The 61,913-nt window shown below is 48.7% G+C and overlaps 2 protein-coding genes across 2 annotated transcripts; both read left to right on the top strand.

Moving 5' to 3' along the window:
• Nucleotides 1–10,295: 10,295 nt before the first annotated feature.
• On the top strand, nucleotides 10,296–21,651 carry LOC144152921 (thiol S-methyltransferase TMT1B-like). The gene is made up of 3 exons (XM_077684490.1): nucleotides 10,296–11,006; nucleotides 15,926–16,075; nucleotides 20,499–21,651. The coding sequence occupies exons 1-3, from the start codon at nucleotides 10,629–10,631 to the stop codon at nucleotides 20,730–20,732; spliced, it is 762 nt and encodes a 253-aa protein (XP_077540616.1). The 5' UTR covers nucleotides 10,296–10,628; the 3' UTR covers nucleotides 20,733–21,651.
• A 6,229-nt stretch (nucleotides 21,652–27,880) lies between these two features.
• LOC144152966 (decapping and exoribonuclease protein-like) lies at nucleotides 27,881–47,984 on the top strand. The gene is made up of 6 exons (XM_077684567.1): nucleotides 27,881–28,338; nucleotides 31,849–32,078; nucleotides 33,011–33,281; nucleotides 36,352–36,487; nucleotides 40,337–40,422; nucleotides 45,304–47,984. Exons 1-6 carry the CDS (start codon nucleotides 27,914–27,916, stop codon nucleotides 45,425–45,427), a joined length of 1,272 nt encoding a protein of 423 aa, XP_077540693.1. The 5' UTR covers nucleotides 27,881–27,913; the 3' UTR covers nucleotides 45,428–47,984.
• The last annotated feature ends 13,929 nt before the right edge of the window (nucleotides 47,985–61,913 follow it).

The following is a 61,913-nucleotide window of genomic DNA, read 5'->3' as shown; positions in this document are numbered from 1 at the left end:
TCAGGATAGATGCTCTCCTCCTGTTTTCTTGAAAATGGCCACACTAATGAGCATACGGCCACAAAATTCAATAATGTGCCACTTTTTTAGCTGTTCACGCTTTATTTTTGTGTACGAGTGGTTTTTGGTACATTTACGATACAAGTTTCAAGGGAACACCTCGTCTCAAGATATCGCATCGTCTTCAATGCCTTCGAAAGCCGAAAGTTCCTTGCACGAAAGCATCTGGCTTCCCATCCAGAAAAACTGTCAAATGACCTGTCCTCGCCACTGGTGGTTCTATTTTGATCAAGAGGAATACTTGGGTGTAGTGGTTAAATTAAGGATAAAGTATAAGTGAGACTTTTGAGAAGCAGATAAAGCACATTCCTAAGACGTTCCAGATAAGACATTTCACTTATTTTACTTTCTGAACTAATGTCTCGGTGCGAAAAAAAAAAGGGGGGGCCGGCAGACATGTCCTAGATGAAGCCATTCAAATGTACCCCCAGAAATTATTTTTGGTACTCCTTGTGGCAAGGCGGCCCTCACTGCTAAGGGAACTGTGAGAAGCCATTGCACTAGGATGTTTTAAGCTTCATGTTCAAGTCTTGAGCACCTCTGTCAAAGGATACTATCCTGGAATCCTTGGAGCACTGTTGAATTTCCGAGTGTGGACGGCTTTAAAGATAGAGAGCTGAACCACTTGCCGCACCTCTGTTGGTAGTGAACCGGTAATAGGACCCAGAGCTCAGGGTGGGCAAAGCAGTGTAACTCGTCTTGAATAGGAACAGCAAAACATCTTCGAAAGGGTTCAGTGATGAGAGACAAGGAAATAGGTGCGGATGTATTAGTGAAGTGTCAAACTCGCACTTTTTTTCGAATTTTGGTACTTGATGCTGAAGTACCAAAGTGCCCATGTTTTTTCCAAGTCTCCATGACTTGGGTGAGTCATCTCTGAATTCTACGGTTGATTTCATTTACTGCTTGGATGCTTCAAAACCTTTATCTATTGTATCTATCACGTATCTATTTTGTTTATTTGTTGCTTCTAAAATTAGGTTATTGCTTTTTCTGAGGCGGCGTGGCCAATACCGGTTGGTTTATACATGCGCATCTTCACAAGGCTCCACATCATCATCAAGGACAAGATTGCGCCAGCCATAGTTCTGTCGCCTTATTTTACAAGGAAATTTTCAACTTTCATCAATGCTCAGGATTCAAGTCCATCTGTGGAGCACACACGGGCTGCAAATGTGCCATTGTTTTGTCTCTTGTTTTGTTGAGCTAAATTGCGTTCTGGAGTAGCTGTATAACGCTGTGCTATCTAGACATGCTTGAAACATGTACGTGTGTAGTATAGTAGTTGGTGCATTTGTGAAATGCAGAAGCTTCCAACACGTGGGTGTCTTTCCAGGGGTAAGTGGCATTTTCCATCGAATGCAACTTAAGAGCTGTTATACTGTATGTCTTCCACTCCAAGAAATAATGCAGACACACTCTATTAGCCTCCCTAAACTCTGCCGACTAGGTGGCACTGTGAAGAAAATGTCTTCTCACACACCGGAGCTCAAAAATCGTAACACAGACACGCCAACTTAAGACGTTACCTCTACTCCTGAGCACCAAATAGCGGGTTGACTTCTGCCGACCATCATGAGGCTACCTCGACATTGCTAGATGTTACGCAAACACACCAGCATCGTCTGTGTGGTTCAACGCATTCTATTCCACGCATATTACAAAAGAGCTACCAGTTGCCTCCCGGCTTTCAAACCATGGTGATATCCTACACCTTTCAGTGTCATGTGTTCAACATTTAAGCTTTATGTGGGTCGGCTGTACATTATAAGAAGTCATTGGTCGCGAATAAAAGCACGCTATCTGCAACTGCAATAACAAAATTTGCAGAACAACCTTGTTTTCGTGTCACATAAGTGAGAATGATGGCTGTGATTATAATAAGTAGTCACTGAAACAGGAGGTTGTCGATTTGGAGCTTTATGATGAAAAGAGCAGCATCATTTTTGGACAGCATATTCAATGCACTGCTTGACAAGCTGGGTCTGCAAAACACATGGCTCACCCATGGGTACAACAGACTCGCAGCGCTAGGGCAATTAACGTCTCTTTTGTACAAGAGAGGGACTTCACTTAAGGTTGCTGCCCATGACATCCTACAGCCGGTGTCAAGGTATCTTTGTTCATGCAAGCGGTGGCTCACAACTTGCTGGATTTAGGCAACGGCTATTAAAAACTACACATCGCCTTCCTTGTGATAGGTGAAGGCTGAAATGTTGGTCAGCCACCCAGGTCAACCAGAGAAGTAAATGGTTGCCCTGTCTGCTGTAGTGTGTCCCCAACTCACTGGCATTTGGTGAGTCACTCGCTACTCACCAGTGGGAATATTAATGTGTCCATGGAACTGGAACCGACAAGAGCACTGTCACCTCGCTGTCATTTGCAGCAATGAAGGCCTTGTCATTTTCTAAAATACCCATGGGGTCATTGCAACTTTGAGGGACCCATGCGCGTAATCTTCTGCATCAGTAGACGTCGTTGGCTTTGGTGGTCTTAGCCGAAAAATCGTATGAGCAGACAAGGCCTCGTAGAAGCCAAAAAGAGCACCCCCTCCCCATTGGCTGATGGCACCGCTATGGCCCACGTGTTCTTTCCCGGCGGCGGGACAGCTTTAGAACAGCGCAAAGGTCAAGAATGCGCAACGCAGGCACGTTCTGCTCTTGCAATTTTCGTGGGCGGGGACGGCCCATCCCCACTACCAAAAATTACGTGCCCCAGCTGGATCGATTAGGCCCAGTGGTAGGACGGATGTCTGCCGAGTGCAATGCAGACCGTGCGACCTAGGAGGGCCCCTCGGTGATCGGGCGCGACTCCGGCACCAGTCCCAACATGGACTGTGACGACTCCATCATCATCACTCATCCACTGTCTGGACTCAACGATGTGTCACACGCGCGCAAGCATTATCGAATTGAGCCATTAAACACGTACCACACACTGTTCCTAGTTTCTGTTGTAAAATCAACAAAGATCTCGAACTGTTCTAGCATATACAATGCATTACTACATGCTCGCGGCTATCTACATCGGCCTTCGCTCATTTTGTTTAATCGCAATCTGTGCCTCTTTCTAAGGTAAGCGCTCTAAACGCAATAAAAACCTAACAAGTAATAAGAGATAAAGATCCGACTGCGGCGGGCCACTCTGTCATCGTCTTCCGGCGGTGGTTGGGAGCGGTAGACTGACTCGGCCCGTGTTCCACGGCCCGCTTTGTCAGGAAACGGCGCATATCAATGGCAGTCTGCCAGTTATAAGGGGGGTGACTTGTGATGCTTTGCGGGGCAACTGTAGAAACGGTAGATCACGTATCTTCTGTCAGCGTTATTCATGACTTGCGACCGGACTACACGGGGACGCCGTCGACGAAAGGGGCGCATATAACTTAATTAGTTCTGCGCCGTACGGCCTAACACATTTTTAATCATTGTGAAATATTTTTCGTTATCGCCCAAAGGATTCAAGCTGCGAGCATGGGAAAACTCTCGCACGTTGGTCGGGTAGGACGCTGGTAATACGGAACAAGTTGTCAGGAGTTGAAGGGCGAGCGAGGACGCTGTAATTGTGCAGGCCTAATGATCGATGAATCACGTAGCAGGTGATTGGCGTAGCGGTCAGCCATGCGAAGAACGCAGATTGGTTTCGGTGGCCGGGAGCTCCTTTGCCGGTGGCGACGTCGTGTCTCGGAGTCTTAACCCCGGCCGCAGGTCACCGATTAAGAAAAGCCGTTGTCGGTGGATGCGTGGCGTCTTGGCGTCCTGTCGACGGGCGCAAAGCATTTGCATTCTACCCGTCACTTACAACCCTCAAAGACTGTCCTTGAAGAAGATGATGATGATGATGTCCTCAAATTTTTTTGGCACATACCCACAAGGGGGGATTGGCCAGGGCTAAACCGGTTAAAAACGTGGGGACTTCAAAATACTTATTTCCGGAAAGAGGCTGTAAAAGGAAACTTAGTTGTGAATGAAACCCGAATTACCCATTAATCAGCACCGCTTAGCAATTCAAACGACCTGAGGCAGAAAGAAAATTTTGAATGCAATTATATATATCCCTTCTTGCAAACCCCAGCTTTGATGCGCCAATAGATAATATAAGTGTTATCGATAAAGTCAACCCCAACCGCTCAATCGGCTCCTTCAAAAACAGATGTCTAGCTGTTGAGAAACGGCGACAGTCAAGAAAAAAATGTTCGATTGTTTCGGGGACCTGGCACCGCACACATAGTTCTGTAGGTGAAAGTTCTGATCTGAACAGATAGAAATTAAGCCTTGGAACCCTGCAGCGCAGCTCGGTGAAGGTCACCTCGCATTGCCGAGAGCCACAAAAATGAACCTTCCACCCGTACTTTAAATCTGGAGCAGACAGGTTGGTTGGTTTGTGGTTAGTATCCTCGGCTCGTGGCACATACCCACGCAGTGGATTGGCCAACAAGCTGCCTGCAAAAATTATCCTGCGTTGCTTTATGTACAAAAATAACAAAATCAGAAAGTGGACGAAAAACGTTGGAATATGTTATACAAGGGCAAGGAAGAAAAAGACAGTGAAAAATGGCTTCCTGTAGCAGGGCAGCCGGCCTGCGGCCGCAACGAAAGAATGAAAGGCGGACGCAACATCCCTGCGGTAAACTCCTAGGGCAGAAGCGCCCACAGGAAGAACAACAGCAGATAATAAAGGTCTGCTGCGAGGAAGCAACGAACAAGGTAAAGTTTATTCATTCCAATTCAACGGGAGGTTGAGCCGAATAAGGGTAGATTTCAGATGCGTGCGCCACATCGAGGAAAAATTAGCGGCAATTTAAAATGAATTTAATAGTTTAGGAATTGTTGCAGGGAGGCGTGGCGATAAAGATTGTACGTAAATATTTAATGGGTGAATCAAGCATTGTGTTACGATTAGCTGTTACGATTTGGCGCAAATTGCTTCGCCGTCACTCTGTGCGCTGGTATGCCGGTGTGCATTGCCAAGAAGTTTCGTGTGCTTTACGGTGAAGCCAGCACATCAGACAGGTGCTGACATGACGGAGCCCCTTCATCGTCTTGGCCCTCGAGGCGATGATTAACCCCGCGGTGGTGGCGAACCGGCCGAATCCGGCTGCGGTCGACAGGCCACGGACGACGGTTGAAGCAGTTGAAGCCTTCCTTTCCTGCCCCTTCTCCGGGTCGCAGAGGATGTTTTGTGCTTGTTCGTACTTTGTGCGCTAAGCGCTGGAAGGCTGTGGTCCGTTGGAACGTTCGTGTATAAATTCTCGCCTTCCGGCGAGTCGAGTTATTTCGCTTCGGGCAATCGTTAAAAGTGTTACTCCGACTGAGTCATGTTGTAAGCTCGACAGCGGGCTGCTGTTCCTGTAATACGGGTACTCGTATCGACATGCATTAAACAGTTAATTTTTGCTCTTGGATCTTCGTCGTTCCGAACCGAGGCAGCTCCCCTGCCCTCCGTTCCTCCACCAAGCTACCACTACATGACGGAGGCGACGAAGCTCGCTTCTGGGACGCCTTCGCCAATGTAACAATCGACCGCGCATTTCCGAGAATCACAGTATATTGGCCTCCAAAATGTGAGAGGTGACAATCATCAGAAGATGGGCGAAGGGCGTCCTGCCGGTGGTTTTGTAAGGTTTGAAAGCGGCTGAATGTGGCTGTCAATTGGACATCCCCCGACCACAGGGCCACGAAGAGCCAGGCTGGCTAATTGGTCAGCTACTTCATTGCACAAGAACCTGCATGGTCTGGGACCAACAGTAACCGAATATCACGGAGCATGACGAGGAACGAAACATTCACGGAAGGGGAGGAGAATGGCAGAATCTTTTTTTCAGTTAGAGAGAACATGAAAGGATAACATGGCCGAAAAATCGATGCTGCAGTTTGTGAAGGATCAAAATTAGCGTCAGTGATTTGTCTGAAAATAGAGATATAATCAGGCAATCCAATAGAAAAGGACCAATCGAGTAAACGAAAGTATATATATTCCGACCCCAGCTTTCTAGTCACTTTCGAGACATCGTCGCAGTAATTATATTAGCATGGAGAGTCCACAGACGATATTCAGGCAAAGTGCTAATCATCACTGGAGCATGTAGTAACTCCTACGGGAGGCAAGTTATTCAGAGAATCGAGGATCAAGAAAAGGTCTTTATAAAGTGGCTGAAACCATATCTGTGGGCAGTCCAGTAGAGGACGCTGGAACCTGGGTGTAAGTAAGGTCGGCGCGCAGGTTTCAACATCGCACAACGCGACGACGCGCCGTAGTACTTTCCCGCGTAGCATTGGTGATGCGAAGTGAAGGCCACCTGTAGCGCTGAACTACAGTGAACTATAGTTCATCTCAGAAGCTAGCTGCAGCACTGTGGAGGCTACATTGTTGTCCCCCTCAGGGCGCCTAACTCACCGCGAAGGAAGCGACAAAAGGCGCCGGGGCCGTGCGGTGCCACTTGGCGAGAGGGGAGAAGGGAGTGTCCTTTCAGGACCCCCTTCACGGCGGATTAGGCGCCCTCAGTGGGCGCACTATTGATAACAATGTAGCCTCCACAGTGCTGCAGCTAGCTTGTGATATGAACTATAGAATATTGTTCACTGTAGCTGAACCGTGAAAGTGGGTGAGAATGCGGCGCGCCCAGAACCCTCTTGACCACGCAGGGGCTCGCCGCAGCAGCCGTTGGCGTCAGTGGCGTCTGACTCACCGCCTCTCCCGCTCTGCGAGAGTGCTTTTGATTGAGTTTTTAATGCGTAGCATTCCTTGCCGAGTACCCCCACAGCCAAAACCCTGCATTTCCACAACAATGCAGATTTCGCGGAAGTTCCACCTTTAATGGTTATAATAGCGTAAATGGGAAAAAAAAATGCAAAAAGCGAAAATGGCGAACCGTGTACCGCCCTTCATTTACACAAGAATGCAGATTTAGCGGAGTAACACCAGAAATTGTTATAACAGCGTAAATCCAAATAATCGGTCGGACAGGACTTGGAAAAACCCAAACATTTTGCTGGAAAGAACTCACACTCTAGACGAGCTGCATAAGAATGCTACGCATTCGTAGACAATTCTTTTAATCTATGCAGATCTTGTTTTCTGCCTCGAACGTGTGGGGACTCGTTCTGACGGTCGCTTAAGCAGGGGTTTGTTTATCCAGAATTTCGATTTTGAGGAGTGTCGAAATCACCCGGGGGGTGTTGGGGTGTCATTTGGAGTGTGTGTATAAATTTCTGGGCGGGGTTCTCGTGATTGTGGAATTGTTTTTTTGTTTTTTTTTTTGGGGGGGGGGGGTGTCGGAGTCTTTCTGGAGGGCGGGGGGTGTTGGGGGGGTCGTGTACAAATCTTTGGCATCGGAGACTATAAATAGGCCCTCCTTCTGGCGAGGGGCAGTGCGTACTCGGGCCTTACTGATAACGTTTATCTGCCCGTTCGAGTTGTCCTGTTTGAAGCACGCCACTGTGCTGCTTCCTGTATCATCGTTGTTCTCTACAATTAAGTTTGGCCTCGGCTCTTCATCGTCGGAACTGAGACGACTCCCATGCAAGCCGCTCGCCCATCACGCTACCGCGACATGACGAAAGGCGGCACTTGTACGCCTTCACCCATGTAATAGGGGCCACAAAATTCCTCGAAAAAAACTCAGGCCTCAAAAGAAAAATGGGTTGACCCTCGTGCAATGGAGGCGCAAACAGGCTTAGGAAGGTCAATAGAAATCGGTGCAAAAGTGGAGTAAATGGCGCGTCAATGTTTAAAACAAAGCCAGGTTTAGGATACTAATTACTTTAGGATCAGGATTAGGACTATGTTTAAGATTACTTTGGTAACCCTAAACGTAATCGCAAAACCATTCTTTCAACCAGAACTGGGGGATGTAATTTGTACGACGTACAACCAGAAAATAGGACGCAGCTGAATTCCAGTACCATGGCAAACATAGCAACGGTAAATGTTAAGTAGATGCCTCTGCTCATCCGAATTTATAGTTTCGTAGCCTGCGGAGTGACACGCCGGCGGCTCTTTCGCTTTTGGCGGCAACTTGTTTAACATGAGGACGCCATGTAAGCTGGTCGTCATAAATTGCACTGAGATATATTATTTCTGTCACCTGAGTTCAACACAGTGATTGCAGTCGCTGTGTTAAACATAATGATATGGAAGTGGTAATTGGAAATACTGTAACCGCACATTTCCTGACATAGAGCGATAGATAAAACGTGCTGAGCCAATTATCCAGACGACCAAATAGCTTTGCAGTCGTTAAAACAACTCGTGGATGTCTCAATTAGAAGAGAAAAAAGCAATGCCATTGTACCATTGTGAGTGAATATAACCGAGAAGTATGTTAAATAGAGCAGGAGTAAGAACTAATCCCTGAGGAACCCCACGAAATTGATATTGGGTTGCCGATAAACCATTTTTGGAGCAAAAGTATTTTCTTTCAATTAAAATTCACCAATCCAATCGATGAGAGAATGTTTACCCTGGAATTTCGCCAAAATTCGAGGTGTGGTACACAATGCGCGGCACTCCACGCGGTTGTAAGCCTTTGCTGTGCCAAGACTCGGGAGTAACGCGGCCGCTGACGTGTTTAGTTGACAAGCATTTTAACACGGCTCGTGGTGCTAACATGAGCCTTTCCAATAGAATTCTCAGGTGCGAACCCAATTTCGGTGGAGTTTAAAATAGTATTGCGCTCAAGAAATTGTACACAAAGACCATGCAGTATCTTCTCGATCAGCTTGATTATGTTGCTAGTCATAGAAAATGACCTAATCTTACCTGCGATAAAACCCAAACTTTTGTTTTGTTTTTTAGTTCAATCTTAGCATGTTTCCATTCCGGAGGTAGACGGCTCTTTTTCAGGGACGTGCTAACAAAGTTAAGCGAATCATATGAAGACTCCTCAAAATTTTAACATTGAAATCGTAATGTCATCTGACCCCGGGAGGTGCCGCTGACATCTGCAAAATCACGTCAGCCAATTCCGACATTGTCACAGGAGTGATGCCGACACTTAAAAAGTTGTCGTACAAAGGGAACGGCTAGAACAGGAGCAAAATGCGATTCCCGTTCTTGTGCGATTCGTATGATTGATTGATTGTAGGGATTAACGCGCCAAAGCAACCAAACGCTGGCGATGAGGCGCGCCGTAGCGGAGGGCTCTGGACTAATTTTGACCACCTGGGGATCTTTAACGTGCGCCGAAATCTCGTACACACGGGCATTTTTGCTTTTCGCCTCCATCACAAAAGTGGCCGTCGCAGCCGGGAATCGAACCCGCGACCTCGTGCTCAGCAGCGCAACGCCTTAGCCACTGAGCAACCGCGGCGGGTTTGTGCGATTCGTGCTACACCAACCCCCCCCCCCCCCCCCCCCCCATAAAAAAAAAGAGAAATCCCGGGCCATCTCCACTCACGTGAAACCTGGGGAGTGGCGAACCATGCAGTGTATATTCTTGGCGCCTTGGCGTTTTTGCCAACGGAGATGAAACCGTTGGGGGTACAGGCTTTGTTGTAAAAGTCTCTTGTCTTTGAAGCACGAAGCGTTGTAGTGCGAGGCGTGAACGAGTGTCCCGGGTTTCTTTTAGTACGCGTTATGTTATAGCGTGAGGCGTGAACGAGCTTCCCGGTGTTTTAGTACTGTGACTACATGAGACGACGATTACGACAACGACGACAGGAGACGCCGACAGCCCCAGCCCCTAATAAATTCATGTGTTGAGCGAACAATCGAACGTCCTAAGTGCCCCCGATGATTTGTTTTGCATTAAGAAATTGAACTTTGACAGATAGTTACCGATGTTACAAACGAAGATAAAACTTCCAACAGTTATGCAGCCGTTCGAGCAGTCCAGTGTCATATAATTTCGTCCAAGATAGTTCGGGCAACGCACGAGTTACAGCCCTTTTTATCAAACATGCTCCTCCGCATAAGCCCATTTGTCGACAGCAAACGGGAATTTCTATTTATTTACAACCCACCGCGAACTAGTTAATTCTGAAAAGTAAAATAAAGTCGGCGTAATGACGAGTAATGACCCGTCTCAGCGGGCAAATACTGAAAGCCGGGAGAATTCCACAAACGATCCTCATTTGCTATTTTTATTCCCCATTGACTCAGAATTAGCTGGCTAATCTTTGTTGTCTAACCGCCAAACCGCGCTTCTTCCGCGCAAACGCGTCGAGTGAACGAGAGAGAAAAGTACACGACAGACGCGAGCTTGCCAAGAATCTGCGCGCGCAAAGGTGAAGCTCAAACAAAAGACGAAAAGCTGAAGGCCTTCCGTCTGCGCCCAATCGCTTCGCATCTGCTGCACGCGCGCTAATAGCCGCCGTGTTTACTTTCGCCACGTGTACCTTGACTCAGATCGTGTCGACGCGCAGCCGCAGCATCGCAGGCCTCGGAAAGAAAGAACGCGCGGGGCAAACTAACACGACCACAACAAACAGAAAAGTGCGCTATTCTTTCGTCACCCGATTCTTAGCCGCTGCCATTGTCCCTTCGCGGCTTCTTCGCGTTGGTGTCGTGTCGGCGCCGTGTTACGGAAGCCGCGTTTTAATAGTGCCGGAACGACCACAGCCGGAAGCGACATGGCCAGGTCGTTCTGCGGCCGCCTTCTCGACTACCTCCTGGTGGCGGGCGTAGTGGTCCTGGGAGTCGTGCTCGCTGTGCCGCTGTGGCTGAGCACCCGACTGCGCCAGTGGTTCTTCGTGCATATCCTGGCCGTCGGGGCGCGGGTGTGGCGGGACGCCTTCGAGGAGACCCGGAGGGCCACGGTGGACCTCCTGGAAGACGTCGAGTCTCGAGACCCGCAGCTGCGCGAGGAAGGCGCGATACGAGTGCTGGAGATCGGGGCGGGCTCCGGCGCCAACTTCCGGCTCATGCGACGGAAGGTCAAGTACTGGAACGTGGACCCCAACACCGAGTTTGAGGCCACTTTCCTGGAGACGCTCAAGAAGCACCCTCAGGTTGGTGGAGTTGGTGCGTCTGTCGGTGCTGGTCGAGTTGAACGCCCCCGGCGTCGCTTTAGCACCGGGCACAAAAATCTGCATGGTCTATTTTATTTGCCATTCATGAGCAGTTCTCGAGCAGTTCGGGGGCAGTGCAAAACTGCTCCCGCAATTTATACTCTACGGCTGCTTTGGAGCAGTACTGTCAAATGATGAGATAAAACGGCAAATAGAGAGAGAATATCAATGCATTTGATTGGACGAGGAAAACTGATCGGTACCGATAATTTCTTCGGGTGTTACCAAGCCTGACCAAATATACGTTTCTTTCTTAACTCAACGGCGGTTGTTGCAATCGTAGGTTAATTGCGATGAGGGGTCATTCAGTGATGAGGAGCCCGTCAGTGACGTGCTCGGCATCTGAAATAACAATTTCTTGTGGCTTTCGTCGCTGTTCGGGCCACTTGTAATTTCCGGAGCGTTGGTTTTATTTTCAAGGCAGCATTGGGAAGCCCTTTTGCTGGGCAATAGCGTTGGCTGTACGATTATTTAAGAGCGTACACCCATGGGCGTACACGGAACTTTTTCCAAGGGGGGCACACGTCGGTCGAAAAGTCCCTGGGGGGAAGGGGGTGTACAGGTGAAGCAGCCAAAGATTTCCTATCACATCGGAAGCTTCCCCGCACGCTTAATTCAAGTTCTTAAATATTGTTTTCAGGGTCCTGACAAGTTTACAAAGTTTTTAGCAGTGCATGGTCAAACTAAGAAAAGGTCCGAAATTTTAAGAGGGGGCCCCCTCCCATATCCCCCTGCATCCGGACGCCAATTCGTACGCCTAAACATCAAAACAGATAACTGGGCGAGTTGGTTTATAATCATCTTCGCTAGGCGCAAAAAAGACGCGGACGAAGGACTGAGGTGGCGCCGTGTTTGTGTTTACCTCAGTCCTTCGTCCGTGTCTTTTTGCGCCAAGCGAAGATGAATCGTACACCTTTAAGCGCAACATGATGGGACAACGTGTCAGTATGCGGAGAAGATAACAGAAACCAAGGTACAGAGATAGCACCCAGAAAAGGCCACATTAGGCTTTTTCTGGGTGCTGTCTTACGGCTTAATATGCAGCTTACGTGTAATTATTTGAATATGGAAGTTCTGAAAACTAGCAGATTTAAAAGTGAGCAGAAATTCATGATTTAAGGGACAGTTTGAGGGATTGTCCTAATGAAAATGCCTGAAGCTGTCCACAGAAATGGTTTTCAACAGCAACATTGGGGAATATATCCAGTGAAAATACCTCAAGCTGCCCGCATAGGACTTCTTAAAGCTGCACACTCGATATACTCGACACACGCCAGTTCATATATTCCGCAAAATTATGGGCATGCGTTCATAGCAGGAGCGGCTTTCACGAAAGAACAGAGTTTTAGCCGTCCGTCTGTTCCGTCGTGTACGTAGTTACCGTGATTACCGGAACCCGGCTGCGCATGCGCGCGCGGAAGGGCGAGGAGGAAGGGAGAGGAGGCGCACCCCACCGTGGCGAATGCAGGGGCATGGCGAGGGCCGACCCGCGGAACTAATCCCTCTACCGCGACAAATGCACAAGTGCCCAGACAAGTCCCAGTCAATTCACGGTAACTACGTACACGACGGAACAGACGGACCTCTTAAACTCTCTATTGTCTTGTTCGGTCGTCACAGCGGACGGTAGTGTATAAATCAGAGAGGGTGGTGCGAGGAAATTTAATAAAGCGGCATTTCCGAAGGCACTTTTCTCGTTACAAAATGCATGTAAAACTGCCGGAAGAACTTGGGAAATATCGTACTAATTGGAGACTGTGCTGTAGTAAAGTAATTATACAATGTTTACAACACTGCACTTTCTCTTTAATGGCCCGAGCAGTTCCCAGATATTTCGCATATTTCTTCCTTCTGGGCTTTACGCTGAGACACTAGTTACGCTGAGACACCGCCCCCCTCCCCCTTTCGTACCTCTAGTAGAGGTACGAAAGGGGGAGGGGGGCGGTGGAGTCGCGGCAACCCCCCACCCCCATTAATTTACATCTCGCGGGGAGGGGAGGACAGACACGGCCACTAACTGAGACTATCATGACTACTGCTTATTAGGGGCGAAGCCCCTAAGAGGCTCGGGCTGTTGGCGTCTCATGTCGTCGTCGTAAGAGTCGTCTCATATAGTCACGGTACTAAAACACCGGGCCACTCGTTTACGCTTTGCGCTGGAATGCTTCGTTACACGTACTGAAAAACACCTGGACACTCGTTTTGCAACGCCTCGCGTTAGAACGCTTCGTGCTTCAAAGACACGAGACTTCTACAGCAAAGCTGTATACCTCTACCCCCCAACGGTTTCATCTCCGTTGGCAAAGACGCCAAGGCGGCAAGAATACACTTATACACTGCATGCTTCGCCACTCCCCAGGTTTCACGTTATAGTGGAGATGGTCGTAGATATTGTTTGGGTGTCGCAAGCTTCGCACCAGCTTTAAGCGGCTGCTATATGTACTCATCAACCATTTTGCAATTTGCGAAAAGCGAAAACGCCCGTGTGTACGAGATTTCGGCTCACGTTAAAGATCCCCAGGTGGTCAAAATTAATCCGTAGCCCTCCACTACGACGCCCCTCATCACCTGCGTTGCCTCGGAGCGCTAAACCCTACCATCAAACAATTTTGCAATTTCGCTGGGGAAAACATTAACAAAAAATCTGAACTTTTTTTAGAGTACGACATCGTCCCGCTGTTTTTTGGTATTCTCATTCGAATATTTTTTTCTTTGCGCTTCTATTGTTTTACTCTTGCTTGTACTAAGTTTTAGTTTTTTTGTGTGTGCTCTCGTGACTTTCATTTCTTTTTTAAGGAAGGAGATACCCCTCCCCCGCAAAATGAAATCCTGCGCACGCCACGGCACTCAGATGTTGCCGCCTGGCAACCAAGTTTCATTAGATGACAGAACGTTCAAGACGCGATAACCTGTTTTTATGTTGGTTTTCGCGACGGCAGTGTGTACGTGCCAGCTGGCACAAAACAATGTATAGCTTTGTTTTCTCCTTGTGCGTCTATAGCGAGAGAACAGCATCACATCTGCAGCGACCGCCGACGGCAAATGTCAAAAGCACATCGGGCGCATGCTGACGCGTGCCTTGAGGAACGTTCGTCACTTCGCTCTCACACCAACCAAACTCAGCTGTGTTATTTTTTATTCGCTCCGTGGTTTTTACGCCACGATGTATGTAGCATTTCACTTTTCTCAGAAGAATTGTCTTCGCGCCGCTTCTCAGTGCGGCTCCTGCGGCGTTTCGTGACAATGCTCGTGTACTATCACCCTTTTAGTGCGAAAGCATTCATTGAGCGAAAAGAGTCAGCATTGCAGTTTGAAGCCGAGAAGCGGCTCACACGCGACCGCAAAGTGTTCCGTAGCACGAACATCGTTTGCGTTAAATGGGCCATGACCACAAAATACAAGTTTTGGTTAATTAGAAACACTCAGTTGACCCGATAGCATGATACCAAGTTTATCGCAAACTTCGAACAAATAATGAAGATATCAAAGAAAACATGTGAATCAGTGGCGCCTCTCCCGCCACTTTCCGGCAACTTTCGTGTGACGTCACAGAGTCTTCATTTCATTTCATTTATTATACCCTTAAGGGCCAGGAGGCATTACATAAGGGGGGATAACAGGGTTTGCAGGAGTACTATTGAAAGAACGAAAAAAAGAAAACAACAAGAAGGTGAACATGAAAGCCGGAAAATACAAAACAAAGAATACCTTAAGTAAAAATTACACAAAAATGTACAAAGGTAACAGTGAAGTCAGCGAACAGAATTCAAAATACGAAAAGCAGTTGAAGCATCAATAAAACTATCAAGCCAGAACAGTAGAATTGCATTGTTAATGCATCATGTGAACGTCTTTTCAAGCTTATCTCTAAATTGTTTGTTATTGGTGCATGTGGCGATGTCGGCGGGTAAAGCGTTCCATAGAATAATAGCGTTAGGAAAGAAATGACGAAACAAATGCTGACGTTCTGCCGGTTATCGGAGCTAATGGGCAAGTGTGAATTAAGCGGGGGGATATTCTGTGAGGCGGCCTTAGAAGCGTGTGTCTCGATTCTGGCCGATAAAAGAAATTATGGAGGAGGCATAGGCGAGCAATAACGCCTATGTGCGATTGGCCGCTGACCTAAACCATCGCCAAGACGCATGACGGGACGGTTGTAGTGGCGCCTTTAGTTCCGTTTGATCTCATCACTTCAATGTTAACGTGCAGTTAACACATTGAAAATTGTGTTTTAGTAGCAGTCCGTGTGACGTCACTCCTGTCCACAACGCGTCCCTGTAGCGCGAAATTTGAAATTTTTTCCATACTTGCGTTTTTTTTTTCGGTTAAAAAACGTCTTTAAAAATCTGAGTGAGGTGCTGAAGTCTAGTTCTTTCGAATTAAAGTTTTACAGTGGAATATCGTTAAACCGTAGACGCATAACCCGTAGTTTCTTTTATGCGTAGTTAAGCCGAATCCTGCAGACTGGGTTTCCTTTTAACTTAACGCATTCGTATAAACCGTAGTGCGGGTTAGTACGTTAACGTTCTTCGCGTTCCCGGGGATCAGCTATACGGTTTAACGAGATATCACTGTATTGTGTCTTCATGGGCGCGCTGCCAGGCGACGCTGGGCATGCGCAGAAACACGCGCAAAGCTGAGAGTCGCAGCTGTGGCGATGCTTGTGGCAACGCATGAATGTTAAATACATTAGATTAGTTGCCTGTAAAGCCTCGCTGCGTGCTGTCGTCGACCCGTTGGATGGGATGACCCAGTCTGCCGCAACACTGCCTCACTTGAACGTATCCTAGATTGCTACTGCCTATACTTCCTGGTATAGACTGGTCTTCGTTCGACCCCGTCACGTGGATTGTGTGCAGGTGGAGATGGAGCGCTGGGTGGCCGGCTACGGCGAGGACATGCACGACGTTCCCGACAAGCACTTCGACGTGGTGCTCATCACCCATCTGCTGTGCTCCGTCGACAGCGTCGAGAAGGTGCTGCAGGAGTGCAGGCGCGTCCTGGTGCAGGTGAGAGAGTGCGCGTGTACATGTATATGCACGCCTGCGTTAGGCGGGAAATACGAAGTGTGGTTACCCTTCTGGGTACACGAGGAAAAAGTACAGAACGGTTTCGGAACGGTGATAAGCGTTTGTTGGATAAAAAGTCCCACGCCGACAGATTTAAGTGCACTGCTTGAATTGCAGAAGTAAGGGCAGTTGGGCGAGTTGGTGACATGGTTTTGCCACAATTATCGCAACAGCGCTAGTCCCGTTTTCTTCCTCCTCTGTCTACGTTATACAGTCAAATCTCGGTATAACGAACACCACATCAACTAACTTTTCAGATTAACGATCATGTAAGAAATCCCACGCCGACTGCTTATAGTTTTAGTGTAAAATTATTTCACTACTACGTACTTCAGAATAGCGAACTTTTCAAAATAACGATCGTGTTATTTAGTTTAGTGGTAACAACAACGCCCCAGTACTACGAACATAAATTTTCAAGACAGGAGATTCTTAGATTTCCGTTAAACAATCGCGGCAACCGGAGCCGTATGCTAGGAGACGACACGGCAAAGCGCAGAGGACATTCTCCAGAGCGTGAGCGTTTAGGATGAAGAAGGCAGTGAGGACGGCATGAACGACGATGCCTCTGAGGGTGCCGCGGCAGCACTCGAGGACTGCGACGAGCATGTGACGACTGTGGATGTGCTGAACAGCATACGAAAACTCCGCCTATTTCCGGGGAAAAATCGCACGGCCACTGCGTCAGTCCACAGAAATGTGGAAGAGTTGGAGTCCGTCGAAGCTTGTGCTGCACGCACCAGAAGAAAATTGCCAACTGCTTTAAATAAACGTGCATTGTTCCATGATCGCTTGTGCATTTTTTGTGAAAAATAACTTCACGGATGCACTGCTCTACAGGTAGGTAGGTCGTTTAAATTTAGGCATTGAAATATTATTTGTTGTCTTAAATTTTGCGATTTCTGCTACAGCGACCTTTCAAAATAACGAGCAATTTTCCGCGGTACCCTGAAGTTCGTTATATCGAGATTTCACTGTAGCTGCGCTGTTTTGGCGCCATGATCGACACTGCTTGGGCGGGACTTAGTCCCGAGGCGCGTGTTCCATCTCCCCCTTCAATGAAGCATAGATAGATAGCACGCGCTGGTAAACGTGCAGGCCATATAGGGAACCCTGTAGCTCTGAATACACAGAACAGAAAAAATGAAACCTTAACGAGACATGCTCGAATATTTTAGAGCGCTTCAGACATTTTGGAGTGAGCGTGCACATTCAAGGAGCGTGGAGCGAGCGTGCAAGTTCACTTTGCTTTCAATACAGCGTGAAATGTGAATATGGGAGAGAATAAAATGAACAGTAATTTATTTAAATAAAAGAACACAGAGAAGTCGACTTGACTGTAACATCTCTAGCAAGGTATATATACCCTGGGCGGGGAAAGGGGAGGCAAAAAAAAAAAGGGGGGGGGGGGGGGCTTGGATGGAACAAGGCGGCAGAGGAATTGCGTCCAAATGCAGAATACGCGTCTTCAGGTTGAATACGTGCATTGGAACGTTCGCTCATTATAAACGATTGGCCTGCCCAATACCACGCCCCGTTTGCGGACACCTTGCCCTTCTGTGTGACTCCTGCGCCAGGAGCTGACGTTGAAAACCTGTTGTGGACTTGTTCAGGTCTTAGAAACGCCAGAATCCAACACCTCCGAGGCACAGGGCTCCATCCTGGGAGACCCCCCGATCTTAATTGAGCGTTGGATATGGGGACCCCAGTACCGGTCTCTTCTTGGCTTTCTGCGTGCAACTGGTGCAATGTTGCACCTATAAACCTCCCTGTTATGCCGTAGGGCAATCTATCGCATTAAAAAAATAATAAAATGACGCACGTAAAAAATATAGTTAGCCAAGATAAACAAATAAGATATCTTTCGCAAGATCCGACAGGGGGTTTCCGTTGGTCCTGTCCGCGCGCACATTTGGAAGGGGGCGCACTATTGCGAATCTGTTAGATATATACAATCTCTTAGATACCAGGTTTGTTAGATGTCCTGGCAGACCTTCGCTCTTATGAGGACATGCTATGGAACCCAGGGCATGTGACGGCTGCAGGAGTATATTTGGGCCAAGACGCACGATGTCACCAGTGGCGCGTCTGTGCTTCACTGTACTATACACCCGGGACGCCAACCCGGCTTATTTAACGTGATGCTAACTCCCATCCTCATTCACTGAACCATGGGGTTATAAAGGAAGCGTAATCACAACAGCAAAAAGAGCGTTTGGAACGTTTGCCGCGCAAGATTGGTTCATTAAAAAATTACACCATCTTCCCGTGCATGGGGAATCCTGATGAGGATGCGAAGCATCATGGGGGTTCCGTGTGGTTCCATTGTGGTGCCGTTATGTTGAGTGATCTGGTGTTTAGTAGCGCCAGAGGGGATGCCGCGTCCGGGTCCAGAGAGAGAGACAGAAATAACTTTATTGAAACCGATTTTACGACGTCTTCTCCCAGCGTCGTCGATGGGAGTGGTTCCCTATTCTTGAGACCCATATGCTTCTCTGGCCTCTTGTCCCCTGGCAACCAGCTTGATTTGGTCTTCCAGAGAGGGGCTGATCAGCAAGATCTCCCATCGCTCGGTGAGGGAGGGGGGTAATGGGGGAATGGTTGAGGGGTGGAGGGGTGTTTTTGGTAAAATCACATTCTCCGATTATGCGGCGGAGTGTGCCGAGTTCTTTTTTACAAAAGGGGCAATTTCGGGTGTAGCCTTCAGGAAACATCTTATTTTGAAGGAGAGGGTGTGGAAAGGACATAGCCTGTATCTGTGTATATTGATTGTTGGTCTCTGTTCAGTGACTTGTGTGGGTCAGGGAACCGCATTCTTTCTTCTTTATAGTATTGCGTTATGTCGCTATAGCTGGTGATGGCGCGTGGCTCTGACTCCTCTGTCCGGTATTCCATTTCTCGGGCGAGTTGGTGGGCTAGTTCATTGCCCTCCAACCCGGAGTGTGCCGGCGTCCATATAAGCTCCACCTTTCCATTGGTGGGAGTGCGGCATTTCTTCAGTACTTTAAGTTCTTCGAGAGACACCCAACCTGCTCTGTAGCTGGCGTATGTCTTTTGGGAATCCGTGATTATTTTCTTTACTTGTGGTTGCGTTAGTGCAAGCGAAATTGCGGTTTCTTCGGCCACTTCTGGATGGGACGTCCTGATGGAGGCGCAGGTGACGAGTTCACTCCCTGTTATCGCCAGGGTGGCCCTTGTGGTGCCCTTAGGTATTGTTGCGTCGGTGTATAGCGTTCTGTAATCATCATCTCGGTCTATTTCCTTTGCGATGGCGTTTGTACGCGCTGCTTGGCGGCCATCGTTGCGTCCTGGTTTCATGTTCCGGGGTAAGGGTTTACTCTCTATTCTGTTGGACCATTCTTCGGGTAGGCGGTCTTTCTCTTTACTCTCTGCTTCTTGCCATCCTACCTTGGCGAGGACTCGACGACCTGTCGGTGTCTGACTGAGTCGGACTCTTTGGTTTGATAAGTGAGCTTCGATTATTTCTTCTACCGTGTTGTGTTTGGTAGAAGAAATAATCGAAGCTCACTTATCAAACCAAAGAGTCCGACTCAGTCACACCGGTGGCAAAGGCACGCAAGTACTGTTGTGTGACGGTGAGTAGGCGGTGGTTCTCGAGGCGCCGAAACTCGTCCATCATGTTCTTGTCGATGTTGTCGTCTCTGTGGTAGAATCGGTAGTCTCCGTCAGCGTTGGTGAGGTAGAGGTTGTTGACGTTGGTGCACCGGCTGAGAGCAACGTACACGCCCTCCTCTTCGCAGATTTGTCTTCTTCTTCTTCTTCTTCTTCTCCAGCGGTTCCCCAACGGGAAGATGACGACGGTGGTTGAACGCGAAGCTATCTCGTGATGGATTCTTTGGTTGGCCAATCCCTAGGGGCATCCTGCCACAATCAGCATCAGAGGCGCTGCGGACGGGGCACGGACGCGGGACATCCCCCCGTGCAAGAGATGCTTCGCAACTAAAAGATTGCTGCGTCCCAATAGCAATGATGGCAATTTTAGAGCAAACTTCAAACAATTAACGTAGATAATAAAGGAAATATCAAGCAGCACCACTTCCCAGCCACTTTTGGGCGATTTAGCTGTTACGTCACAGACCCTTGCTTGTGCGATTGGCGGCAGCGAACCTAGGCCGCCGCCACGAAAATTACTGCGAAATTGTAGTGGTCCCTCTTGCCAACGTGAACAAAGTTTTTGTCCTTATAGTCCCCTTTAATCGTTACACGCAGTGCAAGGGAAGATGATTCCCAATGGTAAGCACCTCTCTCTCTCTCTCTCTCTCTCTCTCTCTCTCTCTCTCTCTCTCTCTCTCTCTCTCTCTCTCTCTCTCTCTCTCTCTCTCTCTCTCTTACCGCGTTCCAGGGCGGCCGCCTGGTGTTCATGGAGCACGTGGCCCAGCCCGGAGGCAGCTGTGGCCGGCGGCTGCAGGGCCTGCTGAACCCGCTGTGGCGGCTCATGTGCTGCGGGTGCTGCCTCACCCGGGAGTCGGGGGAGCTGATCAAGCGAGCGGGCTTCGCCGAGGTCTACGTGCACGAGACGCGCGTCGACATGCCCGTCATACTCTCCCGACACGTCTACGGGTACGCGGTGGCGTGAGGACATCGTCGTCATCACCATCACGTTGCGCCGCCGGGGCGTTTGAGTGGCACTGTGTTCCCGCCGCCAGCACACACGAGGCTGCGAAGACGACTTAACGACTTTGTGGGCAACGTGTTGTTGTTGCCAGACGTGAGGACTACAGTCACTGCCGTGTGTTGATTGGCTCGTATCTATCGCCAGTGTTTGACATCCCCCGTGAGGTGGGGCGTCAACTGTTTCCCAATAGGAACTCCCTACAGGGGCCAAATAATGCTGGAAGTGTGTGCACCAAGTCTTTCAGTTGTAACAGAGTTCTGACGCCATGGCCATTTAGGCAGACTCTTACGTTGCTATAGGATGCTTACAAAAAAATTGTCATGATTTTGTCTTTTTGAAACGTCTCGGGGGCGTTTTTCTGCTAACGTACACGTTCTAAACGTAGTTTGGCGAGGTGCAATTTCTAGTAAGAGACTTTTGGGCTTCGATTGGGATCACACTGCAGGGTGGCACGCGCAACCAAGTCGTTGTACCTTCAAATGAAGGTTGACTGCTTTTAGCGTTAAAGCTCGCGTCCTGCGCCTAATACATGCTTGCACAAGATGAATAAAATTGAATAAAACTATACCACAAAGCGTGACAATATCCGACTACACACGGAATAACTCCTGTAACGGGATTTTAAAAAGCGATCTAGATCTAAAACATGGCGCGCATCAAACGCTCGTATACTTTTGAGATCTCCCTTGCCAAACAGCTCATTTTACTGCTTTTGTTGTTTTGCTAGGATGGTACGCTTGTTGGCTGCATTTTCTTCGATTCACCCAGCATCCGTAGGTGGTATACATACAATGGATGATTTTGTCGAACTTCATCGTTATTATTTTGTTATATTTTTGTGCCTTTCACTGCGACTGCCTAACGAACTATTTCAGTAGTAGCCAATAAAATCTAGCTTGAAGGAATGGTGTACTTGTTGTGTACTTTATTTTTAATCCGTGGGGGCCGTTCGTTGCCAGTGTTACATCTAAAAATGTTTACATCAATACACTCAGAGTTCAACGCGCTCTGCGTGTACTTTCCTATTGTCAACATCGCTGCATTTGTGCCGCGTCAGCGCCCATCCTAAAAATCGTCAGTGCCCCATCTACGGGCGATCGGCGCGTAGTCCAGAGTAGTGAACTGTTTCCCTGTACCAGAACCACGATGTACTGGAATGTCTCAGATGCTGCGCTGACCAACCTCTTCCAACAAGCACGTCACATTTACGCACCCTGTGCCAGAGAGAACGAGAGAAAGCTATTTAATGACCCGGCGAGGTCAGCCAGACGAGCCTGCCAAACTAGCCGCCGGACAAGCTGGGGGTGAAGGTGATATGAAAAGGTCTTGCATTACCACGACTGCTCAAACTTACACAAAGGTGCGTCGCGCGCACATTTACACGCATGCACGCGCCCAAAATCCGGCGAAACAGTCATTCGCCCGACAGTACTCGCAGCACGCTGTCCAGTCCAGTAACCACTGCCTCTGAATTATGACGAAGTCCTCGAGTGGCGATCGTGCTAAGGGCAGCTGGGCCCTTAGTTATGCACCTGGTCCGGCTCAATCTTCGTGCAGCCGTTTTCCGGGCCAGGCTGGTGCGTGCATCGTGCTGCAGTCGTCCTTGTACGTCTTTCCAGTCTTCCCTTGTACATTTATGGACGTAGTTGGCCGTCTCGGGATAGAATGCCCGATGAGGTGCCGGGCATCATTTAATTAGAGTGTTTTAGCATAGCGGGTAGCGTACACTACGCTAGCGGCGGCGAATACTGGGACCCGATTGCGCATGCGCACGCGGGCACGGCGCGACGGGCCGCCCGGCCACGAAACGAACGCGCGCATGCGCATTCGGGTCCCGGTACCCGCCGCCTTAAAGCCAACGTGTTTAGGTTCTTTTTTTTTTCTTTTATTTGTCAAATCATACAATACAAAGGATCATCAGACTGTTTGGACCCGTAGCCAATGGCTAGTCCTGGGTGCAAAAAGAAAAAAGTACGCAGTGATGCAGGCTTTCTGCTGCAGAATATTAAAAAAAAAACTAACACTCCAAAACACACAATGTTGTACAACACTAGTACAAGCATTTTTTAACATGCAATCTTCATGCCCGGCAATAAAATTTATAATCGCGATAGTTTGAAAAGGTGCACCCACGCAGGCAAAACACTAAAATGGACATAATATCATCAAAAACAACTAACGAACATATATGTGCCAAACAATACCGATACCGGTATTTCCAAATACAATACAAATAGAAACATTCAATGCTAGGCCAGAACAAGATTCACAATCCAGAACAGCAGCACAGATTTCAAATAATGCACAAACAGCGTACAAGCAGCCGTACAGCCGTACAGCCGTACAAACAGCCGTACAGCGAACAGACCTCATAACAAAACAAAACGTTATGACTAAGCCTGGGCGCTTGGCGCGTGCCCGACATATGCTGCTGTTATTCTAGCGAAGGACGCGCAAGAGAGTGCTATCTTCGTGCCCGACACCGTCGACGCGGTCACCAACGGCATCACAGTTGCTTGTACAGATGGACCAGGACGGGCGAGGCGGACGTTCTGCAGTTCGGCTTCGCACACGACCATGACTCACGGCCAAGTGGGCGAAGCGCCCCGCCGCGAAGACCCAATTCCACTGCCAGGAGGACTTCCGAGGTGGACTCAAAGGCCTCTCACAATCACAAAAACACTGACAATTACTATAACCCTTAATGCGAAATTTGTGCGCAGCGCGAACGGTCACGGTCTTCTCGGTCACGGCGCTTATCTAGGGTTGCCTACCGTCCCGTATTTTGCAGGAGTGTCCTGACTTTTCATACAACGTTCCGAGTTCCGCGCCGTCCCTGTCGGGACAGTTATATTTCCTGGACCGTCCAGTTAGAAATTTTTATGTGATCCAACGAACGCCCAACAAGGTGCTTCGTTCTATGGAACACGCAGTATAAGCCCGAACTTGTCCGGGCAGGGATGCAGACTTTCGCGTAAAGTGCGACAACTTTTACGAGTACACGCTCCAGCAAGAGGAAGTACGTGTTGTGAGCAGCACGTAGCCAGCCAAAGTACCACTTCAAGAGGCCGCAACAATAAAGAAACAACGGATTTGCCTGGAAGATACCGCAATAAAGAAAACTGATTTCGTTCGCGCCCTATGTTAGTGACGCACTCAGGCGCACGTTCCCCGCCGCTCAAGACACCGAAAAGAAGCCCCCGAGAACCACAGTTCACTGCTGTGTCCTCCTGCTCATGCCAGGGGCGGGAGGTTTGGGGGCTCGAACACTCTCCAAATTTTTTTTTTCAGGCAGCGCGTAAGCGAGGCGTAGTAGTGTTCCTTTCGCCAAACACCCCGTTCCGATAACTCATAACACCCTAGGGGGAAAAAAAATCGTCTAACGACGACGATATTTGAACGCGAAGCTTCCTCGCGATGGATTCTTTTGGCCAATCCCACACTGCGAGTATGCGATACTCTGGAGGTATACGCACCACTTTTCTAGAATGCCCAGAGCAACTCCCGGGTGTGTGCGGATCCGTAGGCCCAACGTGGCCCAACGTTTAGGTTTGGGGTGGGCGGCGCGAATCGGCACCTGCTGCTTCTTGGACCGTATTGCCAAAGTAAAAGAATAAATACAAAAAAAAAAAAACGAAACCCTTTGCAAAAAGAGTGTCAACACTGAGAATTCAATGGTGGTAACACTGGTGGTGGTGAACGCGACGACGCCATTAGAAAGGAAGCAGGTCGTAGCAACACCGTTGCGGTTGCACGTTTTCGCCCACGGCTTCACGAGTCTGTTGCCCCATGACGCGTATGCAATTACGTGGACGGTGGACGGTAGCTACCCCATAGAAACTCTGTGCTCGCAGCCTTTTAGCCATAGAGTTTCATACTAATATATACATTAGTAAGAAACTCTATGCTTTTCGCTTCCTTTCTAATGGCGGCGCAGCGGGTGCACAGTGTTGCCAGAGTGGCTTGCTGCTTTTCTGCCAACAATTTGGCCATTTTGCAAAGGGTCTGGACCGAGGTTCGCGCTTCCGGCCACGTGAAGCGTTTCTTTTTTTCGCTTCACGGCCACGATCATTCATCATTGTCAGAGAAAGTTAACTGGCTTTCCTGCAGGGCGTATATATTGGCGTACAACGGCATGAGTGAGGACACTAAAGCTTCGCTTTAAAATTTCCTGGCTACGGCCCTGCCTCGATCATATGCTACTGGACGGAAATTCTAGCGAAGTGTTCAATTCACCTGCGCATATTCACAGCGATGTATTATAACGCGCGCACTTAATTGGAGCGTAATTAGTTTAGAAGGTTGTTAGAATTACAGATACGAGCACTTTAAATGAGATACTGAGATCGGAGGAGATCAGGTAAGTTTCAGAGACTGAAACGTATCACATTCAGATTATATGCGCAGGGCCACGTGCACGTGGAGTAAATTATTACCTGTGTTCACTGTGGCGTTAATAAATGTTGCGTAGGGTTGCGGGGACTGGAAGTGTGTTTGTGTGGGGCTCTGTACGTCTTAGTTCCGGACATAGAGGAGTGACGAGCAGGAACAGATTTCAGGAAAAAAATTACGCCATCTTCCCGTAGGGGAATAGCCCGTGGTTAGTCCTAGGATTTTCTCCAAATTGCATGCATGGATGTGAAAAAAAAAAGACGAATTGCTTTTCTGTGAACCCGCGGTAACTCCGGGACTGATAATCTAAGAGCTCGCAGTAACGTTGAGCCCAATTGATAACCAAGTGATAATAGATATATCTCCGGCGCAATTACGATCGCTGACGTCGTGTGCGCTAGTTGCAAAGTTTTAATACTTCCATATATCTTTTAGATGCGAAGCATCTCATGCTCGGCCGGGACTGTCCCTCCCTCCCTCGTTGTCGTTGTCTGCCGTCCGCACTCTACTGCGCATGCGCGTCTCTTCAGCCCCGTCAGTGTTTGGGCTGACGTCAGCGCAGTCCAATATAAAAAGAAATAGGCGGCGCGCGGTTTCGATCCCACTACTCTCCGGCCGCAACGGGAGGTACGCGGCGCTCTTCCCACAAACCGAAACGGGAGCATGTGCTACAAACGCGCACTATGTCCTTCACTCATTCTTCATTCAAACTGAGTGAAGGACATAATGCGCGTTCGTAGCACATGCTCCCGTTTCGGTTTGTGGGAAAAGCGCCGCGTATTTCCCGTTGGGGCCGGAGAGTAGTGGGATCGAAACCGCGCGCCGCCTATTTCTTTTTATATTGGACTGCGCTGACGTCAGCCCAAAAACTGACGGGGCTGAAGAGACGCGCATGCGCAGTAGAGTGCGGACGGCAGACCACGACAACGAGGGAGGGAGGGACACAGCCCCGGCCGAGCATGAGATGCTTCACATCTAAAAGAAGTATAGAAGAATTAAAACTTTGCAACTAGCGCACACGACGTCAGCGATCGTAATCGCGCCAGAGATAGCTAGCTTTTGTCACGTGGTTATCAATTGGGCTCAACGTTACTGCGAGCTCTTAGATTATCAGTCCCGGAGTTACCGCGGGCTTACCGAAAAGCAATTCGTATTTTTTTTTTTTTAACATCCATGCATGCAATTTGGAGACAATCCTACCACGGGCGGCGCATCCGAAACCAGAAATAGAAGAGTCCCATAGCATCAATATATGTAAACAATATTTAATTGTTTAAATTTTTGGCGACAAAGTAGTACGTCTTCTGAATGAACCAAACTTGCATAAAAAATTAAAGTTTCTCGCATTCAGATGAGTACTTTTTTTTATTTAGAAGAGTATATCCAAAAGAGTATATGCATATCTAGTTCATGCTCAAGGGTATATTTTGTGTTGATGGAAATTTGAAATGCCTACTTCCCTGACGATGAACCTAGCACAAGACGATTGATCAGCCATATAAAACCGGAAGACGTTAGTGCCCGACCGTTGTAGGTGTTTATCAAACATATTGCTCGTTGCAGCGGCCGAGCGAACCCGTCCCGACTAGCGACGAACTACTTTTCGCCGCGGACCAAGTCGCTCATCGAATCGCTCGGTTCTGGGTCGCCAGAAACAGTCGCTCGCCTCCCGGAAGTGGCCTCAGCGACTAGCCAATAGGAGAGCCCCTACGTAAGCACGCAACCTCCGGTTTTGGAAGAGAACGGGGGGAAGACTGCAAATCCACGCAGCGGTGCAGCGGAAAAAAAAGCTTCGCGTGGCAAAGCTTGTGTACACGCTGAAGCAGGAGCAAGAAGGCTCCCGCACACACTGGGTGAGACCCGTGTGGGAAAAACGACGTCAAGAAAGCGAATTCTTCACGGCGTTCATGTTGGAGCCGAGACGAGGCGCAGAAGGAAAAGCGTGCGCTATCGCTAACCCAAACCAGTTTTAAAGATGCAATGGAGTGCAAAAAGCAAGGTAGAAAGGCGTAGTACTTTTTAGTCATGCTTTTTATGACAAATGAACAAAAAAATGTTTGCAAACAACCAGCGTACCAAGCGCGTGTGTGCGGCAACACTGAAATCGCCATCCTCAGTCGCTCGAGCAGTCGCTGTCATGTGGTTGCCTCGGCGAGCGACTTCGGTTCGGCGGCTGCGGATCCTAGTCGCGTCGCTCGTCGCGTCGCTGGAAAAATCGCTCCATGTGGTTAGCGCTAAAGCTCGTTCACACTTGCGACGAAAGCGAGCGAAAGCGACGGGATTTCTGTCGCTTCGTCGCGCATCGACAAAATTGGGACCGCCCATTCGACAAAAACGACCGTCGCGCGAGAAAGCGACGGAATTCCCGTCGTTTTCGTCGCGAGTGTGGACGGGCCTTTTAGTTTATTGCTTAATAAGAGAGCTAACGCAAGCGAAAGCACCTGCTTTGCGGAAGTCTGGGCAAGAAAGTGTTGCTTTCACCCCAACGTCTGTTTACAAACATGCGCAGCTTGTAAACAATAGAAGGGAACCGAAACTGATATATTCATACGATACTTACGTATAATACTTTCTGGCATTTTGAGGCAAGCATTCGGCTAGTATTTTGCGGCAGTGTTTATGGAAATGACCTTTTAAAGAAGGTAGCGTTATTTGTACGCCGGAAAAACCAAAGCTGAACTGGCTGAACTGTGAATCTAGCCGCGGGGGAGGTCTAGCCGCGGGCAACACCGGCACTGGCTGGCGTCAAGATGGCGCTCAGCGAGAGCGTCGGTGGCGGCGGGGACCCGTCGGTGCAGGCTTTGCGAAAATGTCCCGTCCCAGGCGACTACATCGCGTCCTTGTGCGTGCGCGATGCGGTCAACAACTCGGACGGCAAGTTCCCCAGCTTTCGCGAGCCCCGCGAGATCGGCAACTTCTCCCTGGTCGGCGAACGGCGCGAGTTCGTCGAGGGCGCCGTGCAGATGAAGTATTTACGGATGCCCAGCCACCGGCACCGGCTCATGTGGGACCTGAACGTGGGCTTCGAGACGGCCGTACGGAGGGACCGCTCGGTGAACGAGCGGCTCGACAGCCTGCTTCGCTGGATCCTTCGTAACCGGGACAAGTTCGCGCTCAGCTCGACGGGCCGACCGCCATCGGCCGAAACCCCGCCACCGCCGCTGGAAAACAAAAGGCAAGGAATAACCGTTACAGACTCGGTGATTGCCTGTTTCAAAAAGTGCTTTCGATTCGAAACTCTTAACAACACAACTGGTACGGTTGCTTTCGTTGGTAAACATGTTCGTTGGTGCGCGTGTTTTCGTTTTGTCCGAAGCTGGCCGGTGCTTACCAAGCACTTTCTTATCGGCATCTTACGCCAGCGCGGACAGAGTCAACAACAGATGTTTGCGCGGGCTACCCTGCATACACGTAAAAATTTAGATCTCTTTTTTTTTTTCTTCTCAATAAGCACTGTTTGTAACGGCAGTCCAGTACGTCCCGAAATCTTTTTCTACTTGCATGTAACGGTCGTTGCGAGTGCCAGGTGTGCTTTGGAAGCCCTCGAAATATAGAGTACCTTGTAGGAATGGCTATCTGCAAGGAAAGCGTAAGTGTTTGGTTGGCTCGAGACACTGTTCTCACCCGCGCAAAACACCAGTCCCTTTTGGCCGGCACCCGTTGGGTGTCGTTACTTGGTGCATGCAGCGTCGTTGCGAGAAAAAAAAGGCGGGAAATATGAAATTACCTGGTGACAACAGGCCAAACACTACACTGGGCATAGTGAGTTTGATGCTTCGAAGAAGTGTGGCAAAAGAATAAGCAAATGACGTAGAAGAAACTGTTTAAGTTGCACACATGGAAGACTACTCCATTCACGTTGTCTTGCTTGGCCCTAAGATGTTTGGATTTCAAAAACAACCAAGCAAGTGGAGGCCACACAGTCTAATTACCGAGATTGCGAGGAGGAATGCTGGAGAAGGCAGGGGCTCGCGCCAAGTTCACCACTGTTGTCCATGCCTCTCTTCTTAATTGAAGAATAAGCGTTTGCGTAAGGGTCAAAACGTCAATTGAGGATCTATTGCTGGATCTTTAAGAATGTGCGTGCATCTTATCTCTCTCCCTCGTAAACTTGAAGCTCGTCTCAGTGTGCACGATGTGCTCCGGCTTCCACAGTCGTGTTTCTCGCACACTCCTCACGCACCGTGTCAACCGTGCTTTGCACTCCAATCGTCTCAGCGGTCATGTTCTCTAGCTTTGGCTGTGGCATTGGCTGCCTGCTGCCTCTTTTGTTGACGTCTAGTACTGGCGTTTCGTCGCCACCAATCCCATTTCTTCCTCTTCTGATGCCCTGCACTGCCTGCAGACCCAACTCTACAATACGTGCAAAGGTTGACAGGAGTCACGACACCCGTCGAGACGCTGTGCGACCAAACCAATGAATCACGTTGAATTGTGCTTTGACTGATGTCACGTGACATCGGTGCTCTTCCACTCTCAAAGGCAGCTCTTTCCGCATGACCCCCCCCCCACTCTATCGTTCTCTACTTTCTGTCACTCGCTCCGTCACAGAGAAATGCAATCAACACGAAAATTTTGCTGGATTTCCTACCTGTTTCTCACGAAATAACAGTCTGTGTTGCCGACGTTGCAACAGGCTATGTGCAGACTACTGACGCAAAAGCCATATCGTGGTCTACGGATGTAGAAAAATGGCACGTCATGCAGTTCGGTTGACTGAGATGTGAAATGACGTTGTTCTTTAAAGTTATTGCGCCAGTTGCAGCAACAGTCTAAATCCGGCCGAAGGCATTGTGCTGCTGAGCCCAAGGACGCGGGTTCAACTCCTAGCCACGGTGGATGCGTTTCTGTTGGGAGGCGAAAAGCGAAAATGCTTGTGTGTTTGAGGTTTTGGCGCATGTTACAGATACCCAGGTGGTCAAACTTAATCCGGAGCACTCCACTACTGCGCGCCTCTCCCCTGTGTAGCGTCGGCACGTTAAAGAAAATCAACGTTGTACAAGAGGTACATTATGTGTCCTATATTTCTCACTTCGGTCACCTGTTTGACTTCGTATTTTGATGTAAGATGGCGTATACAGCTCCTATAAAAATGCCTTCCCAGCAATGTGGTTTTGTTCAGAAGTGAAGTGGACTTCAAGAACATCAGTGCAAGCTTGATCTCTGTATGCTGGCTTTCCCACATTTGATGTTGCACAGGGAAGCCTACCCGTAAAGAAAAAATTGGTGCAAGTGCGGCCAAATAGACCACCAACGACAAGCGGGCTGCGGATGCTAAGCTAAGTGCAATGCCTCCTCATCAGCCTAGTCAGGTCGACTGCAGGACGAAGGCCTCTCCCATTGACCTCCAACTGCTCCTGTCCTGCGCTGCTCGAGTCCGCAGTTTACCCCCGAATTTCTCTAATTTCTCCCTCCATCAGGTAAATGGCCTTTTCCTTTGTATAGACCCATCTTTTGGTATCCACTCCGTTACCTTAATTGTCCGCCGGTTGTTGGTTCGTCCCACTACATGGCCAGCCCAAGTCCATTTCTTTTTCTTTATTTGAACTATGCCATGTGGCTCGTTTCTTGTCCATGAGTGTTACTCCTAACATTATTCCTTCCATGGCCCGTTAAGGTGACCTAAGTTTGCTCACTAGGTGTTTAGTAAGGTGCCAAATTTAAGCTCCGTACGTCGTGACTGACAGTATGCACTGGTTGTAGATTTTTTTTTTTTTTTTGAGTGACAGAGGTAGCTTACTTTTCATTCTTTGGGAGTGCTTGCGGAGCGCTCCCCTGCCCATCTTTATTCTGCACCGAATTTCTCTCTTGTGGTTGGGATCAGCACTAACCATCTGTCCGAGGTAGTTGCATTCTTTCACTCCTTCTAGCGTTTCGTTTCCTAAGCTAAAGAGGGTGCTTTTGGCATGCTTATTCCTCATTACTTTAGATTTATTCATGTTTATTTTTAGCCGCACGGCTGTGCGTTCTGATGGTAGTTTTTCAAGCATTTTTTGCAGGTGTTCCGCAGTCCCACTCAGCAAGATTATGTCATCCGGAAACCTGAAATGGCTCAAGTATTCCCCGTTTATCGTTAATGCGCGATGCCTGTTGGGACCCAAATACTGTGAGGCGGAGAACGAAAGACGTCAGTGTGGCTACAGTCCCACTGAACGCTTCTCTGGCACGACAGCGCAGTATGAGCGGCCGCCGAATTGTACTGGGTGCCAGAGGGCATCCGGAAGGTCGCCGGAAGATATCGGGCTGCGGGTCTCATGCGATTGGTGCAGAACGAAAACACCGCAGGGCCTGCATCTCGCAAATAAGTTTTGGCTATAATTCAGTGACGTCACGTAGACCCTATACGGGAAATCAAGCCCGTCGGAATCTGGAACCCAGTAGAATTCGGCCTCGTAGTTTGTGGCCAACTCAAAACTTCTGATCTGCTCCACTGGTCTTGCACCTTCACAGAGTGGAGTGGAGCTGAATTTTTTCTCTTTTCTTTCGATAATCCTTAATTTTGGTCTGCACCCTCAAGTGGAGCTCATATATTTCCTAGAAGTCCCTTTGAAGCTCAGCTGGGAAATTGTTTTAGGTAAATTGCACTCGACAGAGAGTTTCTCTAGTTGCGGCACACAGTAACTGTGCCATGCAGTAAGGAGGGCAGTGCTGAACGACGTCCCTCCACACTCTGTGCCCCGTGCAGCCTGCACACGGACTTTGTGTGCTACCGGGGCCTGCTGACGCGGCTGGCGTGCACGGCGTACGAGGCCAAGGAGGACTGGCGGGTGGCCGCCTGCCGCCACCGGGGCACCGTCTACCTGTGTGCCTTCGAGACGGACGCCGAGCGGCAGCGGCGCCTTGACGAGGAGGCCTGCCCCCGGCGACAGCGCATGTCCTACTGGGGCTACAAGTTCGAGCAGTACATGGTCAGCGGTGAGTGCCCTCTCCTCGAAGAATGGAGGGGCGAGGGGGCGTAAAAAAGGTTTGGTTCGGGAAAAGGAGGGGATGTGAAAGAGAGACCACTTGTGACTGTGCATGAACGAAGAGGAGAGAGTACGATTGAGTATTATGGTGTTGGTAGTTTGAAGCTTTTGTATTGGTGGGATTTTGCAGTGCAGCACAAGAGAGCGACGCTTGTAACGAAAATAACATGTTTGGGCCCATATGCAAGAAGCCAGTGCCTGATGTACCTGTGCAGGTTTTGCATTCAAAACAGGCTTGGTGGTGTCCACGACTCCGGCCTTCCCCCCCCCCCCTCCCACTCCATAAAAAAAGAAAAAAATCTTGAACACTCTTCTCTTTCCAGGAAAGCATTTTTCACCCATTCCCTCCTTGGCAGCCATTCTGTCAGCTGAGGGGTCCACCCATTATGTCCTCTGCATTACACCGCCCGCCCACCTCCACCTCTGCTACTTACTCAAAACTTGGATGTCTGTCTGAGGGGGACACACATAGATGACACTCTGCCAGTAACTTCTGCTTATTCTTTGAGCACCTACCTTAGTGGTTAATGCGTTGTGCTGCTGAGCACGAGGACACGGGTTCGATTCCCGGCCGCGGTGGCCGCTTTTCTGATGGAGGCGAAAAGCAAAAAGCCCGTCGCGTGGCATTCGTAAGATGGCAGCACCGTTCCGTAGAATGGGAAATGGTTCAAGTGGGAATAATGACGATTGTAAATCACAAAAATTCTCTTAAAAGTCACATGTACAATTGTACACGCCGTGTCGAAAAGAGATAAAAGAGCTGCCGCACGTTCTCTTGACTGGGGTCGAAAACTATCATCGTAGCATCATCTAGATCTTTAGACCTTATCTTTAGACCTTTTGCACAGTTTTCACTTTCATTCATCCTTTGGCATGTTCCAGCCGAGCCAGGGGGTGCCCCCGACCCGGAGGCCGTGCTGAACGAGTGCGAGGAGTACTGCGTGGTGGTCCGCAGCCGACTGGAGTCGCACTCGCTCGTGTTCGGTGCCGAGGTGGATGCCGTGGACCCCCGCAGCACGCACCACCGGCACTCCTCGGGGGGCAACAAGGAGGCCGCGGCTGCCAGCACCCAGCCGGGCTCGACGGCCGCCTACGTCGAGCTCAAGACCTCCCGTGACTGCCTCTCCGAGCAGCAGTACCGGAACTTCTGCAGGTGACTGCCACTGTAATGGGTCGCTGTGAGGGAAAACATGACGGCATGGTGGGTGGTATCCTGATTGAATGTTCAGGATTTTAGTACGCTAGACACTGTCACTTTATAGATATGCCATACCCCTACACGCTTCGCTACTTTTAGCAGATTAACCCATGTTTCCCACGAACTGCCTTTTAACTCACATTCAAGATATTGGATTTTTAGAACTTATTCCCTACCGCGTGTAATTCCAAGATAGTATACGCCAGGACCTTTACATTTTTTAACAACGTTTTAGACTGAGGATATTTTACACCCCCATACCAATGATTTAATTGGCATATTCATGGGAGGTGGGAGGTTGTGGCCGTTACTACACCAGGGTGGCCAATCCTGCTCTGGTGAGGGAGTGCGTTACTGGCAATGGTCGCCGGGGTCAGGCCGCACCCCAAGCCCCATTCTGCATTTCCATCAATACGCTGATATTTTTTTTTTAATCCGGTGGGAATTGTCCGGCACCGGGATTCGAATCACGTTCCTTCTGCACGTGAGGCGGATGCTCTACCTCTACGCCACCGCTGCATCCCTAGAAAAGTTAAGCGTTGCAGGGGGGGCGGCAGAAAGTTAGATGGGCAGATGAGATCAAGTAGTTTGCAGGGATAAATTGGTCACAGTTGGCACAGGACCGAGGTAATTGGAGAATAATGGGAGAGGCCTTTGCCCTGCAGTGGGCATAGATAGGCTGGTGATGATGATGATTATTTACTTTTTAGCCTCCTCGCGTCCTTTCAAATTGTACACTACTGACTGAAAGACCAGTCACTCTGACATGGTGCTCTTTGCCCTCGATTCCCTTGTGTGATAAACACATACAATACAAATGGCATGGTGGTGGACCCCTGCTGCTCTTCTTTACGTCTCTCTAGCATCATCACACTATGGAAGAAAAGTCCAGAGGAGGAATTAGTCGGAGTGCAGATTGTGATGAGAGATGTATTTCACACACACACACACACACGCACGCGCACACACACACACACACACACACACACACACACACACACACACACACACACACAACTGACGGGACGTGCGAAAATTTTAATTGAAGCGGATATTCGGTGGCTTGAAACCTGCCCTAACAAAGCACAAAAAAATGCGGAAAATACCACCATGTGTCATCCGCATCATTGACGGCATAGTGCAATCTTTACAGAAAGGATTAATAAGAAACGTGCTGGTTGTTACCTGCACGTATCAAACTGTTTGTTACCTGCACATAAAGAGCGCCTTACCATGGGAAGAAAAGCAGTCGCAAAACACATTGCTAGGCAACGGGGCACATCTACCGAGCTGATACTTGCGGATAGCTGCTAGGTCCTGGGAAATCTCCCTTTCGCTTGTGGCAGGGGGTGGGGGGGAGGCTTATCTTATACTCTGGCTGAGCATGGCGGCATCTGACCTTGCACAGCAAGCAAGTGCCTGCCTTTATCGGGAGCACGCGCTTGGGATAGAGGTAGGGTGATGTGCGTTTGAAACTAAACTGGAAAACGTTGTTTTTGCGTTTGACTTTGAAGAACTGTAGAAGGAAAACTGAAATGACTGCTGCTCACAACGCATACATGATGGCGCTGCGCCAGCACAGCTGCAGAGCACATTCGCGCAGTTTCAACTGGATGCGGATTGGCTGTAGCTCCGGCTTAGCAAACTGGGCCTGTGCCTCATGTAAATATGGCCAGCCACATCGTTATCACCAACAAACAATGGCGTCCATCTACGTTTTCTTTTTTTTTTTTCTTTTTTTTTCTAAGTAGCATAGGTGTGTGGCGCACATTTTCGGAGAAACTAAGCGCCTTGAATGTATAGACGGTATTCGTTGAAAAGTTTAGTGGTCAATTTCTTCACTTGGCAACACTGGAAACAGCCACAGACATGGCCGATGCGCCACGGACACGGCGCAGCCTGGGCCACTGCGGCCGCATGCCGAAGAAAAAAAAAGACACCAGCGTGCGTCATCTGGTCCGTTCCAATCCTATTCTAAACTGTGGCGCCAACAGAGGTGTTATTAATTGCACTCACAGTGAACTCGACGCAATTCTTTGTGTTCGGCGAAGAGTTCGTAACGTGAAACACAGTCGTGCTTAGCTGGACAAGTGCCGCCATCCCGCGGAGCCCGACGTAACGAGTGACGGCGCATCGTGGGCTCTGCGATCGGCTGCCGGCGACACGGAGGCCACGGGCGCACTCACATGGTTGCATGGAGGAGCAGAGGGGTGCCTGATCTGCGGGCCGTGCGCACAACGTCGCCTAGCAACAGACGCTTGGTCACCGATATGGCGGCGCACACTTGGTTGCCTGCATGCATTCCACGCAATTGAATACCGAGGATAGAAAGTACAGTACAGATAGCTGGTGTTATACTTATTTTATTGCAAAATAATTGTTCAAACCCAGCCCCAATGAGCAAACATTTCGTTGAAACGAAAACAAGCCAGACAAATGGTTGTTGCATTGGACTTTGTTGCATTGGACTTTGTTGCATTGACTTATATGGCTAGCTGACGGAGAAATGGAAATATTTCGGTGAAGCAGAGTCCATTGTAGTGGGGTTCGACTGTATTCATTATGGTGCCACCACTGAGGCTGTCTATGGAGAAAACATACCATCAACTCTGGTGATTACCAGTGATGAGGTTTTTGGCCAGCAGCAGCAGGTCGAATAAGTGAGAGCCTTGAATTCACAAAACAAGGTAAGGCCCAGTATGAGGACAAATGCACAAAGATGTGCCGGGGGAAACATTAAGAGAATATTGCAGACACGTGCAGGGAGCAACATAACAGGGCATGTAGAACACACTTACAGACAACATACTGCAAAATGCAACCTTGAATCACAGTTTAAAAAAAAAAAGACTTTCATGAGCCCTTTAAAGCAATGGCATGTGCCGTGCCGTCAGAGACACCACGCCTGGGCATTTCATCGCTGTCACTTGTCCATGACTTGCGGTTCTGTCTCCGCATTATTTTTTTGCCAAGTCTTTTGTCCTTTACTGGAGCCCTGACGTGGTGGCGGCTGTCACTGTTGCAGGTTCAAGCTGCTCAAGTGGTGGGCACAGTCGTTCCTGGTGGGCATCCCCCGCGTGGTGTGTGGCTTCCGTGACGACAACGGCCTCATCGGCACCCTCGAGGAGTTCGACGTCCGGGAGATGACCCACAGGGCAAAGGTCGGTTGTGGCGGTGGGGCACTCTGACGACCTTTATTAACCTATCTTTGCTGCAGTGCGCTGGCAGTCGGTAGTGTGTACTAGGACTGTTAGGAGGGAGGTGGAGGGTTTACAATGCAGAACTGTGCTGCGTCAAACACTGTGAAGGAGGAGAGTTGTAAAATAAGGGAAGGTGAGACATCTGGTGTCTCTCTGTATTGCTATTGTGCTACGACCAGATACATTTGAAGTGAACGGGACGCTAAGACAAAGCATACACAGTGCAAGCTGAGCGCCTTGTTGTTAGCTGTAGTGCACGAACTTTCCGCAAAAACACTGGAGCGACAGATGGTAGTGGCAGCGTTCTCAACGCGTCTAGTTTTCGGCTTAGCTTGAGAGGTATGCGAACTTCTGAATGTGAATGCAGTACGAATGGTGGTTTGAATTTAAGCAGGTATTTTTAAAAGATTTCGGTTTAGTTTGCAAGAAGTTTCTGAACATAGGTACACACTCAGACACAAATAAAATAAGACAACTAGAAGCGTGCGAATATCGCATTTGGGACTGTGAGTCGGATGCAAATAGTACAAGCTGAGCGCAAATTGAATGAACGTTTTCAGTTGCGAATAGTAACAGTTGGGGGACCTCCCCCCCCCCACCCACCGCCAGGCAGAGGTGGGAATCACAACGTATTGTGAGGCTCCCGTCATCACATACCTGGGGTTGAAAACTGGCGTGTGGCTTTTTTTTTTTTTTTTTTATAGTGTCATTGTGCTTCGCATAGTTCATGATTATTTAGAATGGTGGGGAGTTTGTTGAGAAATACGAGACGTGAGGAGAAGTGTGAAAGTGTCAATCTCCCCTACAAAGCTGTCACCATCTCAAGCTCAGAGAATGTGAGAAGTGGGCTGTCCCCTGCAAGTCGCTGTAAGTGTAAGAGTAAGTGTAAGTGTAAGTGTAAGAGTGTAAGAGAAGACTCAGTGGCGCACAATTCCATGAAACAGCAGTAGCAGCAGCAGCTCCCTCCAAACCTGGCTGAAGAGCCAAAAGAAACTTCACTTTCAGAACTGGCTGCGAATCGTATCAAATGGGTTTGATTAGAGTGATTACAAATATCTTTGTTTTAATGTCCATAGCGCTTCTAAAACATAGCTGCAAAGAAAAAAAAAACGAAAGGTAACTTGGGTACTGAGGACTTAGCACATCTGTGTGTTCATCATACGCTAATGCTTGGTAAAAAATACGAAAAATCGTGGGAGAAATAAAAGGTTCGGACAAAATGGCAAAGGAGTGGAGCAAAAATTTGGCATACAATGAGGTGGAGAAATGATGGTTCCGCGAGACACTCTGAATACAGGAAGTATGTTTGACCGGCTCTAGTCTGTCCAGTAATTGGCCCTTGCTAGGCCTGCTGGTGGCTGGTGTGACGTTACTTCCAGCATTGCCAGCGACTAATAGCTCTTGATTCATCACTCATACCACTACTATATTGACAGGGAACTTCTTTCTGGCTTGTCAATTCTGCACAAGTAATCTCCCGCCTTGGCTACATACACCAGGGTTGGCCTACCTTTGTTTCACGCAATGCTTGCTCGTGTTAGGCTTTTTTCGCACGTCTGGCATCGTGCGGGAAAGGCAACCCAAAGGGGCATACCATGCAATGAAGCTTAGAAGTTCTCACATTGCACGGCACAGCCAACTTTTGTTGCTCTATTATTTGTAAATGTTGAGTGCTCAAAAACTACCCCGCATGGTAAAAGTGCACTGCAAATTGAATTAAATTGCAAACACCGTTCATGCAGCAGCTGAAGTTTCAAAAGTTCACACACGTTTGAAATAGACATGATACTGCTCTTTTTACACGTTCATGTTTTCACATGGTCGAGGTTGATAAGTGAGCCAGCAACGCAGCAAGCAAAGATAGCGAACGCTATCATTAATAAGACTGAGGTCCTTCATGCGTCTTTAATGCTGACAGGGTTTCATGTATGCGTCCTCAAAGTAGTGGAGCCGACAACCAAGGTCGACAGTGAACACCTAACTGTTTTAGTCTTTCTCAATCAATCGTGCAAGCCGTGTTCCCCTGACCACAGGTTTGTTTGTGGCAATAATTGGCACTAATAGTACTGCTAAAATGGCACTGCACTGACAATGGTAACGCAGGGTACTTGATATTTCGCAGTCCCTGAATTGGGCACTTAAAGATATGCACAAACCAGGCATGCTTATGACGTAAGTTTAAACACCTTGCTGCGAGTGTGCCCAGCGGGGTGTGGCTACTTCGGTCCCTCACTCACATCACTATTGGAAGGAGTTATTTCGCTGGCCCAGAATGCTTTTGTACCATTCATTTTTAACAGAAAAGCATTTCTTGGTTGAGGCTTTCAAGGGACGAGGCGTAATAACACGGTCGCAGCGATTTGGAGAGGGCATAGCCTTGTACGGGCGAGAGCAGGCACCAAGCGCACAAGCAGCAAGCTGAAGGGATGCTTGAATGAGGTGCTTATATAGGCGAAGAGTTTTTTTTACTAAATCTGGTGGCAGTGTTTATTCTTGTCAGCACTGTTGACGAAAAAGAAAATATTACGCATATTTGAGGCAAGACATCTGTACGTAATGGATACTTGCACTGTTCTTTTAATTAAAAATACGTGGCTGTTTAATTTTTGCTATAGAAAATGAGAAGATACGCCATCAAAAAACAAAAAAGTGCTCATGGCACCGTAAAAGTAACAAAAGGTAACAACACAGCAAAGATGAATTGGCGCAGATGGGAATTGATCTGCTGGCTTCAAGAAGTTCTATGAAGCTTGGTCTTGCAATTAACGAACACCAGGCAGCTTCGCTGCTAACAGCAGCGTTCGCTACATTAAATCGGTTATTAGGGCTGAGAGCTCGTCTGTGCTGCTTGCTTCATTTTATGGGATGCCAAGAAAAGGGTGAATGTTCAAACCGGTGTTTTAATTGAAGGGGTACTGACACCAATTTTCGGAGTTCGCTTCATTAACTCAACAGAATACCCTGGTTGAAATATGAGCAGCCTGCGACGCGTGGACTATACTTCAATTTGATCTGATTTATCGTGTTGACAGAACAGCTTGCGGGGTGGTGCACAGCAAATGGACATCAGCGTGACATCACTCCGTGAGAGGGAAAAAAAGTGACGTAGTCATCTGCCTCCAACGCTCGTTAGAAAATCGTGACGTCACTTCACGCGCGGCCCGGTGAGCGGCGATTGGGCGCTGGCTCGTTCACGAAGTGATACGCGTAGCCAAAGCTACCGGCATAACCGCTGCCCAGAAAGGCACTCTTGTCAAAAATAAAGTTTCACACATGGGAAAGGAGCCGATATTAAAGCCCAGAATCGTAACAAAAGCCGCCATCAGGTCTTTCATTGAAAGCGGTTATCAAATTTCCGCCGCAGTGCTAGGCCTAACGCCTTCCGGCAGCTCATCCACTCACCTTTGGCGGCGGGGTGGTCGAAACAGTGCTTCCTGTGGCCTTTGCAATGATTTGACGTCCGCACAAAACAGTGAGGTCATTCCATGATTCTGTCACACACGCACCCTCCGGAAACCAAAACGGATGATTTTCAGGCCGTTCAATGTAATTAATTATCGTGCGCTCAAGTATTTAAAGTGCTGTTTCGGGTTCGCCAGGCCGTTAAGCATTGACGAAATCAATAAAGAAGGAACGTTAAGTTTTGGTGCCAGTACTCCTTTAAGCGTTCGCTGCAGCGCACACTTGTTAGCGAGATGCTTCCTCACCCGATTGGCCGTCCAACTTTGTTGCTGTTCTCTTCTGTTGCGTGACGTCAACTTCTTTGTCCCTCCTTGTCTTCCCTCCCCTCCCCTTGCCCCTGTCGCGCAGGGCATGTGGTCGGGTGCAGTGTGCATGAACTTCTGCAACCGGCTGCTCTCCTTCATCAAGAAGCACGCTGCACAAGACGACCCGGGGTGAGTGAGCAGCACTCTCTCTCTCTCTCTCTCTCTCTCTCTCTCTCTCTCTCTCTCTCTCTCTCTCTCTCTCTCTCTCTCTCTCTCTCTCTGTCTGTCTGTCTGTCTGTCTGTCTGTCTGTCTGTCTGTGTATATAAACATATAACGCCATCATCATCATCACCAGCCTATCTACGCCCACTGCAAGGCAAACGCCTCTCCCATGGATCTCCAATTATCCCGGTCCTGTGCCAACTGTGACCAATTTATCCCCGCAAACTTCTTGATGTCATCTGCCCATCTAACTTTTTGCCGCCCCCTGCAACGGTTGTCTTCTCCAGGGATCCACTCTTTCACCCTTAATGACCAACGGTTATCTTGCCTACGCATTACATGTCCTGCCCACGTCCATTTCTTTTTCTTAATCTCTACTAATATGTCCTTAACACGTGTCTGTTCGCTTACCCACTCCACTGTCTTCTTTTCCCTTAATGTTACTCCTACCATCTTCCGTTCCATTGCTCGCTGAGTCGCTCTCACTTTAAGTTGAACCCTCTTAGTGAGCCTCCAAGTTCGGGGTACACCATGGTAAATGCCAGCCTAGTAAACAGTTTCACATGACGGGTGTGCTAAGAACTTATTTAAACTACAGTGGGGATCGGTCGTATCATATGTTGCGGAAGCGACAAAAATCCACACTGTAAGCGTACTATCCTGGACAAGAAAAAAAACGTGCCGAATCCAACCACATCGCAACCTACCCTTAAGCCATTCCTTGTTTATCATCGCTCAAACGAAGGCCCGTTAAAAACAGAAGCACGATCTTTTACTTAGTATTCTTCTTTTCTTTTTTTTTTCTTTTTTTTTCCACCACATCGGCGGCTGCAGCAGCTTCTTACAAGCTGCTGCACAGTCTTTCAAACCTCGAGTGTGGCTTTAACTCTTTCATTACGGTGCCATAGTCTATCGGACATGGAGTTCTGATTGCTTCAAACCTCCTGCGAAAACTCAAAACGACACCCTGCAGACAACTATCACCATCTGGAGTATTTATTGCCAACTCCTTTTTCAGTTTCAGTTTCATTTGTTTACATTTTGACAGCAGAGGCCGCGTTGAGAGCAAAATTTTAACCCAAGATAGCTCATTTTAGTTTACTTTCCGCCTATGGATCCTGTACAACACCGGCCAAAAAGGTTGGAGAAGAGAAGGAATTGCAAGGCCTTCTATGAAAAACAAAGCACAAAGCAGAACGAACGTCTTCCGCTGCACTTGCACTGTTTACGTTTGCTTTCTCCCGGTGATTTCACTGAGTGATGCAACCGTCAAGGCCGCTAGATTGATGGGCCTACTAAAATTGATTTGATTGATTGTAGGGTTTAACGCGCCGACGCAACGCAGGCGATGAGGCGCGCCGTAGTGGAGGGCTCCGGATTAATTTTAACCACCTGGGGATCTCTAACGTGCGCCGAAATCGCTACACATGGGTGTTTTTGCTTTTCGCCTCAATCAGAACAGTGGCCACCAAGACCGGGAGTTGAACCCACGACCTCTTTCTCAGCAGCACAACGCCTTAGCCACTGAGCAAGCACAGCGGGTGCCTTCTAAAATCCAAGAGATGGTGTACAGGATTGATGGATACATCGAATGGTAGCGAAGGAACATATGAACAACTTGTATATCTTAAATTTCCTAAAATAATTTTTTGGCTTAGTACAATTGCCTATTTATGTCGTGTTTATACTTTTCGTGCATTTTTTTCTGTTTATTTGACAACTAAACTGAATAATTGTGCCTCTCACAATACTGCTGCTATGCATTTGAAAGGGCATACTATGAGCTACAATTTTAAGTATAACAATGCTACATGTGTACAGTTGCTTAAAAGAAAAAAAATTTTTTTTTTGTGGAAGCGTCATTTTTCCGCCGTAACGAGAGAGTTAACTTCCTTGGTGTTTGTATTTTGAGGGAGTACAGCTGCATTTGTTAGCGTCTTACTGCGTTTCTTATGCCACAGGACAATGTAATAAAAGCGCAAGCATTTTTTTTTTTTTTTGACCCCACTTTGCGTTTCCAATGTCAAATGCAGTTGCTTATCAGCACAACATACAGGTAGTGAAAACCTCCAATGTCGCATCTCGCTATCTGTAGATGTTCAAAAAGGGAAAGCATGGTTGGTTATCTGCACAACGTTATAATAGGAACAACTTAAAGGCCAACTGCACTCAAATTTCACCCTGGCTAAATGCCTTCGAAATGTGTAGTAGGTACCATGAAAACTACTGCGACGCGAGCGGTAGCTCTGTGCAATGCGTGGTTATTCAGTTTCAGGCACTCAAAATAACGCCTTGCAGACGACACAGCACCTGCCGGCGTGTCGCGCAAACAGCCATTTAGCGGAAGTGACATGCCAGCCGTCCAGGCCGATCGGCCTGCCTCGCAGCGGGAGAATCCACGAAACTCGTATTTCGCGCCGGTACGACTGGCTTTCATGGCACTTCGTTAACCGTACAGTTCTCTCCTTTTCGAGTGTCGTCGCGACATCATGCCTACACGGTGTGCTGCTGTCGGAGCGCACGAATAGTGTCGTGCTTGCGGGACAAGCGCTCGCTTTTCCGCGCGCCTCCCACACCCCCGCACGCGCGCGCTCACTCTCTCCTTCTGGCTGGCCGAGCCGGCCGCGCCGGCCGGTCCGTATAGCTCGCGCCGTCAGGCCAAGGCCGTCTGGCCGCTCGCGCCGACGGCTGATACGTCACTTCCGCCTGCCCGTAATGGCCGCATTTTGCCCAGTTTCGTTTTCAAAATCGTCGATTTTTGCTGGTCGCTTGCGGCGTAATTACGCACATTTTAAGCGTAATACTTCGTACATCGCGGTCTTTTTAGTCATGCTATGCAGGAACAGTGATTTCGCGCGGTCGAAATTTTGAGTGCAGTTGGCCTTTAACGCACGTGCAGGGGGGGGGTCTTGCTATCTTCCAAAAGTGTGTCAAACAGAGGCAGTTGTGGTAATCCCGTTAGTGCAAAGGAAACACGTGAACGAAAGGGTGCCTATTTTTTTCTTTTTCGTGTAAAAGTTAGAGGAGAGCAGGGAGCGTATACTGCGTGGAATGGCTGATTCCAAATTTTTTTTTGTTTGTTTTCGCGACCCTGAAACAATGCCCTAGCTGCGCCGGTCGATCAGCGGGCCCGCGCCATAAATGCACACTTAAACCGTATTGTGCTTTGGGCAACCGCATTTTAACTCTTTCGTTGCTGCGCCTGTTCAAAATCGTTCAATTTCAACGGTACATTTGGAGCTCTGTTTCGTAGCATTTTAGGCGTTTCTGGAACACGTAAAGCTATTTGAGGTTATCTCGGAAAATGCCCTTTCAAAATCAACTTTGTTTTAATTTTTGCAACAAAAACGTAATTTTTGACACGCGTTTGCGTCACCCGGGTGTGCAAAAGGGGCGTGGTCATCGCACGTCACGGCTACCAAAGAAGGAGGCGTGCCACTCGTAATTACTCCGCATCAGCATTTGTTTTTTATTATCTGGGCTCAAATGGGGAATCGTAAAATGATTTTCAATTGTCAGGATTGCACTGTGATAGTAATAATCTGTGAAATCGGCTGAAAATGTCAGGCAGTGCCTGGTTGCAAAGTTATTTTATGATTTAGGCAGTTTTATTGCCTTTGAGCATGTTGTATTAAGTCGTGTTGTACTTCTACTACCATAGGACCATTCGCAAACAGTTCACAACAATTGCAGCTTCGTATCTGCATCATGAAATTCATATTTGTTGCTATTAGCAGGTACCCAACTTCAGGCCTATCTGCCATGATATCTCGAGTGTCCACTACTGATCCTCGAAAAAAGCATGCCGCTTGTGATTTTATCCCACCCTAACCCAGTTTCTGTGATAAGAACTTCCGATACAAGTCAAAAGATAACACCCAATCGCCAGATATCAGTTCCGACGGGGTGATTGCTTCAAACCGGCCTTGCACATTGCCAACTGTTCGCCGGCTAGTTTCATTTCCATACAAGGGTATATCCGGGTATCTAATGTTGCTGCTTAGTTGAACTGTCTATTCGGACAGAGTCTCCGATAAGTTTTTGTACTGTTTCATTTGAAAAATGTTAGGTGGCGCTGCAATGTAGGAAGCTTTTTGCGCTGATCTTTTTTATTGCGCAACTGCTACTTGGGCAAAGTTCGCAGGGCACGATTGTAGTGCATCTCAGCTCAAGTAGGGCTACAATAGTGGGTCAGAAGATGATAATAAACCGCAAGTTTGTTTTGAGAGATAACTGGCAGTGAACGTCAGCAAGCATCAACCACCGAGTTCCGTTTTCAACTTCATGCATGTTTTTCCGCACCGCATGCTTGTCCCGAATACTGTGCTGGCCGTAAATGCAAAGTCGGTCATTGACAAGATGTTTTTACGTTACGTGGGGACAAATTGGTGCCTCTCATAATGTCAAACACCAGATTTCCTACAGGGAACCACCCAAAATTGCACATTTTGAAATGGAGGTTGGGTGTGACCGCATGGTGCGGGCACCACGCACGCTAACATTCTTTTTTTTTTAATATCGGACAAACTGTTCTCCGCACGTCAACATCTTTTCTAGGACGTGTTTTTGAAATGTTTCCCTACAAAATGTATATTTTAAAATTTTTCTGCTTTCGGTAGTTTGTTTATACAACATTTTCTTAACTTGACAAGTTTTCATTTGGATTTTTTTTTTTCGCGACTATGATGTATGAAAACATTTTAAACACTGATGTTACTGGAAAGGGTGTTATATCGTCTGCATTTTATGTTGGTGTAGTTAGTGCCTAACCAATATGTTTAGCAGAAAAAAAAAAAGGTTTCGTAGAGCTCTAAAAATCAGTCCATTTTCCCGCGCTACATGTGCAGGGTGGTCTACCTGTTCCAGTACCTGCCCGAATCCAAGGAGATCGTGTGCACGCACCTCTCCGACCCCGGCGAGTACTTTGTGCTGCCCGACTGGTACCTGCAGGCGTTCGAGGATGCCACGTGACCCTCCCGTCACGTCACCTCGTCATCACTCACCGCTCGTCGTCCTCTCGTGCTCAAGAAGGGCGCACACACCGCCGATCTCCATAATGTGGCACAGAACTGCCAGCGTGCAATCGGTCTTTAGGCGTCACCATCGTGGGAGGAGGTGCCGGGTCATATTCGGCATCAATGCCTCAAGGAGAGGGCAAGTGGCCTTCGAGTGCTTCCTTTCCTCATCAGTTCAGCGTTTCTTGGCAGGAACATGTTAAGACGGCGCGGTCGATTCAATCGACGCCCTACACCAGTGCACTTTCCTAAGCCTGCACGCATGAGAGTTCAGTTCAGCCCCGTTCATCTTTGTTCATCTTTGTTCACGCAACGGTGTGTAGAGGAATGACGACCGTTTCTGGGCTTCAACAACCAAAGTTAACATGCAGTCAACCAGTTTCGCTGAATTTTTTGTTAGTTGAGTGCTTGTTCTCACCAAGGCTTATTGCTCAGCTGTTTGCTGTCACTCTTTGCAGTTGCTTGCGTCAGATACGGTGGACGATTGTATTTGTGTGGTTTATTTATGGTGGCATTGTTTTGCCTGCCCTGGCTTAGAAAGCCAGTGCACGCTCCCACAGCCACGTTATAACATCTTGCGCATTATTTCTGTCCCTAAAGATTTGTGTTGCTACTAGCCTTTCAGGGGCTACCTTAATTTGCTGTGGTCAACGCCCCATTTTCATTTGCGTTAAAGTGGTCCACGGGGTGTTCAAAAATGCTTTATATAAAGATCATTGTCGAGATGTGATGCGCTCTTGAGGTGCTCTTTTTTTTTTTTCTACTTTGTTAAAAGACACTTCAAATCTTCACAACTTTGTTGAAGTTGCTCTCTGATGTTGCAGAATTAATTTTGATTGTTCGAGTTTCAAATTTATTTTAATTATGGTTGCGGTGTTAGTTTGACACCCTTTGTAATGGGACGCGGGAAAAAGCATGAATTACTGTAACCGTTTCGGTTGCGGCAAGCAAATGCACATTGTAAGTTTCGAGAGCTCAGAAAATGGAAGTAAGCAAGCCATTGTTTGGCGACCTGCAAACCTAGCAGTCAGTGAGTTCCAGCAACTCCACACGTGTGGGCATTGTTCCAAAGAATGATTGAACGATTTTTTAATGATTTCGGCCCAAAGGAGTCAGTGGGAAAGTTTGGTGAAAACATGCTCGCAGCCTGGCAAAAATTTCTTTCAACTTTGCGGGAATGATTATGCAATGTCTGGCGTTGAGTGATCCAGTGCTGTTCCGTTTGCTGGGATACAGAGTAAGAGTGCCGTAAGGCTCCGTCCAGCATACTGTTACTGTAGGGATGGTTTGTGTAAAGACCTGATGCCTTGATCCGGTGGACATTTGTACGAAGAAGGGGAGCAAAACGTTCCTGTAGAGAAGGAAAAAGAAATCGCGTCATTTTAGTCTTCGAAGAGGTGACCGAGGTTTTTTGCGCGTTCCACTCATTTGTTCCTCTTGTGTTCATGCCACGTGCTCCGCAGTTTGTTTTTGTGGCGATTTAGAAGAGGCAGTTGTGGTGTTCCTGAAGCCGTGTGCTCCTAGCACAGTGAACTTGTGCTTTGCAGTCATTGGGCCACAAACCTCAATTTCGCACACAAGCTTTTTCTAGAATGTCAGGCCTGTGCTCGGATACGATTTTAACGTGTTGCCGAAGACTCGGTTATAAACTGTTACAAACTACTTCCTCGTATCTCTTGTTCATATTTCTTCCATTGTAGCCTCCCCTTTAGTTTTTGATGAGCAATCAAATCGAGCAATCAAATCATGACAAGCAAAGTGTTTGTCATGATTTGTTTTATTCTTGGTGAAACTGAATTGACGGCTGCTCTTGTCTCTGCTGATTTTGTCTCTGCCGAGATCAGCGCAAAGCGTAATGTGAGGAAGCTGGCTGATAACCCGAAAGCAATAACCCACTGCTCGGCTGAATAATTTCCCCACATAGCTGGGTCTTCCACTCAAGGGAACGGTTGTGCATGCAAAGTCACAGGCATGTAAGTAACCCTGTGAGCTGTAGAACCCCTCAGCATTTTTTTTACTAAAGCGTGCTGGCTCCAACTTGTGAAGTTGGGCCTTGTTCAGCGTAGTATTAGAAACGCTTAAAAGACTCGAGCTGTCCTCACAAAAAGCTCTACGCCAATTCAGCTAGCATTTTTCCACTGGCATTGAAAATACTGACAATGCCTATCTTAGAAGCAATTTATTTTTGGGATGCTTTTGCGTGAAGATTGGTTCAAGAAATGAGAGGCCGCATGTACTGTAGTTACTGAGGACAGCGCTTTAAGTGAAGCACAAGGCTGGTTCAGCCGATTGGGACGTGAACGGGAATTACTAGCTTTTGAACTGTGAAGATGAAAAATGGCATTTTTGTGGTCATCTTTCAATCTTTGTTTCCCCATGACATCCTGTGTCCTTCCTTCATGCCGTTTTAAACGCAGCGTGCTCAAACTACTATGCTTTGTGAAAAGCTGCTTGGTGCGCAAATCAGTGTGGCTTTCGCATGTAATAAAGTATTGTCATTAATAATAAGAAAAGGCTGACTTTGTCCCTCGTGGGTGGTCTGTGCATGAGAAAGAAAAGTTATCAGAAGACGTGTCTGTTTTAAGTGCACACCACTTTAGGGGCTCACCTTGTCATCGTAGCTTGCTCACTGGACCCAAGTAGACCTCCACACGGCGTTCTGTCGTTGCGGCGTAACCCAGAGGCCTCGAAAGCCAAGCGGTTTATATAGTCATAAGCTGTTGAAACTCGTGAACCGCTGGCGCTTGTCCTACATCTCCCCGTTGTTTAGCGCAAAGAAAACTGCAGGTACATTTGAGGCAAAATATACGTAACTAACCAGCCGCGCCGCGTTCGTCTAGTTACGAATGCTCATTGGGTTGGTTCTTACGATAGTAAGAGGAAAAAAGTGGCAGCGCAACGCCGGCATGTGCGGGAGGAAAAGCAAGCACAAAAAAAAAAACAGAACTCCCGCTGGCGCAGTTTCAGGCAGGGGCACTGTGAAGGCAGGAAATTTGAATTACATTGGGTGGCAGCAGTGAGCGGATAACAACGGTACAGCCCATTATGGCAACTCACTGCTCTGCACTTTCGACAGCTTTCACATTGAGTGAATGGCTTCAATTTTTTCAGATGAGAGAATGGTTGGTGGCAGCTATGAAAGCAGCTTGTTTTTCTCAACATAGTTCTTACATAGTTCGTACTCTTCTGAAGGTGGTGCTGGGGTTATCCCCCTCCTGTTGTTTTTTGTGTTCATTCATCAGGCTCTTTTGTTCCCCCGTTCTACTCATATGCAATACACAGATATGCCGTGTTTGTCAAACAGCTGTACAGTTTGATCTTGTCGATCGTGCCCTAACACAGTGCAATGTGTCCTTGGTTTTGTATATATTTTGGGGACCATTTTCATAAAAACGAAGAGCTTATTTGCCTATTCATTTTTGTTTGGGAAGCTCTCGTGATGCACTCACATGCAGATTGCTTTTAATACTTTGCTGCCTTACAGGAAAAAATTTAATAAAATTCGCAATATGGACAACACTGTGCAATTCACCTGGGGAAGACTCGTTTGTGCTGGTTACTGGCTTTCTAAAACCCTCCATATTGTTTGATGTTTCGTTAGCTGAACGAGAGCACGGGCAGAGTCTGTGACCTGTGCTAAACCAAAATTCTTTTAAGCTGCAAGAAAGAGGTGAGTAAAGAGAGCTAGTGCTTTGAAATGGCATCATTTGCTTGTGTTAGGGCAGGAGCAATTGCACTAAAAAGCTGGAGTTAAAGTGGCCGCAAAGACAAAATACAACTTTGGTTCAAAAAGACTGCTCTGTCCCTATAATTTAGTGTGCCAATTCGTCTTGGTCGGTTTTTTGCATTTTTACTTCAAAAATCTGTTTCACTGCCACGATGTAGGTACTTTACGAAATCCGCTAGAACACTGAGAGGACACCGGACAGGTCGCATTGGGCCGTTTAACGTCCACGCTTAGACCACCGGCCGGCACAGCGGACATGTAATCAGTAAGGGCATGAAGCCTATAACTGCCTATAAACCTATAACCTAAACCGACAAATGGTTTTGTGGGCGTACCTAGCAGTGAAAGAAACCGTCGAAAATGTTGCTCTAAAAGCCCTTTAAGCTGAACAAGTAACACTGGCCTACATCGGCGTTCCAAGCAGGCAAGTTGCTGTCCATCCGGGAGGGATTCTCAGCTACTCGACAAGCTGGAACTTGAGGTGGTGACGGCAGCGGCAGCTGCGTTTTGTTGTCTTAACGCCTATTCGTGTGTCCATTCGGGCTGACGCTTGTCTAATTGCTGCTCTTCTTCCTCCAAGCGAACGACGTGCATCCAGCGAGTTAAAGCCTGTAAGGCCTTGAGATTTATTCTTGCGCACACATATGTGGGTGTCCCTTTCACTGCCCAGTAGAGGCATCTCATTGTCTGTGGAACACACCGACCCAGACCCAAATCGCTCAGTTGCAGAGGACAGCTGACTGTGCATTGAGCCATGAGACTCCCACATTTAAATCTCCCACCAGCACAACGGGAATGTCATAGGCAGGCGCATTAAGCCCAGCTGCGCATGCATTCCCCCCTCCTGCCACCCACAACTCGCGCACGCATAAACCGGCTGTCGGTGATGGGCATAAAAGACACCGGCGAAAATGTCACTCGGAAGGCCTTTCAAGTTCTAGACAAATTGAGGGCTCACGCCACCCTTCCAACCGGGAAAGTTGCTCTTCAACCGGAAAGAAAGAGCACCTACTCGGCGAGATGGAATTTAAGGCGGCAACGGCGGCGGCGCTTTTCAGTCTTCTTTGCGCCCGTTGACGGTTCTTTTGATTCTCCGAAATCATCTGATAACGGCGCTACCGCCGTTGACAGCCGATTGTGCAACGTGTGAAAGAGGCATTGGTGGTGGCGAGGGGAATAATAGTTGTGAATGAGGCGTCGGCGCCGCGGCGGTGACGAGTAAAGTAGCTTCACCGAAATGAAAATGGGAGGGACATGGGCTAGACGTATACTGCTTAGCAGTAAAAAAAATTACGCCCACCTCCCCTCGCGGGAACCCTGGTGTGATGCGACGCTGAGGGGGGTTCCATTGTGCGTTTCCGTTGGGTCGATTACTCGAATTGCGTGAGCAATCGTCGGGTAATGCGAGAGAGAGCGAGCAAGCGTAGCGCGGACAGGGTTGCCACTGAGTTTTGGGTCAATATCGCCAGACGGCCAGCAAAAAGTCGCCGAAAGTCGCCATTTTTGCTTTAGAATTCGCCAACAGTGTCGCCACACTAGATGTCTACGGCAACGCCTAAAAATAAAAGCTCCCAATTTTGTATAACCCCATAAAAATCAGCAACGTTCAAAACACTTATATTGTATTGATGTTTTTCAATGCCAGTCGTATGGTACGCTTCATAATGCCTGGTTCTTCGACTAGCCGTTAGCCGGAGCCGCAGGAAAAGCCCACTCTGGAGTAAGCAGCGGCTGTAGTATTGGTGGAAAAAAAGCAGATAAGTCGATAAAGTGTCATCCCAAGCAGGGGTAGCGGCAGGGCAGAATTAAAAAGAAATCTGAGTTGAGGGTTAACTAAATTTAAGTAAGGCTAGATGGCGCATGCCGTTACGCCGATTCAAAGGGGAGGCCTTTGATCATCATCATCATCATCACTTTGGCGGGAAAAGCCCACTTTGGCGGCGGTTTGCACGCAGCCGGCCGCGGCCGCGGTTGCAGCAATCCTCCCTGTTCTGTGAGACTGTAGCACAACCAGCACAACCACAGCTTGGGGAGCGCGCTGCTCTTCGAGGCTCGAGCGGGAGCTCTCCGTACTCATGTGCGCTCCGTACTCGCCACTCTCGGGGCGCGCGGTGGCCCCCGCGCCGTTTCACACCGGCTACGTCACCGCTGAAGGCCTGGGTCCCTGGGTCGCACTAGAGTCGCACAGGCCACCCGTTTTCGGGAGCAACGCGGCAGTAGACCATGTACGCTGTCGTAGCATACGCGGGGGCAGCGGAGGCTCGGTAAGCGCCACTCGCCAACACCAGCGGGCTGGGCGCACGAAATCTCCGGACAATCCGGCCGCCGAGCCACCGAACGACCAGCGAGAATTTTCTCGCCCCGCCGCGGACCCCTCGCCGCGCACGCAGTCGTTCCTAACGGAGATGCTCCCCTAGATGCAACCTCGTTGTTGCAGCAAGCCAGTAGCTTGATCGAGTCCCTTTCAGGCGCTCTAAAGTTTTCCCTGGAGGAACCGAAGCTGTCAAGTCTACTGGTGAGGCTGGAAATACCAGTTTACCGCGGTTACGAGGATACCATCAGCGTGACCAACTTCACTGAGGCTCTCACGCACTACCAGACAGCCATGGGACTCAGCGACAGCAATATGCTCGCTCGTGTCGTGCCAGTCGTGCTTACGAAGCGAGCAGCGCAGTGGTACGTACCAGCTTGCCGGTCACCGAACCGCCACGTTCACTGAACTCAAGGCGGCAATCCGTCGCTAATTTCTTCCAGTGGACTGCCATCGGAGGACGCGGCGTGAACTGGAGCTGCGCACACAAGCTCTAGGAATCCCTCCTAGTGTTTGTGCGGAGTATGGAGTCGGTTCAAATCGCCGAACCGACAGCCCCGAACGATGAACGCGTCGAGAGGGTTATCAGGCAGGCGCAACCCACTTTTGCGGCGTACCTGCGCGGCGCTCGGTTCCGCGACCTGGAGGAGCGAGCCGCTGAGGCGAAGCGGATACAGGGCCACATACTCGCTTCCCGAGCGTATCGCCCTCTTCCTCCGGCAAGCGAGGCTCTTGAGCCCCGCTGCGCGTGGAAGGGAGCTTCCTCTTTTTCTTGCCACCCGCCTGACACCGCCCACGCAGTCGGAGCGGAAGACAAAGGTCTGTTGGAAATTAGCGAACGAGCTTTGGACCCATACACTTACGGACGCCACACGGCCAATGCCAGGAAAAAGCCTGCAACAACCGCCCTGAACTCCCAGGTCCGGCGGCAGGCGGAGACACTCCAAGGGATGCCAATCGCGGGAATACCCGTGGTGGGCTGCGCTGTTTTCGTTGCAGAAAAGAGGGCCACATCAAGCGCAACTGCTCCCAGCCGCCGGCGCAGTTGGGAAACGCAGGTGCCGGCCGAGCGGGAAAGCCCGTTCGGCCCTCCCTAGGCCGCCCGGGTTACCCCGTCGGAGGGCCTGCTCCGTTCATCAGTGTCGTCATTGCGGGCCGAGAATCCCGGCTTTATTGGACACGAGAGATAGCGCTTTGTTCAGAGACGAAATGTTGTACGTCTTGCATCAGCGTTCTGTTCGCCTCAGGGAGTGCCGAGCTGTGTTCAGCCTTGCCAGCGGTGTGGCGCGTGCCGGCGCCGCCGCAAGGTTGACAGTTCGATGGTACGGGCGGAGGAGTCGATGTCGTTTTATCCGCCTGCCAAGCCAGAGTGTCCCCGTGATTTTGGGCCGCGACTTTCTTCGGAAGTCCAGAATTACGATCGACATTATGATCCCGCTTTCTGACCCCCGATGCCAACCCCCACGCCGCCGCCTCCACATGCCCACGCCTCGGGCGAAATAAGACACTGAACAGAGACGACTGAAACTTTCGAACACCGCATGACCGCATCACGCGTAGAGGTGTCAAAGCAACACCACGGCCAGGTCAGCTGGTATACCCCCCAGGTAACCGATAATTGCGCCACTGGCGCCAATTTGTCCCCTGGTGCTTGGTAGGCCACACTGTCTAACTAAAAGACAACAAAAAAATTACTGATGCTGCTATAGCAACGCTTTCGTTGATGCGCGAGGAGGAAACGCCGTGCCGCTTATCGTCTGCTATGGTCTGAGCGAGCGCGCCTGTCTTTGTGTGCCGCAAGCGTGAACAAACACCGCTTGCATTTTGCTTTTCAGATAGGGTTGCTGCTGCACATCTTGTTTTCGACAGCTTTCAGTTGCTAATTTGCTTGGACTCTCAGCACGTGCAGAAAACATTTGTTTGGATATATTTCTTAGCTGAATACGCGTGAGGCAGCACGCCCTGAAGCGTGGAATTTTGTTTGGGGCAGAAAAAGTAGTAGGCGGGAAATGTGCTTTATTCACTGATTTTATTAGCAACGTATGACAAGTGAAGTTCAATACATGCCACGAAACCACATATATGTGTGTCTAGTATAGTAAGTACAAATGTCCGCATTCTCTGTCGGTTACACAAACATAACAGAAATCTTCGTACAATTCGTCGTATACAGAAAATTGCTGCAGAGGTCCCCGCGTTCATTTGCTGTACACAATAGAATTCTACAGAAACGATGTTTCATAAAAACACGCGTTTGTGAATAATAAAATTATTATTACGTGAGATGACCAGCTCATTTCGCCACCATTAACAACCGCTCCATATTCTTATTCTCGCAAACTTGCTAGCCCAAAAAACCCTTTATTGCTCGCGAATTTTCTGCGCAATTTCGCCATACGTCACACTTGGTAAATGGAACAAATACCACCATGGATATCAATAAACACGTAAAAGCGAAACAAATATTGAGAGTGCAAACAAGGTACAAAAAATGTGTCCTAGCACAGGTTGAAAAGCGAAGCGCCGCTCGGCCGTCGCGCAGGTAACTCGAACTTCTCGTAACACGGAATGCCAGCGGTCAGCTGCCACGTAAATAATTTTTGGGCTTCTTTCGTGCTAATAAGCATTCAGAGAAACTGATCGTCGGAACGCTCTAAAGCCAAACCAGTTCGTCGAAGAAGCATTTAGGCACATTAGGCGAACATAATTTGCAAGCTTTTCTCTGTTGGAAAGAAAATGAAGAGCAACCACTCACCAAACCGATACCGAAGCGAAATTTCCGTCTGCGTGTCCGCTGGCATCAATCGGCTCATGAGAAACTGTCGACAAGTAGCTTCACATGCTTACAACAGTACGGACAAAAGCGTTGTACCAAACAAAAAGAAATTTACTGTAAAGCAACAGCAGAAGATGTTTCGGTCCGCACGGCAGCTTTTTTGATAAGGATAGCGCTTGCTTCTTCATAACTTTCTGCTGACCTGCATGCCGTCCGCTGGGAAGCCGAAAATTTTCGCTGTATTATTCCTTCCTGAGTTGTCGCACCGCACAGCATCGAAGCACGCGTTGTGTCCTTTTCTCAGTTTCTCTGACATTTTGAGCCCGTTCGCACTCGCAGACAACAAAATTTTCATCTTCAAGGCATACTACAAAACATCTACACGTGTACACAGTGAAAGCGGTAGGAGCAGACCATGGAGCAGACGGACAGGATGGCAGCAGAAGAGATAAGAGCGAAAGCGCCGCCCGTCGGCGAAACGAATGAAGCGACTAAATAAATAAATAGGGTGCCAAAAAACTAAACAGCCAAGTACACATTTTATTTCCACACACAATGGAATCACTTTACTTTATTGCTGGGTATATTGTAAGAAACTCTATGGCGATACCGAAACTAGCCGAAGTTTCCGGCCCCTGGCAACACCGACTAGGCAGAGCAACGCCACCTAGACTGGAAAGAATTTCCTCTAGGCGGCGTTGGGCAGAGCCGTCGGGACGGACGGAGAAAGAGAAGTGGGGGAGCGAGAGTCCCAAGCCGAAATTCGCCATGTCGCCATTTGTGATTTTCGGTCGCCACGGGCCTCTCAAAGTCGCCAATTTGGCGAAAAGTCGCCACCAGTGGCAACCCTGAGCGCGGACGACCGTCGACTGAGAGACCCTCCGGAGCGCGGCCTTCCGCCTGTATGCGCAGCGCGCCCGAAGGAGAGGAGACCGCGGAGAGGGAGGGCGCTGCACATGCGCACAGCGCCGCCCACCGGCGGAGTGAGAGAGCGCGCCGTACCGCGCGCGCCACAGATGTTGGGGGAGAGGGTGCGCTATCACGGCGAGAGGAGAGGGGGTGAGCGGAGGAGAGACGCAGCTGTGCGGACGCGGACGACAGCGACTCGGGAAGGACAGGGCCGCCGGCAAGAGATGCTCCTCTCAGCGTCGCATCTAAAAAGTGTCAGCACCAGAATTCGCACGGTAAGGGCTTTCGGTGGTGGCCATGGCTTAGATATTTTTTCGTGATGTGCGTTTACAGAAAGACTAACACAAATCCCCCCTTTTTTTGGGAGATTGGTTTGTAATGAACCTTCTGAAAAGTTTCTTGTCATCAGTGTCAGCAGGATAATAAGGACGCTCAAGGGAATGGAGGTGACAAGGAAGAGGGAAAGGGTGGAGGGGAGGCAAGTATGCTGCGGCTTGGGGGGGGGATTATCTTTGCAGATTATCTTTGAAGACAAGGCAGGGATGGTGTCACTAGAGCAGTTCTTGCCGAATACGCCGAGCGCACGCGTCTAGGCAAAGCAGGATCCAGCATTTGCCGCCAGACAAGCCGAGCGTAGTGTCAGTATCAGGGACGTAGCCAGAAATTTTGTTCAGGGGGCGGGAAGGGGGTCTCGATTGCCCCTCCACCTCCACGATATGATTTTTCGAGGGATTAGAAATATGTACAATTAATACATAACTGACAATATACATAACAGTTGACTGAAACTTTTAACAATTAACTGAAATACTTAACTACTAGCTGTCAGGAACGAGAGAAATAAAGTATTTTACCGTATTTAGTTGCATTTCAGCTGGCGTACACGCAAATTTTCCCGCCATCCCCCCCCCCCCCCCCCCCCCCCTCCCATAGAGTTTCTCAGAAACTCTATGCCCCCTCCCGCCGCCGGTCTACCAGGAATGCCCTCTTCGCTAAAGGAGCGGCGGCAGTTGGTCGCCAGTTTATGTAACACCTTCGCCTAATGTACACGAGCTTCTTTCTTCTTTTTTCGTGCTCTTCCTTCCGCTGTCTTGCTTCTGTCGTCCCGCCGCTGCCGATTCCTCTCCGCCCGACTCGCTGCGGGGCGTTTGTGGCATGGGGTTTAAAGGGGCACTGACACAAAATTTTGAAGGCGAGATAACTTCGGAGATAGATTGGTGGGAACACATATACATCATCTGCAAAATATCAGCGGCGAATACAGCCTAGAACATATTTAAAATCAATTTTAAAGTGTGCGAAACGCAACCGAGCAGCCAGTAGAGGACCACGCGCAATCGACATCCCGAGGATACTGTGTAAATAAACAACATCCAAACACGTCACGAGTTTGTGTTTGCCGCTTCCGCACTGCCGGCGTTTTTCGCCGGCTCGCCCGGCTCGCCGCTCCAATCGGACGGCCGGAGGGCGGAGCTTCTGCTCTCGAGAACGAACGACCCGATCGTTGGCGGCGGAGGCGCCGTGATTTCGTCAGCTCATCGGGCAGCTGGCCGCGACCAAAGTTCTACAGCGATTCCAGGCACTCTGTTTCTATTACTGTTTATTACCATTGGATGCGAAAACGCGGCGGAGGCACGAAAAGCCCACTGAGCTAGCCGCACGGTCGCTGTGCAGGCGGCGGCCACGGCTGCGAAGTGGCCCATGCCGGCGCAGGTAGCTCGAGTGATAGCTTGTTACCGCTGCACGACATTGTCCCCAAGTCCCGACCATGGTGGCTTACATGAGAAAGGAGTTAATGATGCGATGGCGGGTTGCATTAAAAATTGTCACCTGCACCGCTTACGAGAGCGGCACCAAGTGCTAAGCCGAATTAACACATCTGTAGGTGGACCTGTAGGCAGACCGGCCTGCTGCTCCCAGCGCGCGACTTGCCACCCACCGTCTCGAGCGTCGCGCGTCGTTCTTTAGCCGCGGTAGCATTTTCACTCGCAGCGCCTGCGTCACATCCACGGTCGCTTTTTAATTAAGCGCCTCACGAGATCAGTACGTGGGGGCATTCGCAGAAACTCCCGTCGATGCGTATTCGACAGTGCTACGGCGGCTCTGCTCTGTGATATCCCTCCGACGGTCACGTGGTCAGCTTTGTTCACACAAAATCCACAAAATCCATCGTTTCGCGGCACTCGCTGAAACCGAAACTGCGACTGGCCGCATTGAAAATGCCTCTAATTAAACAACCGTCGCACGCTGAAGCAAATGAGGTTTCTACAGGTTATAAGTAGGTCACTAGCTACTTATCGCAACAACAAAAAAAAAACGATGCAAAATTTTTGTGTTAGTGCCCCTTAAGGTCTGCGCGCGCTTTTTTTTTTTCATCACATTCGCGGGTACGAAAGAGGCGTGCGCCCGGGTTCAAGCAGCGGCTGTACATGTTTTGATTAGCTCGCATCATACATAACGTATTGCGGCCCGTAAAGGCCGCGGATCTGTCAGGCCGCTCTAGTTACAAAGCCCTCCGCGCTGGCGCCGCGACTCGGTCTCGGGCCCGGGTTCGTTTTTTTTTTTTTTTCGCTTCGTCCCCATGAGGTTGTGCGCGTGTTGACATTAAGGGAAGGTTCGAAGCACGCAATTCATTACAGATGTTCTTGTTCTCCGTTCTGCGTTATCTTAGGCAAATGCCTATTCTGTTCCTTGTGCTCATATATCGCGGTGTTTTTGTTTATCAGCATGATTTAGAGGACAAGAAGCACTTTCACAGTGTTCCTATATTTTGGAGTTTGTGCCCAAATGACTCTAAATGGCCATAAATGCCTGTTTTCAATTCCTATTTCAATATGGGCGCCTATTTGAACGCTATATATGTTGTCTCAAGTTTCTCTTTCGGGTGCGCGTGGTTTGAGACCGTTAACGTTTGGTGTTGATTAGCACTATAATCAAGATTTTGGACCTCGATTTTTTGCACCTTGCAGCTTAGAAACTTTTGCTTTTCGCCGAAAATGGGCAATACTTGGATCAGTTTTTCGGTAGCGTGCATGCGTTACGTGTTCCCAGACAACACAAACACATCCTGAGCACGTCCCGAGGACGTTCTATTGAGGATATTATGATGTCCTCAGTACTTCCTCTTCTGATTGGTACTGAAAATTGGTACTGAAAAGGTCCTCTTGTCCGGCCTCAGCACAGCCTCAGAACATCCTCAAAAGGAAGCCACGGATGATTACAGCACATTCGCAGGACTACTGTACGACGTCAGGACATTTTGAGGACTACTTTCTAGCCATGCTTTTTTTTTTTGCTAGGTGTTATGCACAGGGTGTTCGAGAAAGGAGGTGCCTGGGCTTGGTACTGCCGTTCCCGAGGTATTTGTGCAGTTGACTCTTTGCCAAGGTATGTCACTTTGTGTACCCCCAGAATCTCCACTGCGTACAGCCTTTATGTGTAGCATTAATCTAAAACCAGTACTGCCCAAGCCTCCTCGTGATGACACAAGTATGCAAAATATGATGGTGATTTATTGCACAAGTAAATGCATCGTAGTGCAATGTGAGGCGACACATGCTGTGAATCGTCACCGGACTCCACTAGTCCGACTGCTCCAACGACCTAGAAAAATGATACAAGCACAACAAATTAGATAAGCATATACACAAGAATTTTCTCTGTGCACTGGGCCCCGCCATTTTTTAACTAACGATGTGCCAGCTTCCGGGCATTTCTTGTGGACTACGGGGTGAGCAGACGATAGCGCAGCCACGCTGTTGCGCCGTGCCGTGCTTGGTTATCAGACGTCCCAGCGACATCGAAACTCGGTGTCACTTATTCGGTGTGTCAACAGCGTGAACTTTAACAGGGCTCTGAGGGGAACGTTCAAAGCGTCGGGGAGCAGCCAGCTTTGCCCATTAATTCCGTTCTCAACCCACTAAGGCGGCAAGCGTGCACCCTACGCGTGCTGTCCTGATGGGGGTTGCCTGTGAGGATATGTTTCGCCGTGCCAGCAGGACGAACGCCCAACGCTTTATCACGAATTGACATTTACTTTCTTCATTGTGGGCAGGTTGCCGTCATTGCCTTTACTTGGCAATGCACAGCAGCTACCCGTCCGGGCGTCATTACGCCGTTGTTCGATGAACCAACTATCGGCATAAGCGCAAAGTGCTCATACAAGAAACGTGTTAAGTGCACCACGACAAAAGTGTCTGCATGTGTGGAGTCTATTCACTTCACAAATTTCCTGCATCCCTCGAGAGCCGCGCCGTGAATGGGTCGTCGTGCTGAATCGGAAAGTGTTCGAACCTGGCAAATTTGCGAGAGTAAGTACAGTCCTACGCTGCTTTGGAAGCACTGTTTATTCACTGTCATGCTATATCCTTATCGCACGTGTTTGTGCTCTGGAGGTATTCTCTGGTCATTTCATCGACGGGAAGGTGGTAAAAACCAACCCTACACCTATGCTGCATCTCGGGTACGCGAAAACGGCGAGCCGAAAGCGAAATAGGAGTGTCGCGGTGGCGGAGCATGCCCAGGCATTTCGGTAAATCGCTAAAACGCAAAACCTCTTTAAACGTGCAATAAGTATTTAGCATGAGGGTGAATAAACAGTGCCCCCAAAGCAGCATACGACGGTACTTACTCTTGCAAATTTGCTACTTTCAAAGTCTTTCTGCTTCAGCACGGCGACCCATTCGCGGCGGAACTCGAGGGATGCAGGAAATTTGTGCAGCAAATGGACTCCCCACATGCCGACACTTCTTTTGCTGTGGTGCACTTCACACGTTTCTTGTATGAGCACTTTGCACTTACGTGGATTGTTGGTGCACCCAGGAACGGCATAATGACGCCCGGACGAATAGCTTCTGTACATTGCCAAGTAAAGGCAGTGACTGCAACCTGCCCTGAATGAAGAAAATAAATATCAATTGGTGATAAAAGGTCGGGTGTACGACCTGCTGGTGCGGCGAAATGTAGCCTCACAGGCAACCCCCGTCAGGACAAAGCGCGCGCAGGGGGGCACTTTACCTTAGTGGGTTGAGAACGGAATTAATAGGCAAAGTGGACAGCCCTCCAACGCTCCAAACGTCCCCCTTTAAGCAGTGTTAAACTTCACGCTGCTAACATACCGAATAAGTGACACTTACTGATTTTCCATGCTGCTGGGACGTCTGATAACCACGCACGGCACGGCCCAACGGTGTGTGACTGCGGCTTCGTCTGTTGGCACCGCAGTCCCCAAGAAATGCTCGCCAGGTGGTGCATCGGTCGCCGGAAAATGGCCAACACGGCAAAATTCTTGTCTATAAAAAAAGAGTGCATTGCAACTTCGTTGCATTATTACAGACTTTGACAACCTGACTGAGATGCTAAAAAGTTTGCTCACCCAGCTGCACGGCTATATTTTCAAAGTTCTAAAGGGGAAGTATTGTCGGGCATATGGTGCCATGCCTTCCATTAAGGTGTGCTGAATGAGTAGTAGCCACTGTTTAATTACCTTTACCCAATAACCTTACAATGCAGAGTGAATAGACCACGCTCTAAATGTTTCTCTAAAATTTTAAGCTATTTTCTTCCGAAAGTGTTGACAGTGCCCTTTCCCTCACACCGTCCTCCATGCCAATTAGATGAAGTCATTGTCTATCAACATACTCGCAATTTACAGGTCGATAGCGACCGCGAAGTGTATTACAATCACATTTTAGAAGCTTCAGGTAGCATGAAAACACATTGAAAACCCGTTGCACGAAGACCCATCACTGAGCAGGGAGCAGCTGTTCCTTCCCTAGCAAAAATTCTGATAGAAACTTGTATTAGTCTTATACATTTTTGTATTAGGTGCATAAGACATGTATTAGTCTTATACAAACTTGTATCAGTTTTATGAGTTTCATATACCAGTTGTATTAGTCTAATACAAATACACCTATTAGTTTGTATTAGTTTACAAATAAGAGTATTAGTCTAATACAAATACACCTATTAGTTTGTATTAGTTTACAAATACTAATAGATCTGATAGACCTGAGTCTAATACGAACTAATAGAGACGTATTGGTTTTAATAAAAACTAATACAAATGGACCCGCAAAGTGCGATTTCCTGAATTTTTTCTGGAAAATCACAAGCCAAAAAAGGTTGAAATGATCGCCCTTGAGCAATAATGTTTATTTGGTATAATATTATGAAGCGTTTTGTTCACTAACAAATCTCCGTAAATCTCCAACCAAATTCTTATGCAAAATAGGTCAACTTTTTTTTTCATTTTCGCTCCTAAAAAATGCGCTACTTAATGATGGGAGCTGGGAGTGCTGCGCCAGCGATAAGCCACCTTACCTGACCTAGCGTAACTAAATAAGCTACGCCTTTATTTAGTGACGCTAACCTGACCTAAAGGCCCTTGATCGGCGTTTAAAGCAGATGATGGGACTTTAACCTGACCGTACCTACGAGGCTGCAAGAAGAGCAGCAAGAAATCTAACTAAGCCGAAAAAATTGCAACGAAGTCAAGCCAAGCCATGCCAATGGTCTTCGTTGGGTAGCCAAGATGGCGACGGTAGAGTTCACTCTAGCGACGGTAACAAAGTTCTTTCCTCCATGGCGGCTGGCGTGTGTGTACGTTCGGGAAGAAGACGGTTAGAAGGAAGCGGCTTCTAGCGTTATTTCACATCAGACGCGTGTGCATCGCGTCATCTAGAAGTGTTGGAGATGTGTCTAACGCCTGTTTAACT

This window comes from Haemaphysalis longicornis, unplaced genomic scaffold, assembly GCF_048455015.1.
Source record: "Haemaphysalis longicornis isolate Haplotype H1 unplaced genomic scaffold, Haemaphysalis longicornis Haplotype H1 scaffold_9, whole genome shotgun sequence".
Classification (NCBI taxonomy): Eukaryota; Metazoa; Arthropoda; class Arachnida; order Ixodida; family Ixodidae; genus Haemaphysalis; species Haemaphysalis longicornis.
This window is presented reverse-complemented; position numbering and strand designations above follow the sequence as displayed.

What these genes read in the sequence shown, in the direction of transcription:
- LOC144152921 (XM_077684490.1), top strand. Translation starts at nt 10,629, where the DNA reads ATGGCCAGGTCGTTCTGCGGCCGCCTTCTCGACTACCTCCTGGTGGCG. An exon ending in CGCTCAAGAAGCACCCTCAG is followed by an intron (nt 11,007 to 15,925) that starts GTTGGTGGAGTT and finishes GATTGTGTGCAG; the next exon opens with GTGGAGATGGAGCGCTGGGT. An exon ending in GCAGGCGCGTCCTGGTGCAG is followed by an intron (nt 16,076 to 20,498) that starts GTGAGAGAGTGC and finishes ACCGCGTTCCAG; the next exon opens with GGCGGCCGCCTGGTGTTCAT.
- LOC144152966 (XM_077684567.1), top strand. Translation starts at nt 27,914, where the DNA reads ATGGCGCTCAGCGAGAGCGTCGGTGGCGGCGGGGACCCGTCGGTGCAG. An exon ending in CCGCCGCTGGAAAACAAAAG is followed by an intron (nt 28,339 to 31,848) that starts GCAAGGAATAAC and finishes TGCCCCGTGCAG; the next exon opens with CCTGCACACGGACTTTGTGT. An exon ending in AGATGACCCACAGGGCAAAG is followed by an intron (nt 36,488 to 40,336) that starts GTCGGTTGTGGC and finishes CCTGTCGCGCAG; the next exon opens with GGCATGTGGTCGGGTGCAGT.